Here is a 65,009-nt window from a genome sequence, read left to right as displayed (position 1 = left end):
ACATACACCACACACACACAAATACACATACATATGGTACACACATTCACATTTACACACATACATACACCACACACACAAATACACATACATATGGTACACACACACACTCCACACACTCACATTTACACTCATACATACACACACATACACATGGTACACACACACACTCCACACACTCACATTTACACATACATACACCACACACACACAAATACACATACATATAGTGCGTGCACACACACACACACATACACCCCACATAATTTTTCTGGCTCCTGCCACCACTTCCTCTACTTCGGCAAAAATTCATTGCAACCTCAGAAAATTAGGGCTTGGCAAAGAAACATTTCCTTACGTGAGTCAGGCATTACACTTCCGTTGGTCAACGGGAAGCCCAAGGCAGGGCAGATGAAAACTTCACATATTAGGCCACTTTACTGGGGACTGCTGAACGTTGACCTAGTGAGGAAAAAACAAACGCGATATGTGCTGTAGTGTGCAGATAACCTGATTAGCGAAGTCCTGGAGAATGAACTTCCTTCAGGAGAAATAGGGGTCTGCTACTTTTTTTTAAAATACACCATTTACATATAGACAGTGGAATAATTACTGAGCTACCAGAAAGGATGAACATCCACTGTTTGCATCCACATGGATGGAACTGGAGGAGATTATGCTGAGTGAAGTAAGTCAAGCAGAGAAAGGCAATTACCATATGGTTTCACTCATAGGTGGGACTTATGGCGTGGTGAGGAGGACCACAGGGGAAGGGAAGGGAAGGGAGACTGAAGGCGGAGAAATCAGAGAGGGAGACGATCCATGAGAGACTCTGGACTCCGGGAACCAAACTGAGGGTTTCAGAGGAGAGTGGGTGGGGGGGATAAGGTAACAGGGTGATAGGTATTAAGGAGGGCACGTGCTGTGATGAGCACTGGGTGTCGTATGCAACAAATCAATCATTGAACACCACATCAAAAATGAATGATGTACTATGTGGTGGCAACCTGAACATAATAAAAATTTTAAATATTAATTAATTAATTAAAAGTACACCACTTACTCTGCAGAGTACCACTGCCCTCATTTGCAGCTGCATGGCAAAATACCTCAATAGAAAGTTTTTTGTTTTTCCTCGGCCATGTTAAAATTAGTTGGGAATCGTTTCTAGGCCGAGTTCAGAATGCGAATATGAAACAGATGGATCTCTTGGACTGGAGGACCGACAGACACATGGAGTACTTTGGGTAGTGTAGACGAAGGGACTGGGTCTGACACTGTAAGCAGGGGAGGCTTCCCGGGTGAGACACTGCCTGAGCAATGTAACAGAGGGCCTAAGAACCTAAGCCCAGCTCCACCCCCACCAGCCTTGTGGTCTGGGACTAGTCACTTAACTTCCCTGAACACCAGTTGCCTCACCTGCAACTAGAGTAATAATATTTGGCTCACAGTTTTGTATCCCTGGGCTTTCAGGAAATTGCACTATCCTCTTCTTTTTCCACTCCCCTCTCCTTCCGCTTTTGTTGTCTCTACTCGAATGTGGGGGGTTGCCTGTTTGAGTTTCAGTTCACACTCTCTCCCTTGATCACCTTGCCCACAGCCCCATCTCATCCAGGCTCTGACTCAGTCTCCCTGTACGCCAGTCTCATGCTGTACACCGATCTGCACACGGACCCCACCAAGGGAGTTGACATTGAGCCACTGCACAGCCAAACTGGTTATTTCTTCCCTAAATTCCCTCTTGACTCAGGAATGGGTAGTTCTTCTAAAAAGGGCCCCTCGTCTCACAGACACCAAACCTCTGAGTCATCCTTAACGCTCTTTTCTCCCCCTTATTCCTTATCTAATTACTCAGCAAATTTTGTGGGTTCTTCCTTCAAAACATTTTTGATCAGGACAGACAGGAACACTTTACGTGGTTATAGTAATTATGTCAGGGGTTTTGTAGCGTAACAAGACTGTTTCTTTACATAGATTTATTCATTTGAAAACTAAAACTAAAGACATTTCCATTCTCCAAACTTAACAGCCTGAACAATCGCACAGTTAGGGAAATTGGGTCTTTCCTGACACAGTCGCTCCCATGGCACCATCTTGCGTATGACTTCCCAGCTAACCTTGGACTTCCCTGCTTAACATCATCAACAGTCCCTCTGTGCTTCCGGGGTGCAGAAAAGGAGGAAGCCTCGTGTTTAAAGCTCTTACACCTCTTGGCAGACTCTTCAATCCCTTCTTCCACTGCTCTAGTGAGCTCCCCTACGTTCTTCCTTAAGCCTGTAACTATTCTTGGCATCAACTAACCTTTTCCTGACTGCAAGTACGTCCTCACACCATTCTTATCACCTTTCATATTTTCTCCCTTTGCACTGATGTTCATTCATCATATATAGCTGAATCCCTGGGCCCTTATCCTCCTCCACCCCAATAACCATGGTCTTCTCTCTCTTTTTGACCCCCCGCCCCACATTGGCTATGGCATTCTCACCTCATTGATCACATAAAACCTCCCTAGTAGATTACAGATTCTTGGACACAAGTATTGGCACATTCTTAACATGCCTCTGAATACAGTGTGCTTCCCAGTTCATGAAAAGTCTCTGATTTAGTCGTTGTATGGTTCCTGGGACAGGGTGAGAGCCATGTTCCTTTACTTCTGCCAAAGTCATAGACTTATCTGCTATTTTAAAAAATATTTTTGACCTAATTACATAAACTTATTGTGTTGGAATTGGAAAGCTCTATAGAGGCTCTTTCAGTCCCATATTCTTGCTTAGTCAGTGTAAGAATGAGGCTTTAAGGGGTAGAGTGACTCAATGAGAACACACAGCTCGTTTTTGGAGGATCCAGTATGGAAGACTTGGGTCAGCTGCTGACACCAGAAGCAGCTGGGTTCCCAAAGCAGACCCCAAAGTACTGAATTCAGCGTCCTCTACATAAAAGAAACCTTTGCCAAGTGGGTCTAATGAAAAGAACTTAGTGGTGTAGAGACAGAGAAGTACAGATTTTGAAATCAGACAAACTTGGTGTAGATTCAGGCTTGGGTCACTTATTAGCTGCATGGATTTTGGAAAATTACTTAGCTTTTCAGTTTTTTTCCTCATCTGTAAAATGTGAGCAATTATCTCCACTTGGCGAAATGGTGTTGGTGACATGGTGTCATGTGTATGAAGTGAGTAGAACACCACACATTGAAGCCATTATTTAAAATAATTTTCAGTAAGTCACAGACTTGCATATTTCATTTTTCTTAATGCATAGAATTTTATCACAGATCTTTTTTCTAAATTGAGTAAATGGTAGTGGATTTCTTTCTTTCCCTTTGCTCTCAGAATGTTGAAATTCTGGGGGGGGGTGGGTCATAGTATGACTAAAGAGTCCCACCCAGTTATTCTTGGAAAAGTTCCTTTTTTAAAAAAAAATAATACCAAGAACAAAATATTTGAGAAGGTGAATGTGTAGAGCACTTAGTGTAGCTAAACTGGGTGCTAGAGATCTTTTTTTAAAAACACTATCCAGAGCTCATTGTTTTCCTGAATAAAAAGGTATTACAATCACTTAATAAACAGAGAGCTCTAATGGGTCTTGATGTTAAGTCTTCCAACAGCTCCATAACTGGCCTTGACCTTCAGCTCTTTTCCATAATGCCACCTTGCCTTTCACACCAATTCTCTGAGCTCAAGCAGGAATAAAGATTGCCGGCCTATAATGGTGGAACAGAAAGGAATGGTGGATAAAGTCATGGGAGAATAAACAAAGATCTGGTATCAATTCTGAAACACTGCTGGACCCTGATATACTTTGTGTTTTTCTATCACATATGGAAGTAAAAGCAAAGTGCTTTAAAAATCAAATAAGAGGATCATGCTAGATAATTTTATTTTTTTAAAGATTTTATTTATTTATTTGAGAGAGAGAGAGAGAGAGAGAGAGAACAAGAGGGAGAGGGAGTAGCACACTCCCCGTTGAGCAGGGAGCCTGATGCAGTATCCCAGGACCCTGAGATCCTGACCTGAGATGAAGGCAGATGCTTAACTGACTGAGCCAACCAGGCGCCCCAAGACTATGTCATTTTAAAAGTCCCTCTACTCAACTTCTAAACTCTAGAATGTCTTAATACTGATAGGTTTCCATGAAAACCTATAAGAGTTCCTTTCCTGGAATCCCTATACAATTGGTTCCAGCACTCAGTAATACAAGGTTTATTCATTTTGCTACAGTAAGCATGAGCCAGAGAAACAGAGAAAACTGTTATTTTCCTTCTTATAAAGCTCTTACTAACCGAAAAAGAGTGATCAAAAACATTTAGGAAAGAATATCAAGACTAGATGCCACAAATACCCCACATCTGACCCATGGACCAAGATGCATTTCCAAGTCAAGGATTTCATTGAACCAGGGAAGGTATTCCAGGGGATAGGAAACTGAGGATAGACTCCACTAACCAGACTCAGGTGAATTACTAAAGGGAAATGTTCTTGGGGTTACTCTCCATGAAGATGAGTAGCTGGACTTTCCATCAATTTCCTTTCATGTTTCTGACAGGGACAGAGCCAGACCGGGGGTGGGTGGGAGGGGAGATCTTTACTCTGACCAGCCTCATATAGATTTGTGCTGCCCAATGTATTCACCTGGAATTCTTTAAATAATCCTGCTGCTTCCCTTCCCATCCCCAGAGATTCTATTCTAACTCGTCTGAGGTGTAGCTTGAGCCTCTGGATTTTTTTTTTTTTTTAAAGCTCCCCCCTGTAACTCTAATGTGTGGATAGTCTTGCAAACCACTGGAATATACTTAAGGTCTTCTAACAAACCTTCCTCTTAAAACCACCACCCTATCATTTCGTTTTCTGGCGCTCGGTTTTTGTTTTGACATTTTTCTCTCCTCCCATCACACATGACGGTGCGTCTCTCCCAGCAGTCTGACCAGAATAGTCCCAGAGGGGAATGCATGAGCTGTCCTCCGTGAATAAGGAGTACCCTGGCGAGGAAAGTGATTCCCACCCAAAACATAGCATGAACAATGGTCACTCCTTGCTGTATTGCTTGACCTGTTTTCTTGGGCCATTTCCCACTTGCTGTTTTCAGATTACGGAGTGTGCTAGGAGACAACACTTGTTTTTTTCCTATTTTTTCCTATCCCTTGTTGGCATCTGACAGACCTCCAGTTGAAGGCACCAGGTCCCTGGGTGGGGACTCTTTATGTTTCCAGGGGCTACTTGGGAACCCACCGCACTTTCTGCTCAGTCCGGCAGCACTCAGGACCTCTGAATTACCTCTTAACCTAATGCAGATTTCCGGGGAGCAAAGCCCTTCCCACTTGAGCCACGCCCCTCTCCTCGGTTCCCTCCAGCGTTCTGTTTACTTGGAAAGCAGATATTTACATGTCCAGATGGGAGCTCTTCGCAGGCCCCACCCTAGCAAAGAGAAAAAGAGAGTCCAGGCGACCGGCCGGGGAGCCCCACTCCCGGCCCATTATCCCCGGTCCCCAGTCCAGGGTCTCTAGGGGAGGCGACCGCGAGAGCACCCCTCCCCGGCGCTCGCGCTGCGCGGCACCTGGTGCGAGCACAACTCTCCTCCACCCGTCTCCTCGCCCCACCCTTTGTGATTCACAGCCCCAGCCCCGCCCAGGCGCTAATTTAACTCGCCTGGAGGAACAGCTAGGCGCTGCCGCTACTTACCGCTCCTTGCTGGAGCGAGCTTCCACTTAACTCCGGTCTCGGTCCCCGTGCGCCATGTACCTCCTCGGCGGGCTAATCGCCCCGCCGCTGCTGCTGCTGCCGCTGCTGCTGCTGTGTCCGCCTGCGGCGCAGGGTGAGTGGGGGCTGGGGGGCCCAGCCCCGCTGGGGGAGCCCTAAGGCTGGGTGGGAGGGGCGGGATCCGTCTCCGTGACAACCGAGAAGTCTGGGGACCTGGGGAGGAGAGGAATGTGGGCATGGGTAAATTGTTCCCGTAATCCTCCACCCGTACGGCTCAGAGCGCCTACTAGCACGATCCCTTGGGGACAGGGACGGGATCTCCGCAGCTAACCCGCCGTTTGGGGTCTTGCTGTGCTGGACCCCAGCTGGCGTGACTTCGGGAGTGAGGCGGGGACCGTTGAGGAAGCGCGGGCTGAGTTGGCGGAGCAGTCACACCTGGGGAGGCCAAAGGGCAGGGCTCGAAGAGTGAATTCTCAGTCCCCCAACATCTCTTTAGCAGTGGGAGGCCACAGCTGACCTCTGTCGCCTCTTAAACGGAGTCCACTTGTGGGCTGCTGGGGACGCGGCACGTTAGCCCGTCTTCTCTTCCAGGTGTGACGTTCCCCGGGGGCGTCTGTCTGTATTGTGCGCTTAGTAACAGGATCAATTCTAAACCGCTTTTTTTTTAATACTGAAAGAAAAGGGTCGATTCCTTATTTTAATACTGAATTAATTGACAAGACAAGCAGCCTAGCAAGTTGTCGGTATGTCGGTTTAGCCACTGGATGGAAATGTTACTCGTGCCTCAGAAGCCTTTGGCTGCTTCCCTTACTCCTCTTGCAAAAAGAATGTTGCTCTGAACTGAAAAGTGTTATTTCCTTCAGTTCTGCTTTTTCTTTTCTTTTATTCCCCTCCCTAGGTGACTGCAGCTTTCCCCCAGAGGTACCTAATGCCATACAAACTGTGGGTGACCTCCAGAGTTTTCCTGAAAGAACCACAGTAACATACAAATGTAAAGAAGGCTTTGTAAAGGTTCCTGGCAAGGCAGACTCCGTGGTCTGTCTCAACAATAAATGGTCAGAGGTGGCAGAATTTTGTAACCGTAAGCTCTTCATTTTTGTATATATACATTACGGGAATGGAATGTATCTGCTTAGCTTACTTTTATCCCTCTTCAGCACGAGTGGTAATTGATAGTTTTCAAGCATTATGAAATCCCAGGGTATGTATACCTGGCATTTCCCGCTGCAGCTAATTGACATTCCTCCCCAGAATAGGTCCTGTTTCTTCATTAACAGGTGTGGGCTTTCTGAACTAATAGAGAAAATAACTCCTGAACTCCTGAACTAATAGAGAAAATAAACAATAGGTACAATTTAGGGAGTACATTATATATGAATATGTTTGGCAATCACCCCATGACACATTACATAGTCTTCTGTGTTCTTAAGTTTCATTTTGTAAAGTAGGACTCATCAAGCACAACTCTGTGGTAGCCTTTTAAAAAGCTCCCTGTATTTCCCTCAAAATCTATCACTAGATGCATAGTCCTATGGTAACTTTGACAGAGATGAGTAAAGGTAAGGATGAGACTTGGTTCCTAGCTTTGGACCATCTGGAGTCCTAGAATGTATGGGAATTTTAGAAACTGCCTCAAGTATTTTATGAAGCCAGGTGTGACATCAGCTTGAACCTTTGGGTTTTGTGTGTGCAGGACAGAAGGCACTTCAAGTGGTTGAAGTACTTAAGCCTTTGCACATGTATCATGTTTTAGAGTTTATAATGCTTCTGCATAGCTGACTCCATTGACGTCTCCATGGGTGGACAACCCCATGAGTGGAGTAGGGACCCTTACTCCCATTCTTCGGTCAGGAAGTAGTCTGGGGAGACAGACCCCCAGAAGTTAAGTAACTTCTTGAAATCAGCAGTTCTTACACAGGAGAGCCAGGGTCCAAACTTCAGTCTTTGGGTTATAAATCCAATGTCCCGTCCCCTCTACCATGTCTCTACACATTAACATTTGCCCAGATGTTACCATTTATAAATACTTCTTTGTACACCACTGGCTCACCTGATTCATGGACTTCTGGGTTGTTGTGAGGATGAAATGAGTTTATGTGTATAAAACATGGAGAAGTATCCAATAAATATTAGCTATCATTGTTAGTTATTGTTGTTGTTCAGACATTAGCCCCAGGGGTCTGAAGGAAACACTGTTCTCCTCTCACCCCTGTCCTCCTTTGGGCAGGCAGGGGTCACGGGCAGAACTGTGCCAGGCAACTGTAATGGGTTATATTTCCTGAACTGTGGGCATGGTGATATCTAGGTGCCAAATTAACTACTTAGGAAATAGAAGTATGTATGTTAGTATGCTCGATGCGTTGTGTCACAGTGGTATTAATACAGTTAAATATCAAATGTGTATGAAGAAGTACAGAAAAAGGGATGACGTAAGGTCCAGATAATTCTGGATCATTAAACCTAGATTGTCAAAGAAGGTAGTTTTAGTTACGTTGTTGCTTTTGTTAATACTTTTAGGTAGCTGTGACGTTCCAACCAGGCTACAATTTGCATCTCTCAAAAAGTCTTTCACCAAACAGAATTATTTCCCAGTGGGTTCCATTGTGGAATATGAATGCCGACCTGGCTACCAAAGGGACCATCTTCTCTCAGGAAAACTAACTTGCCTTCCGAATTTTACATGGTCCAAACCCGATGAATTTTGTAAAAGTGAGTATAATTTTTACGGAGTATTCGTAATCGTAGGGTATTTGGGGAAATAATATTTCTTCCTTCATTCATGCTGGAAGTCTTTTTGTCCATATTATTACTTCGAGTAATGATTCTGAAAAGAACCATTTGAGTAATTTTATAATTTTGTCTTAAATTAGGCCAACTAAATACTTGTGAGGTGGGAGTATTCATTTACTCACAGATTTCCCATTTAATTAGTTTAAGGTTACCTAAAATGTAATAAATGTATACTCTAAATCTAGTGTGCTATTTGAATCTTACAAAATGAAGGCAAGATTTTAGAAGTTTAAGGATAAGAAATGTCGGTAGTTCAGATGATGGATTTGCTTAGAAGTGCCTGATAATTTAATGAAAAAAAAATCGATTTGAACTCTCTTCTAGGAAAATCATGTCCTAATCCTGGAGATTTAAGACATGGTCATGTCAGCATTCCAACTGACATATTGTATGCCGCAGTTATCCAATTCTCGTGTAACAAGGGGTAAGTTTTGGCATACTACATCTTTATACTCTATATTTAACAAATGCAAAAACCAATTAGGACTTAAGGTGGAAGTTTTTAGATTCGTGGTCAGTGTTTACAAGCTAGTCAACCAGCTCCTGTGCTCAAAGATCTTTCATCATGAGGCCGTCATGGTTAAGTTTAATAAAATGGAGGCAAGAAAGGACAATTTCTTATAACACCAAATTCTCTCTACTGTTAGATTTTTAGTACATATATGATTCATTATAAAATTTAAATGTGAGTAGTAAAGGAAAAATCTTGTAATAGGTTGGCACTTGCAGAAATTAAATCCTTCAAATGTTCAAATGAAACCAATCCTTACTTTACCTAAATAATGAATTTGCATTTTTTTTTTTCTGTATGCAAACTGCCTGTTACAAAATATTATGTGTTGGGGCGCCTGGGTGGCTCAGTGGGTTGAGCCGCTGCCTTCGGCTCAGGTCATGATCCCAGGTCCTGGGTTCGAGCCCCGCATCGGGCTTTCTGCTCAGCGGGGAGCCTGCTTCCTCCTCTCTCTCTGCCTGCCTCTCTGCCTACTTGTGATTTCTCTCTGTCAAATAAATAAATAAAAATCTTAAAAAAAAAAAATATTATGTGTTAAAAACATTTACTCCTAGTGTAAAAATGTCATGCTGACCTGAGGTCTTCTCTGAGTTCTCTATGTAGGGAAAAGGAACTACTCTTTGGGTCTCCTTAGTGTCTCAGAGACAGCTGGAAACTTTTTATGTTCATTTTCTCATTAAATATCTGCAAATTGAATTATGTTATTTTACTTTGTGTGTATGTGGGTGTTCCTGTTCTTTATAAAATTAAAAATATCAACATCATGTGTCTCCTGTATGAAACAGAGATGCTTGGATCGTTAATAGGATTAATATCAAATCTGGGGAGTACCTTGAGCCCCTAAAATATTCTATTATTCTATGAAGCCTCTGTTGATCTTTAGAATTCAGAAATATAAAATATTCAAGCATCTATACCACTTAAAATGTTTCAGAACACTTTCCTGTTTTCTCACGAGGACCCCACCCAGATAAAAAACTTTTTGTGTCTTACACTTTTTTACCCTTTGGATATCACCTTTTCTAATTTAATTTTTTCTTTTCCTTTAAATGGCCATGTGAATTTTGATCCGCTGTTGTTTTGTCTCCCTCTACTAGTGTAGTAAATATTTTAAGATGACATTTTGGAGAATTTAAGGGAAGCCAAATGTGTGGATGGGACCTAACTTTTTTCCTCCCCTCATTGGTTTAGGTACAGGTTAGTCGGTGCAGCTTCTAGTTACTGTTCCATTGTAGATGACGATGTTGGATGGAGTGATCCATTACCTGAATGCCAAGGTAAGACTGAAAAAAAACCTAAACTCTCTAGTTAGTTGGACGTCAAACTCATCATTTTTCTAGGATTCAGTATTGCCTCTTTTACAATTATGAACTGAGCTAATTGCCTATAAATGTTTTGAAATGGGATTGGTTTTTTCATGATTAGAGAAATAAGTTATACAATAAAGAAGAAATATGATTTCTGCCCTTAGGAATCTTATTTTCTGAGGGAGATAGGGTATAGAAATAGTATCATAAATGCATGTATCCAGGGGTGCCTGGGTGGCTCAGTTGGTTAAGCGACTGCCTTCGGCTTGGGTCATGATTCTGGAGTCCCAGGATCAAGTCCTGCATCAGACTTCCTGTTCAGCAGGAGGTCTGCTTCTCCCTCTGACCCTCTCCCCTCTCATGCTCTCTCTTTCTCTCTCACTCTCTCTCTCTCTCAAATAAATAAATAAATAAAATCCATTAAATAAATAAATAAATATTTTTTTAAAAAAATGCATATATCCAGTCAAATTTATATCCACTAGAGACATATGTCTCCTGAAAATTGAGAAGAGTAAAATATGTGCAACATATTTCTTTTTTTCTCTTAAGAAAAAATGCAACGCTTAAAAATGTAGGCTTTATTATTTCTCCCAACTTTACTAAAATTATCACTAAGTTCAAGTTTTTGTTATTATTAGGAGCAGAAAACTAGACTAGGCTTAATGGAATTGACAGGTGAGTCTTGATTGACACCCTGTGGTGGGGAAGGTATGGGGTCAGTTGATAGGGAGATGTACAAAAGGAAGTCTGGCCAACAAAGAGCTTGTAGGGGTGAGCTGGTCGCACCCAGGGATGCCCTTGGCACACCATCTTGAGCTCTACTCTCCTATATCTGCTACTTCCCTTTTTCCCATTACTAGTACTTCAAAATTTTCAGCATTACTACCCACCACCCACCTTTACCGTTTCTGCCATCTAGTAAGGGATGCTGTAAGTGATACTAAAGTGAGTTTGGACAGCAAACTTACTCGAATATGTATCCGCTCTGGCACTGTGATAAGCCTCTGATGCATGTACCTACACAGCTTGGCCCACAAGCCCCAAGACATGTACCCTGAGACCTTTCCCCCCATCTGTGTCTCTGAACTTTGGACTACAGGTGTACATATCAGGAGTATAGACTGTTCTCAACAATTGGCACCATGTGACATAGATATTAAAATTGGAATGATAGAAGATTAGCATGGCCCTTCAAGGATAACATACAAATTTATAGTGTTCCATATTAAAAGAAAAAGAAAAAAAGAGGGAATTCCAAGGGCCACTTCCTAGAGCATGATTTACAGTGGGGTAGGGGAGCAGCTCTCGGGGAGCATACCTTCAGCCCTGCAGATATCCCACTGGTGGGGAGAAGCATAGTCAGAAGAGGGCCACAGCCTCTTAAAGTGTGGGAGCTGGGGCAGGAGTCCCGCTTGCCTGAGTTCAGAGGTGACACTGAATGCAGTGGCCCCCATTCTTGGACTCCACTGATGTTTCATCCACATTCTACCCAAAGTGATCCATCTGAAACATGGATCCTAAAGCTTGTACATGTCTCCTCACCACTTACAAAGTCCAAACTCCTTAGTAAAGCGTACAAGGGTCACCATGGTATGCCCACTTCATGCTCACGTCTTGCCCTCATACTTTAGGCTCTATCCACGCAAACCTCCCTATTTTTCCCTCTGCTACTGCCCCTGCCTGGAATGCCCTTCAGCCCCTTCTTTGCTTAGCTTTTTGTTTTCCTTTGCTTCTTTTCCTTTTCCTTTTCTTTTCTTTCTTTCCTTTTTTTTTTTTTCTTTTCCTTATTACGGGTTTGCTCTGATAGACCTTCTAGAAGCTTTCTGGCACCTCCCTGCTGGTTAACTGTTCTCGCTTCCCACACCATGGTGCACACTTCTGTGACAAGCCTCGCTATTTTGCATTAGAATGAAAATCTTTGAATCTTTTTTGTCACTGTATTTTATCTCATTTTAAAGATTTTATTTATTTATTTGACAGAACACAAGAAGGGGGAGCAGGAGAGGGAGAAGCAGGCTCTCCGCTAAACAGGGAGCCCAGGGGAGGGCTTGATCCCAGCACCCTGAGCCGAAGGCAGATGCTTAATTGACTGAGCCACCCAGGCGCCCCTGTCACTATATTTTAAGACCTATGATTGAATATTTTATTTAGTTTTGCAGCTGCATTTATAGAACAATGCCCGGTATGTGTTACGTGCTCAGAAAGTCTCTGGACGGCACTGATGGCGACGTGCAGTTATGCACCTTAGCCCCGTGTGAAGCAGATTGGCCTGTTCTGGTTCCTGGCTTTGATCGGGGCCAGGGATCTAAAAGTAACTTACAGGTTTGCTAATATTCTCTGGTTACCTAAGGCCACTCGATGCAACATAGTTGACATACACACGTGATCCCACTGCTTCCCTCGCTCTAGACAAGGTGGAGCCACTGCGTTTTTTTTTTTTATCAGAACTACTGCCAGGGAGGGGCCGCTTTTTATAATATGACCAGAACAACTCTGCTTGTATCTGTTTTCCAAATGCAGCTGCTCAGTACATTTACTTGAACTAAAAGGCAGTGTGTCAACGTATGCTTAAAAAAAATTTTATCCTAAGAGTCAAAGTTTAATATTGACACATCAGAACCATCTATTCCTGCTTCCAAGGTATGCCACTTGATTTCCAGGCTCCTTTCATCTGGCATTCTTTCCCCTGGAATGCAGAGCTATGCCCTCTTCTCCGCTCTCTTAGCAGAAGGGTGTATCTCAGTGTTAAGCTCAAGTTCCATTTCCTCCTAAAATGCCCTGCTTTTACCTGTGAACTCCAGCAGTATTTGCTTTCCCCAGCACAATTGTGATACGTAATGTGTGAGGACTTTATTGTAATTCTTGCTTCACGTATATGTTCTAAATCTTACTTCTATACATCGGTCTCAAAGTTAGCATTCGTGTTTTACACCATTTGTATCCAAAGCTCCAAATACTTTACTCATTACTTAATAGGCATTTCTAAACTCCCTGGTTGATAATGCTGAACTTAGAAAAAATGGTTGATTTTTACTTTTTTTAAATAAGTTATTTAACATGCTTTAATCTTACTTATTAAAGTAAGTAATTGGCAGTTTTATTAATGTCAAATATGTTGGAATTTTTTTAAAGAAATTTTTTGTCCGGAACCACCAAAAATTAGCAACGGAGTCATTCTAGATCCACAGAACACTTATGTGTATCAACAGGCTGTAAAATATGCATGTATAAAAGGCTTCACCCTGATCGGAGAGGACTCTATTTATTGTACTGTTAAAGGTGACCAAGGAGAATGGAGTGGCCCACTGCCTGAATGCAAAGGTAATGAGTTTGCAGTGTTGTATTTTTGTTTTCTTTTTACCTGTGGGTCTCTGTTTGGACTACGGAGATTCTGTGAACTCCCTGAGAAATGAATGGAGAATGTGGTACATACGCCTATTTGTATCTTTGCGGGGGCACAGTTTTTCATCAGATTCTCAGAGGGGTCTATGACTTCCCAAGAAGGAGGAAGCACTGATTAAGGAGAATATGTGGTAATGTATGAATAAAATAAATACCCATGGCACATAACGCTCACACAAACGTGCATGTGACATGTCTCATGTTTTTAGTGAGTTCGCTTACATTTGCTGTTTCTTACCGTATCACCTTCAATAAGTTAATACAAAAGGCATATAAAATGGTTGATTTTATTCGGTTGGGAGGGAATCTTAGACTAAACCAAGGGATCTCGCTAGTGATCCTATTGGCGGGATTTGTTTAAGCAACGTGACATGTAAGTGCCAGTATGACTCGAGTGCCTTTTGTAATTACACTTGGAATTATGCTAGCATGAATTTTTAAATATCAGTGCTTGTTAAAAACAGTTGTTTGTCACAAGTAGTGTATGTCAACAGTAAAGTAATGTTCAAACCGTGCAGATGGGTATAAGAGGTAAAGTAGAAATCTCTCTGTACCTAGTCCTTCTCTCCAAAGTAACCATTGTTCACAAATGTTTCCATTTGGTTCTGGAAAATAAACATACATACACGTATTTTTTCCGTTGTAGCAGTTGTATGGATATATCATTTATTTAACCTATTGAGGGAAATTTAGTTTTTGATTACAGATTGTTGGTTTTTTTTTAATTATTATTACAAAAGATACTGCAACAAATGCTAGGCATCTGGAATTGCACAGGTGTGCAAGTATATTTCATACAATAAATTCCTTGTAGCATAGTTACTAGAGCAAATGTATGTGCATTAAACTTTTTTTTTTAAAGATTTTATTTATTTATTTCACAGACAGAGATCACAAGTAGGCAGAGAGGCAGGCAGAGAGAGAGAGGGAAGCAGGCTCCCTGCCGAGCAGAGAGCCCTATGCGGGGCTCGATCCCAGGATCCTGGGATCATGACCTGAGCCGAAGGCAGAGGCTTTAACCCACTGAGCCACCCAGGTGCCCCTGTGCATTAAACTTTTGACGGATGTCACCAACATTGTTTCCAAAGAAACTGTAGCAGTTTACTCTCCCAGCAATAGTGGATCACTGTGCTGGCTCTCTGCTCCCCTAATGATAATGCTTATTATAATGTGGAGATGTGACAACTGCAAGGGGAAAATTTCATTATATTATTTGACTTAATTTAATTATGGGAGAAGTTTGATATGGGTTCACTTCTTAATCTGGCTATGTGACACACTCATATTTATTTCCCCCTATTTTATTAAATTAACTTATTCAGAGTTTACAAGTGTAGGGTGGTGCCCAGTAGACCATGTAGGCCAATATTTTCTTTACAAAGAACCACAAAATCTGGATAGATTTTCTTTTTTTTTTTTAAAGTCCCATTTTGAAAGGCATGAGATACAAGGGTGGGAACAACCAGGACTGAAGGAACTAGAATTCCTGGGGGAGTGGACAGGGAAGGCAAGCCACTCTGAAGTGCACCTGGGCCTAGGATCCATCGTGACCCACAGGAAGACCACTGCCAGGAAAGAGAGAAACTGGCAAAGCTTTTAGTGGTTGTGGTGGGCTAGAAAAATACACCGAAAATTAAGTGCAGAGCGAGTTTTTCCCAAGGGCCATTTGCTGATTTCTGGGGCTGCAGGGGAGGCTGAGGACTTTGAGCCAAAGCTTCCAAAGTACAAAATGAAATCTCTCAGACCCTTATGGTATTTGGGCAACAAATAGAAGAGGAAGAAGCTTGGATTAAACACACTCTTGTCCCCCTTAACACAGTTGTGCCCATTTTGAAGCTGGGTGGGGAAGGAGACTAGATTGCTGGGCTGGGGATCCCTGAATGACAGACCTGGATCTCCCACAGTTTCTCGGGGCTGAGGAAATAAAGATTCCCGGGCTGTCGAGGAAAAGCCCAGAGGGACAACTCCCAAGGAGCAGAGGCAAGAGTAGAAGTAGACTAAGTCTTACTAAGGCTGAGCTCAGTCCCTCATGGGCTGAGGGTGTGATCACCTACAACCAGTCTGCCTATCAGAAAAGGAGACCTCTCTTGGAAGATCATACCATCTGAACGTTTTATATACAATATCTGTAATACAATAAAAGAGTTATTAGACATGGAGAGAAGCAAGAAACTATAACCAAATCAGGGGAAAATAAATCCAGATAAAGGAGATCCAGATAACTGAGTTAGCAGACGACTTTAAAACAGCAATTAATGTGCTTAAGGTTTTCAAAAAAGAGAGAAATAAAGAATTTCAGCGAAGAACTGGAACCTATAAAAGTAGAGTCAAGGAGACGTTCTGCAACTGAAAAATATAAAATCTGAAATGAAGATCATAATATGTTTAACAGTGATTTGGGCCCAGTATTAGGAACAGGAAGGAAGAGTCATTAATAAAGCCCAGAAGCACAAAGAGGGGGGAAATGTAAAGTATAGACAAAAGTTAGGAGGTATTTGAGACATGTGAAACTGTTCTAACATAGGTTAGCTAAGAGGAGAGGCAGATAGAAAAAGAGAGAAAGAGGAGCAGAAATATTCAACGAGATGACAGAATGCTCCAAAAATGTTGAAATACATCGATACATTCCAAAGGTTCTCAGGACTCTAAGCAGAATAAAAATAAAACCAGTTCCTGGCATTTCATGGCAAAAATTTTAGCAACTCAAAACAATGATAAAAAGCACCAAGAGACAAAAGACACATTATCTTCAAAGGAGCAACACAAAAACTGATCACAAGCATCTCGACAAAAATTATAGAAGCCAAAGACCAATGAGAAGAAAGCCTTCAAGTTAAGGATAAGAAAATGAGTGCTCACCTAGGATTCTTTAGCCAATGGGTATATCCTTTAAAATTACCAAATGAAAATGTTCTCACACAAAAACTGAGAGAACTTATCCCAGCAGACCAGACCTGCACAGAACAACAAAATAAAGGCATTCCTTCAAGGAGAATGAAAATAATCTCAAGTAAAACATGAAAGTGCAAGACAAAATGAACATTAGAACAGGTACATGAATAGGGACTGTACAAAATGATAAATGCATTATCCACTGAGGTTTGGTATGTTGAAAGCAAGTGTGTAATAACAAGGTAAATTGAATTTAAGTTACAAGGTTCTGGCAATACCTAAAAGTTGTAAAATGTTAATTTGCATAATTGGTTTATAGTCTAATATATACTGTAATCTCTAGGGTCACCATGAAAATAATAGTGAAAGAAACTGTGAATCATAACCTAACAAAGGAATGATAAATGAGCACTTTATCCAAGAGGAAACGAGAGGAAGAGAAACAAAATAGATGGGTGGAAGAGCAAACTTATAGTGAGATATTTGCTATAAACCCAACTGTATCAGTAATTACCCAGAGTGTAATTTAAGTCAGATTGTCAGACTGAATTAAAAAAAGGAAACCTGGGGCGCCTGGGTGGCTCAGTGCATAAAGCCTCTGCCTTTAGCTCAGGTCATGATCTCAGGGTCCTGGGATCGAGCCCCTCATCCGGCTTTCTGCTCAGCAGGGAGCCTGCCTCCCCCCCTCTCCCTCTCTGCCTGCCTCTCTGCCTACTTGTGATCTCTCTCTCTCTCTTAGATAAATAAATAAATAATTTTTTTAAAAAAAGAACTTTTAAAAAAAAAAACCTATTTGCTGTTTACAAGAGACAAAACTTTATGAGAAGAACACTGAATGGTCCAAAGAAAGAATGGAAAAATATACTTTGCAAACAATTACCAAAAAAGGAAAAAGCAGGTGCAGTTCCATTAATATCAAAGAATACTTTAAGATACAGTGGTTCATAATGATAAAGGGGGTCCATTCAGCATGAATCTATCACAATTTGTGATCTATGAGCACTGTGGAAAAAAAGCTTCAATCCACAGAAAACAGGCAGAAAGAAAAATGGATAAATCCATGATTATAGTTTGAGAATTCTGCATACCTATTTCAAGAGCTGTTAGAATAAGCAACCAAAAATCAATAAGAATATAGAAGCAACAGTTAAACTTTGAAAAAAAAAATGACGTATTAAGGGCATTGAACCCTATAAGGACAGATGGAGAAAGTTTTTTTTCAAGTGTGCTGGAACATTGCCCATAGGCTGGGCTCTGTATCACAGTGCAGTTCAGAAGACTGAAATAATTTGGAGCATGCTGATGGCAGATGTGAGTCAACAAGACACAAAATAACAAAAAGGTAAGGAGAAAAGCAATTTCCAGGAAACTTACACTATATTAGCACATAGGTCTTCTGGATCAAAAACCAGAACTAGCCTGGTACAACAAAGAGTAAGTTTTATATATGAGTACCTTAGAGGAAAGGGCCATATAAAATCTTACCTTAAAATACCATCTACTATTTTCTGTGTGCCTCAGTCCTGTGGTACTGGCTGGGTATTTTCCGTGAGTTGTCCCATCCCCCCTGGCCTCCGAGGTAGATACAAGGAAGCGGAAATACACATGGTGTCTGAGGGCACAGGGCAGGATGTGTGTGCTGGTGGTGCAGGCACTCGCACACCAGAATGCTAAAGTGTGTTCCTTCAGGGATAGGCACTGTGTGAAATAACTTACCTGAATTATTTCTCTCATTCCTTACAAGAATGTTCTCAAATCTTTGTGTTTTTTTGTTTGTTTTTGTTTGTTTGTTTTTTTTTTCAAATCTGCTTTGTTTTTATTCTTGTTCAGTTGAAGAAATGGCAGCTTAGTGGGATTAAGGAAATGGACAGCGGTCTCCAGTGTGTGGGAAGCTGGCAAGAGGGGGTGTGGAAGCAGCCCAAAGTCCGACAGGCACTGAAGGAAGACTTAAAATTGTACTAAATTGTTAGAGTTGCAATTCTCAGAATAGGATTTTTTTATTTTTATTTTTTTAGCATTCTTTTTTTTAGTAGTTTTTTTTTTTTAAGATTTTACTCATTTATTTGACAGACAGAGATCACAAGTAGGCAGAGAGGCAGGTGGGGGGCGGGGGGGCGGGTAGTAGGCTCCCCGGTGAGCAGAGAGCCCCATGCGGGGCTCTGTCCCAGAACCTTGGGATCATGACCTGAGCCGACGGCAGAGGCCACCCAGGCACCCCTCAGAATAGGATTTAATCAAGGTTTCACTTCAGATAATTGTGACCTGATCTGCAATCCAAAGGGAGACCAATCTAATATGTGTAATGTTGGTAACTAGCATAAGAGAAAAAAAGTTATTTTTTTCAGATTGAATGTATTACTTAAAAAAAGGACTAAAACAGAACAAGTCTCCCAGGGTCACTAACATGTCCTGAAAGCATTGGGAAAATGAACTATGTTGTGACTACCTCTGTCTGTCCAGTGGTTCTTTCTGGTTCTTTGGTCTTGGCATGAGAAAGGAAAACATTTTTTGAGAGAAAATATCTTAATTTGGGGTGTGTTACAGAATGAGATCACTACCAACTCTGACTTTGGTTTCTTTTATTTACACAGAAAACAGTTTAAGAACCTCAGTACTACTTTGTTATAAACCCACTTCAGTTGACTAAAGGTCAATTTATATCAAAGCAAAGGCATTGCAGTGTTTCAGTTCCTTGGGAAAATCAGAATTAGACTTGGTTTCCTAAAAGTCATATTCATATTTAGGTCTTTGCGGGGGAGAAAGAGAGGATTCATAGAGGAAGCAATTTGTTTTGTCTTAACTTGACAGCATTATTTAGCTAATATTTTTAAACATTTTTCTTCCTTATAAGGTTCTCAGATTTCTGCAGTCATACCAGCATCAGAGACACCCACCACAGTAAATGCATCAGCTACAAAGCCCACATCAACTCCTCAGAAACCCACCACTGCAAATGTTACAGGTACCAAAGTTACATCAGCTCCTCAGAAACCCAGCACAGGGAATGTTCCAGGTACCAAAGCTACATCAACTCCTCAGAAACCCACTACAGCGGATGTTTCAGGTACCAAAGTCCCATCAGCTCCTCAGAAACCCACCACCATATATGCTTCAGCTACAAAGTCCCCATCAACTCTTCAGAAATCCAACACAGTAAATGTTCCAGCTACAGAAGTCCCATCAACTCAGAAACCTGACACAATAAGTTCTTCAGCTACAGAAGCCCTACCAACTCCTCAGAAACCCAGCACAGTACATGTTTCAGCTACAAAGACCCCACCAACTTCTCAGAAACCCAACACAATAAATTCTTCAGCTACAGAAGCCCCATCAGCTCCTCAGAAACCCAACACAATAAATGTTTCAGCTACAAAGACCCCCTCAACTCCTCAGAAACCTGACACAATAAATTCTTCAGCTGCAGAAGCCCTACCAATTCCTCAGAAACCCAACACAGTAAATGTTTCAGCTACAAAGGCCCCATCAATTCCTCAGAAACCCAATACAGTACATGTTTCAACTACAAAGGTCCCATTAACTCCTCAGAAACCTGACACAATAAATTCTTCAGCAGCAGAAGCCCTACCAACTCCTCAGAATCCCAACACAGTACATGTTTCAGCTACAAAGACCCCCTCAACTCCTCAGAAACCCACCACAGCAAAAGATTCAGCCACAGCCAAAAAATCCCCCATATCAAATGCTCTATCTACAGAGACCCCGCCAGCAGCCCAGAATCCCATCATGGCAAACGCGTCTGCTACACAGGCCATGCCAGCAACCCATAGATCCTCCACAGCAAAAGCTTCATTTACACAGAGTCTTCCAGCAACACGAAAGTCCACTGCTATACATGCCCCAGTGACTAAGGGTCTCCATACAACAAAAAGATTGACCTCTGCTCGTATTACAGCAAAACAGAATTCAGCTACTCCCAGGACAACCAGCGCACCTCACGGAAGAGGGACCTTCTCTTCAGGTTAGTTGGCACTGCTCAGGTTTTCCTGAGTAGGGATCTAAGGAGCCACGGTGGGAAGAGTTTTTCATACTAATGCTCTTGACTATCTTCAGAGGCAGATGGGGAGTGTTCTAGGGCGAAACATTTTGCAATAATATAGAAAAAGATTGGGGCTCTAAGAAAACAATGCTAAATTAAGCTTGGCAAAGCAATTTTTTTTTATATGAGCTTTAGGGAGTCCTTGAAATCTTCCAGACCCTTCAGAGAACCAAATATGTACCATCCTTATGGCCATTTTCTGGTTCTGGTTTATTGATAGAGACCCATCTCTTAAGCATGCTGAAAGATTTCTCCAGATTCTGTAGAGCTGCGAATTTGGTAAAGCATCTTATAGTGTCTTCTAAGTAACTAAAAGACAGAATTCTTTGAAATAGTCTATATTTACACAAGGGTCTTTAAATGACACTTTTTATCAAAGTGGAGTAAAATACATTGTAGACTTCAAAAATAGGTGTTGAGTGAATGAATGAAACCCTTCTTACTAGTTAGTGCTGCTTCGGGCTACCAAGGATGTCCCCTTGTCTATTAACTTACCTAATGCATAGCCAGAATTTTTATAGACACTCTTATTTTCTATTAGAGATACCTATTTTTTTTTCCAGTTTCTTGGTAAATCTCAACAGGACTGTGAGCCAGGAGATAATTTTTTAAAATTGTTTGAACTTTTTGATTGAAATGCACACACACACACACACACACACACACACACTGCATGAAACACCCATGTATGGCTCAATATCTTTTCTAAAGCAAGTATTTGTGGAACCACTACCAACTTTAAGAAATAAAATATTAGCAGCCCCTCATGTTTGCCCCCTCACTTTCCAGATGCTCTGTCGATGATCCTGAACTTCATCTGACTTAACCCCTCTTACTTAGCCAGTGCACCGCATGGCCTCGTTGCTCCCCTCATTGCAAATATGCAAACCTCATTCCATATCATTCTCCCTCTTCTGCCTTTGACCCATTTCTGCCTGTCTTAGTTTGCCCACCAGTGCCTTCAAATCATTGTTATGATTGCTTTTCCATATTTTGTCCATATTTCGTAACTGCTTTGATGGAATATGTTTTGCCATCATCACCCAGTTTTTTTTAAGAGCTTGAAACATTACAGATACCCTTGTTGATATTTCCTTTGTGTATTTCATGATTCCCTCAAGTTAAAAAGCCAAATACATGCATATACACAAAATCTTTACCCATTCCTGCCCACTTTTGGTCATTCTTTGATGGCATCAAATAATCGTGGGTATTTTTTTTAAATAGTTCAACACATTGTGACCATATTTTCATAATGATTTCATATATTTCACAGTTGTTATCTTAAAGCCTTTTTTGCCCTTACCTGGCTTTTTTAATGAATTTAAACATTACAGATATTGTGTGCTGGGCCACTTCCATTTCTCTCCTAGTTCATTACTTTTAAACTGGTAAGAGGTTACTGACTTCTTCAATTTTCATGACCTCTCTGGGCCTAAAAGTTTTAGGTTGAATACACCTGATTTTTCATAGAAGACGGCAATGAGAAAAACGTCTCACCTTGTATAAATTTGTTAGAGCACCAACTTTGTTGAAATAGTTCCTTCTGGAAAAAAAAAATTCAAGACAATTTAACAAACTTAAACAAACCTGAAAAAAAAAAGATAACTAAACCTGAGTCAATAATTGTGATGAAAATACAACTACTATTTGGGTCAGATTTCTCTCTTTTATGCAATTAATTTATCCTTCAAATATCATAGACCATTTTTTGCTCACATTGAAAAAGAAGTTGTCACCGCCACTTGCAGGGTCTGCACCATAGTTGTATGTACTGTGCCCTTCCTCTCTCTGGACACGCGTCCTTGCGGCAGCAACATATGCCTTTTTAGCTTCATTTCATAGGTGACGAATTAGAAGCTTAGAGATTAATTTGTGTGATTCATATAGTGCACAGTTAATAGGGAGAACGTTGGGAGTTAAACACACCTATTTGCTGACTCCAGATCCTGTGCTTTCTTCTGACACATAATGTCACCTGTTCTCAGTGGTACTTTGAGTACATCTGTTTGCCACTTAGGAGAGCAGCGTATTATTATAAATATATTTATTGGAAAGTAATTTTTGCTGTGCCAATTTCACAGTCCTTGAAAGGTGTAAAAGTTAAGGTGCTATAGTAATTTGAGTAATTGAGAAGTCTGCTGAGAGAGACTTCAGTTTTTTTTTAATTTAATTTAATTGTTTTCAGTGTCCCAAAATTCATTGTTTATGCACCACACCCAGGGCTCCATGCAGTATGTGCCCTCCTATACACACCACCAGGCTCACCCAACCCCCCACTCCCCTCCCTTCCAAAACCCTCAGTTTGTTTCTCAGAGTCCACAGTCTCTCATGCTTCATCTTCCCCTCTGATTTCCCCCAATTCACTTTTCCTTTCCTTCTCCTAATGTCCTCCATGTTATTCCTTATGCTCCACAAGTAAGTGAAACCATATGATAACTGACTCTCTCTGCTTGACTTATTTCACTCAGCATAATCTCCCCCAGTCCCGTCCATGTTGATACAAAAGTTGGGTAGTCATCCTTTCTGATGGAGGCGTAATACTCCATCGTATATATGGACCATATCTTCTTTATCCATTCGTCCGTTGAAGGGCATCTTGGCCCTTTCCACAGTTTGGTGACCGTGGCCATTGCTGCTACGAACATTGGGATACAGATGGCCCTTCTGTTCACTACATCTGTATCTTTGGGGTAAATAGTTTCTTGGTCATAAGATTAGATCTCAGTTATTTACTATGTAAGCTTTCAAACTTATTTCTTGCCATCAAGTCATATAACTGAATATGGTGTTTGTTGCAGTATTTACTAAATCTTTATCGTGTTTCATGTTTATGGGGTTCACTGTGGAATAGATACAGGCATTATATCTATTAGGGTGTATGTTGCTTGATTAAGTTAATGTATAACTGTTTCCTTAAATCTATTTATAATTATTTCTTTTAGTTATGAAAGTCTGAGTTACTTTTGAACTTTCTAGTACATTCTGTGGATATATATGTTAAATTGCTGTGGCTTTATGTATTTTTCTTTATTTTTGTAATTCCTTTTTTTTTTCTTCAGATGCTGCCATCATTGCAGTTGGTAAGTTTGGTTCTTCGGCAGTTAAAAAAAATTGTCATCCCTGTGGGATGTACAATCCTTATTCCTGGAGGAGAATATTGTCTTTTTACTGCCTTAGGAATACTATTAAGATGGAATGTTTAAGGTCAGGGAGAAGACGGGTAAATGCATTTTATCGACGTGTTTGGTGGACCCCGTTAGGTACTCGGTACGTTCCTAAGTCTTCCCAACCGTGTTCTTGTTCCAAGGTAATTTTAGGGCAACTTCACATCATTTGGCCAGTCAGTCAAGTATCCCTGAACGCCTATTGTCTCAATACATTATCATTCTAGGGGCCAAAAACAACAATAAGGAAGCTATTGTCAATACAGTTTTTAAGCCTCAAGTATTTTACAAGTACTCACAAACTACTCATTGGTTGTTTCTAGACTTCTCTTCCAGAAAAACCAGAATGCTACCTTTGATTACATCCTGTTCCTTTTCCCTTCCCTATCAGTGATTTAAAGCAAAGATAGCTTTAAAAATACTCTGTTGCTATAGACTTAAGGACATATCCATGTTGCAATTTCTTCTTTGTTCCAGTCCTTTTTTGTTGTTCATAAATATATTATTTGATGTTATACATTTTACCAAGAAGATTAATAACTCCTAAAGAAGATGGCAAAAGAAATGTTTAAGAAGCAATACAGCTAAGTTGGCATATTAAAAAGGAATGCCCAGTAGAAAATATGCACATTAAAAAGTGAATATTTTAAAATTATGTCCTTATAAGCTGAGGTCTCCTATCTATGCATGCATGAGTGAAACAAGGGACTGAAGCTGAAAAGGTGTTTTTTAATTATTATTATTATTTATAGTTCTTTTATATTTTGAATTAACTTCTCCTTAGTTATCTTGAAAGATTTCAACAGTTGGATTCACTTTGTTTGTTTGATATTTTCAATAGAAATAAATGTATTCTAAATGAAAACTTCATGATTTCATCATTTAATGTTAACAGAGATGAGTTTAGAGGATGGGCTTTTTCCCCTCCGCTCAGTGGCATCTAATGAAGGTTCGAGGTGCTTATTTTCTCTGGAATTCTTGGAGTATGTACTATGTGATTCCCCAGAAACTTTTCCTTAGGGTTAGTTGTTATTGCAACTTCTGCTCAGAAATAAAGAGGAGCTCTTTCCCTCTTAAATCAGACATATGGCAGTTTTTTTCTTTGGGAACCTTCGCTTGTACAGTATAAACCTAAAAATTATCCTTATTTCTTCAATTCTATACATTGGGTCACTTTTCTCATTTTGTTTTTATTTTATCAATTTTTTTAAAAATTTGGTTGTGGTTGATACACAATGTTACATTAGTTTCAGGTGTACAACACAGTGATTGGATAAGCAATGTGCCCACCCCAAGAGTAGCTGCCATCTGTCACTATACAAAGCTATTATGTCATTGACTAAGTTCCTTACACTGTGCCTTTTATTCCTGCCACTTTTCTTATTTTAAAGATAAGCAAACTCTACTGACAAGGAAATTGCTTTTCTGGATTACACTGCAATGTTAGTGAGTGATATAGATGATACTAGAACTTTGGAAGTATTTGAATATTTTCCCATTTAATTCTGCTAAGAAAGAGAGACTGACTAATCTCAGAACTTCCTTATTTGCCATGTAAATGAAGACTTTATTTTGAGGTCTAAAGCTATTCCTCTGCTGGCTCCATATCCATGCTTCTCAAAAATCTTTTTTTCATTATTGCCCTCTCCCCCTCAGGGAAATTTTTAGACTTTTATTTTCCCTAATTACCCCCCACCCCCGTGAAATTTTACTACCACAGATATGCTGTAAATCTATTTATATTCTGTATATCTATACTTTATACATTAAAAAGTAAGTTTTTTTTCACCCTTTTAGGATAATAACACCCCCATTGAGAATACATGCTCTATGTAGGTGTATTTTATTTTTGCTTTTGTTTTCTGTTTTTGTTTTTTTATGCCAACATTGTCAAGAAGACAGGCTTGTGTTCTGGAGTCAGTCAGATCTTTGGTTTGAATCCTGTTGGTTCTTTTTTCTTTCTTAACTTAGTAATTATTCAACACAAGTGATTGAACTTAATCTTTCTGAGTCCCAGTTTTCTCATTTATGATGCCTATTTAAAGTCTTTGAAGCTTAATGAGATAAAGATATGAAAACTCCAGCACAATGCTAACCATTGAATAAATACTAGCTTAAAGCAGTCGTTCAGTGCTGTCACTGGTATTTTCCTAGAATGGGTTTCTGATAGTTTTATCATTCCCTCTGGCCACACCAAAGAGTAAGAATTGTCCTTTATTAAGGTAAGAGTTGCATTTTTGCTGAGTGGCAAGTACTCTACTGAAATTTTTATATTTTTATTTTACTTCTCAAAACATCTTATAGTTTAGTGTGTGGGGGGGTGTGTGGGTATATATATATATGTATATATACCCTCACACATATATATAATATCTATATCTGTGTCCCATTTTTAGTTTTTTTCAATTTTTAAATTTTTTTTAAAGATTTTATTTATTTGTCAGAGAGAGCACACACAAGGTGGGGGAGCAGCCAGCAGAGGGAGAAGCAGGCTCCCCACTGAGCAGAGAGCCTGACTATGGACTCCATCCGAGGACCCTGGGATTATGACCTGAGCAAAAGGCTGAGGCTTAACTGACAGAGCCACCCAGGCGCCCCTCTATATCCCATTTTTTTATCTGAAAGAATGATTTTTGCACAATTTGTACCTTGCCCAAGGTCACACATCTGTTAGGTGCTTCAACAGAGGTAGATGACTCGTTTCTCCAGCACCAGGTACTTGAAAGGATAGAAAGATTCTTGTCCTATGCGGAAATCTGCACAACTTAAATTTGACAATTGATGTAGTCCTGATTCTTTACCCCCCTACCATTGCTGAAATCCTATGTCATGATATTCATAAATCTCTTATGGGGATTAATAGGTCAGTTGAAGGAATATTTAAGAAAAAAATTAGGGACTACTCAGTGACATATCTAAAATGTTCTTTCTGTATCCTTCAAATATCACATGCTGATTAACTTTGGCTTTATACATCCATCCACGTGCATCTGGCATATGGTGCAGACCAGCCCAAGTGGAGGCGTACTTTCAAGAATCTGGAATCATCAGTCGTAATTTGAAATGCATCAGATGCTGTGATACCAGGTCATCACCGTGTCTTACTACCTGTCTCTGTAGGATGAACTTAAATCCCACTGTAAAGTGACTTCAATTATCTACAAGTTATTCAAAGTTAAGAAATCAGACAACATAATCATCTCGTTTTTCATTGATCTGCTTAGGCTGGCAAGCAAAGCATAAAATACAGAGGCAAAGAAAATCCAATGATAATAACAAAACCCTTCAAGGGTCCTATGGATGTTGCCAAGGAAGTGGTGTTGAATTCTGAATTGTAAATCTGAAAATGTAAGGTTTACTGAAGCACATTCTTTTTCCTTCTATAAAAGTCTCTTTCTGGTGTGACTTCACCAGTGCGTAGACCTCAGTTCCTTTATTCTGTTATGTTAAATAGTATTATAAGGAAGAACAACCTATTAACAGTGTTTTTAATTTTGTATATGAACAGCATTTCCACTTTATTAAGTATGTAAGTGAGACCTTTTGAAGTGACTGGACAAACCGACATTTCTTCAAAAATAGATTCCTTAAATTAATACCAGATCTTATATGTGGAATTCTGACTCAGTTTCTTCAGGAATGGAGATGATACTGTATATATTAATGTAATACCCATCTAATATAAATCATATTCAAATAACCTCGGGTATTTTTCTTGAGCATACTATGAATTAAAATTCTGACCAGAACCTGGGATTAGAAATCAGTTTTTGTCTGTTGATAAACTATTCGATGTATCCTTTTTTGATCTCAGTTTTTTTATCTGCAAAAAGAAGATCATTTGACGCAATTTAATAAATATTTTCTAAACACATCCTACTATTTGCCAGGTACTGTGCTAGTTATTGGAGTAATGAGATACAAGGTGACAAACTACTTTACAGTGTCTTAAATACTGTAAATATAATGAGAAATATTGTTAAAATAATCCTTTTATTTAGAGAAACCCATTTTCTAAAATTACATAATTTTCCTACCTAAAAGCTCATTAGTTAACAATTAAGAACATTGATATCATAGTCATAATTTCATTGTGTCATTTATTCTGAGTTTTAAGTCTTAAATTGGCACTAATATACACTTGGGTTCATTTTCCATAGGTACCAAGAGAATTTTGAGATCATAACTATTGCCTCTATACTTTAAAGTCTTTTTTATTTATAATTTGGGAAGTAATACTCCTATTAGTTTACTGAGGAACCATTTATGTAGAATCCAGTTTTTCATATTTCTGTGTTTTGATCTAGTTTCCTGTGAAAACATCAGTCTCTGCACACATTCTTCTAGAATTACATGTATGTGCTTGTCGGTGTTCTAAGAATATGATTTTGGTTCTACCATCTGTATATTCTGGATCACTTTAAAATTTTCTATCTTCATTTATCATTCAACTTGAAAATGGGATGGTTTTACAACCATTGAAAATGGTGGAGTTAATGGAAGTGCCAAAGGGGAAAGAAACCCCAAATTTTTGAGGAGCCATGATTTATTTTATGAATGAATTATTCCAAAACAACTATATGTTGCTAGGGGATCCATTAAAGAAATTGATTGTGTAAAATACTATAAAAACTTACCTGTGGTAGAAATAGGTGTTTTGTTGAATCACGTATCCATACGACAGTGCAATTGTGTGACTTGAGCATTTTGCTGATTTGGAACCAATTTGTGATTTGGTCATACTAGTTTCGATTGCTTTCCTAGTGTCCTCTCTAATTTCCTTTGCGATACAGATCAAAAGAATAGAGCTCAAGGGCATTGCAGGGTGGAGTACGGGGGAAAAAGGGAGACCAAGAATGGTATTAGGGCACACAGGTGGTTTGGAGAAGAAAGATTGTGTGTAAAAATCAAACTATAAAAATTACTGTTGACCAACTTATTTGACTAAATTATTTTTCTGTCATGAAACTCAAAATAGTGCATTTAAACTCAAAAGGAAGTATTAGCTTTCCTAAGTGAAGTTGTATCTACAACAGGCTGAACACTGAAGAGCATATTCTGTAAGTGACATAAATATGTTTTAGCCTCCATGCACAAGTGATATTACCTTTCCTGTGATGGGGAAATGCCTACAGCTCTTACCTTACCTAAATGGCCTTCCCATTAACCACATAGATAGCCCTTACCTCTCTGAGACTCAGTTTACTCATCTACACAATGTGAGTGAACTCCAAGACACCGTCTAGTGCTAAAATTACGTAACACAGTCATCATGTTTGACCGACCAATGATCAAAGCATTTACAATCGAGCATGGTGGGGATGAAACACTTTGGAACCCTCTCCAGTAGGTTAAACACATCCTATTTGAGCATGGTGATACTTTAAATATTGTATTTCCTTTTTCTTTGAATGAAAGCAGGATAAGTAGCATGCAGTTTTTGCTGTCAAACTTGTGACATAAGAAAGCCACATACGAAATGTAACTTGCGTCTCCTGTTTTTCTTTAACTTGGCTCATCACCGGTGTGTTTGTCATTGTGAGACTGCATTATGTATGTACTTGCTCGTGTTTCTATTAACTTGTTACCACATTTTTTCCTCCTCAAGGACTTGCTGGTACTGTAATTGGTACCCTAATTCTAGTCAAAATTTTCTGGCACTGTGGAAAATCAGGGTGAGCAGAAATTCTGATGATTTAAAAAAAAAAAAAAACCTGTTCTTAGCTTCTTTTCCAGTAAAACTTGACACTGTATCAGAAGGTAACCTCTTTGATTAATTGTATTTTTTTTTAAACATGCTCTCTCTTTATTCCTTTTCTCGGTCATTACAGCCTTGGGTGAACAGATGTTGTGTCTTTTTCTCTTTCTTTAATTTTTCAGTAGACTCAAGGACATTAACATTTCAAAGGAAAGTGATTTGAAAGCCCCATTCTCACTTCGCAATCTATTAGTCAACTCACCTTTTTTCCCTACTCAGTATAACTGCTGATGGTATCTGTGTGTTACACAGAAGCAAAAACCTAGGGAAAAATCAGTCTCTATCAGATTCGGGAGGTTGCCTGTGATCAGGCATTTTTCTGAGTTATATTTATGAAAACATGCCAAAACAGCTAAAAACAGCCCCTTGGTTCAGAGGGTGGGTCCAGGACCCTGACTGCTTGATTTGAATCCTCCCAGGGGTTGACATTTACTCACCATGTGACAATGGGCAACTGTGTTTCTTTTCTTATTTGTAAATTGGGGGGACGTATTAACACCTGCCTCACAGGATTATAGTAAGATCAAATGAGTTGCCCCCTGTAAAGAAGGTAGAACATGGCACATGGTAAGCCCTCAGATGGTTGAACAGCAGCACATAGAAAAGAAATCAGTATTACTTAAAACATCTGATCTGCATTGAATGTGCATGTGTTAAGTATAATGTCATAGTGGGCTCTGACCTATGCTGTAGACAGAGGATTATTTAATTTGACCCTCCTCTGTTTTATAGATTTTACTGTTCAGAAAATTTACCATGGAGTTTATATAAACTAGAATTATTTCTAAACTGTCCTAATGCCTATTTTTTCCCCATTAATTAAAAGCAACTCTAATGCTATCACTAAATGGCCTGTTTTAATTTTGGGGGTGATGTGAGCTATCTACTTTTTACCCTCTGTAACTCTTATTTCTCCTTAAATTAACAATATTATTGAAGCCTATTATAAGCTAAAATGTGTAAATGTTCATTAAATCACTAAATGGTTCAGTCTTTTACTAAAATAATGTGAGCACTGGGTCCTGGGCTTTGTGGGCTTTTAAATCAATACTTGTTTACTGCCAATCGAGTGTTCTAGAAGCTTAATAGCAGATGTAGTAAAGTATAACTCCAGATTTTTCAGGGACTTTTTAAGAATGTAATTTAGAGTCCACCAAAAATGAACAGAATTTGAAGTCCTATAAAGTGGGTTAAGTTGGTACAGATGCTTGAGCAAAACTACTGTGGAGAAAAACAAGGATTTCCTTACCTCTTTTAGAAATGGAGGGTTCCCATAAGTTTAATTAAAAGGGATGTGATTGTAAGGAAATGCTGATACTGCTTTTCAGCTGAAATGGAAATTATATAATTCAACTAGTGTTTTCCTTCTCTACTGTTCAGCTCTTACACACTCATGAAAAACAGCAAACCATGCAAAGTTATGTTTCATAATTTAAGTGTGACTGGTGATGCCTCAGAAGTTAAGACCTGGTAAATCATAAAAGGTATATGGTTTTATGAAGTCATACTTCTCTGTCTTGCAAAATGTCCATCAGTACAGCCAGGGCAGGTTTTATCCATGACTGTTCAAGGATAATAGGGGCTCAGACCTCTATTATCTTGTCAGACTGGTTTTTCTTCTTTGAGCGACTAACATTTTAGTCTGTCATTAGCAAGATGTCACCCATTCTCCACTCACCATCTCATCTTGTATTTCGCACTCAGTTTACTGAAATGATTGGATACTAGTGATGCCACAAATCTTTGGGGGGAAAACCGAGAAGTGGATACTTTAGGGCTTACAAATAGGAATGCCTTCTTTATGAGTATTTGCATCATGAGATGATTGACTTGTACTGTTTCTCCTTTTTGCTTGGTGGGTTTTAAGAGTTTCCAGTGTGTAGGAATTAAGATTTGTTTTATGGTATCTTTTGTAAGTCATGCTTATAGATCTTTTATCTCCTTTATGTTATACAAAATTATGACACAACAGTAACTTGATATAAACGAATCTACCAAATGTTCTAGGTGTCTTCCTCGAAGTGTCTTTTGGTGAAACTTTTCTCTAATGCATGTGTCAGAGGTTTTCATTGACTCTTAATCTGGAAGTACTTTACGCGATTCTAACTTGGCTACTTAATTTCAAGAAACTAAAAAACTCATGTGACCTATTTGCTATAGCTATATTTCCTATAACTAAACTGGCTGAGGTTGGATAACTTACTAACTTTGCATGTGTTTTGCATGCCCTATTATGGATTAATTTTCATTGTCTATCACATCAAACCCAAAAGATTAATGTGTATCATCAGTCAATAAAATTATTTTGATGTTAACTCTCTTTTTTAACTTTCAGGACACACATGTATAATACTGACAGTCTTGTTTATGATGCTAGTAACCATTGGCTAGCCAATTTAGCCGAAGAAGAATTAAGAAGAAAATGCACACCAGTATGCAGAATATTTCTAGTTTCTTAGACCTTTCTGGAGGAGTGGACAAAATAAATGTAATAGTGCTCTTCATTTCGCATGTTATCATTGTCCTTAAGGTGCATAGGAAAACCAAAGAAGCAAGGAGAAGCGAATCTGTCCTGGGACACTCCCAAACCTCTTGAAAATAGAAGAACTTGCAAGATTTAGAGTGATTACTTTCCTCAAAGTTTAGGAAACCATAGAGGTTTGTTTGTACTTAGAACGTGAGCATGAAGAAAAGGAAATGCGTCATTTTTTTTCACTAGATATGTAGTGTTATTTTTGTTTACAAAGAAAATTAAAAACTAAAAACAGTAATTGGATATTGGAAAGAAACAAAAAACCTAGCCTCTTCTGAGCAAACCTGCTGAAGAGAGATGAACTGTATTATAAAATAACTCTTGATTGTAAGGCATTTTCTTCTTTTCTCATTCCATTAAAATGAGTCTGAACGGGTTAGGAAATATTTTAAAGGGAAAACATGCTTATGATGTGAGAATGTTGATTTTTTTGGGTTCGTTGGTGGCAAAGGAGGAATACAGAATGAAGGAATAACTCTTTCTTTGTCCCACAAATATAGGTATCCAGTTAGGACTTAGCCTCTCACTTGTAAGTAAGATGGATTGGCTATAATTTTGTTTAAGGACAATTTTTTTTTTTTTCTCTTGGAGAAGAAACCCTATGAAAGGGTGAAAGGTGTCTCCATTAACTTAATATCTCTAAAAGTATCCAGCGATATTATATTAACATAAGAAAAGAGTCTATATTTCTGAAGTGAGATGTTCATAACCAAATTGTAAATCTTATTCTTTTGTAATACTGAGATTAATTTATTTATATTTATTTATGTCAGTGAATGCATTGGTTTTACATGTATAGCAAGACAAGTTCAAGAAGATATGTAAAGAAAAATTGATTTTCCCTAAATAGAAATAAATAATTGATCACATTTTTTGTCTCATGTAGTATTTGAAATTTATTTTCTTGGATATAAATAATTTATTTCTAAATTATAGATTTTTCTCCTGCCTCCCGTAAGTACTTTAGAATGCTGTCCTTTGCTTCTCCTGGTGTGAAACATTTTCATTTACTTTGAAATTATACCATATTGTACTTTGTCAAGCACGTCATAGTCTCATAGTAGAGTTGTGTCCCTTATTACTGATTTACCTAAGGGCAATCATATTAATTTCTAGATTATTATACATTCTTATCATCTTACCAGTGTTGGAATAGACTAGAATACACAGATAACTAAACTTAACAATAATTATTTTCTCATATTGCTTCATTGTTTTGCTGTTGAAGTATTTTAAATTCCATATACATCATAGTATTTTGCTATAAATAATTCAATATGTATTTCTAATAATAAGGACGTATTTCCAACCTAGCTACAATTGTCACAACTAATCAGATTAACAAGAATTTCCTAATAGTTTCTAATGTTCGGAAATTCTTTTAACTCTCCTGAAAGTTCTGTGTATAGCCACATATGCAACAACTAATTAATTAGTTAAATGAGAAAGCCTCCTCTGCCTACGCTGTGACAGTCTGGTGCTTCCTAGGGTGGTAGCAAGGATAATACCAATTCAGTCATTCAGAAAAATATCTGAGAGCCTACTATGAGCAGGTCACCATGTGCTAGGTGTGAGCTTGTCAAAGTCACTACGATACAGTGGCTGCCTTCAATTTGCTTATATTCTATCACAGAGAAACCAAAACTAACACTTACTGAGAGAAAGTGTAGAATTACAAGCGTTGTAGTAATCACCTGTACAGAATACAGAGCGTGCCTGAGCTATCTTTGCTACATGGGTGAGTGGTGGCCAGGGGGGCATTCAAGATAGGATGTGAATTATGGTAGAAGAAATACGAGATTTTCCAAGCAGGAATAGAGCCTGCAAACAATGCAGTGGGTTCAAAGTAGGAAGGTCTCAGGGAGAAGACTTGTATTTATTGTAGAAGTAAAAATCATTAAGTTCCAAATATATATTCTGCCTTGATTAAAGTTAGAATCAATGAACACAGGTTTATAATAGCAGGAATTTTAGACATTGGGAAATATTGAACTTGAACAATACAATACATTGAGTTAGCCTGTGTATCTTATTATTTAGATAAAGGTAAAGCTAAAAAAAAAATTTAACAGTTATTTTGTAGAAAATGGTATAAACAGTAGGCATATTGTGGGTAATGGCATTTTCTTTTAGGATTTATAAGTACTTTGTTTCCTGTTGTCATGAACTTGAATCATTTTATTTTTTTCCCAAGGTAAGCTCCTTTGAGATTAGGCTTTGATTGCAAAGATTGTGTCGCCTTTACTTTTGAGACTGATGCTGGTTTGTTGCAGGAAATTATACTTGCTTACCACAGAAATTTGCCTTTTATTATATTTAACCTACTATCACGATCAGATTTCATGGAACACTTGGACATTAATAGTTTTTGTCTTACCACACCCTAGCTTTTTTTTTTTTTTTTTAATTTGGTTAATGCCAAAGTGGAGTGGAAATGCCTTGTTTTCTATTCAAACAACTTGAATGTTCCCTCCACCCCTTTGCCTAAATTAAAAACAGCCTCTTCCGTAAAGTCAAAGCTTCCTTTGCAAACTACCCCAGTGGTGGCTGTTTCATTTTCATACTCCATGTGCCTCCATGTTGAGAAATGGTGGTATTCTTTTCCTTAATTCCCATTGCGTCTACTTCTGTCCCTCTCAAGTTCCCCAAATATTCTTTAAAAATAGTAACTATTCTTTCACTTTAGCAGGGCAATTTACTAAAATGTTTTTTCTCTATAGTTTTCTCTCTCTCGATTCCAAGCAGGTAGCCAAATTTTGGTCTTCCTTGCTACATGGGAACATCATGACCTGTGGAAGCAGAACCAGTTAAAGACAACTCTCTTTCTTGCCATTCTTCTCTGAAATCCTGTACTCTCCCCATGGATTAATTAAGCTGTGGTGAGGTAGGTAGAAGCAGAATCAGGAAGAGAGGAGATTCCTATGAACAACAAAGAAGACCTCTGTTGTTCAAAGTCTCTGATCCAAGCATCCTGACAGTTTCTAGGGTGGGGGAGGTAAGGACTCAGAGGTGAGTGATGGGATGTATAATGTTATATTTTGAAGTTGGGACTAACAGGATTTATTAAAGGATTAGGTGTGCAGTTAAAAAGGGAAGAGTAATTGAGGATGACACCAAGGGTTTTAGCTTAAGCAACAGAAAGGAAACGGTCTCTCTTTCCTAACCTTACTTCCCTTGGGGAAGACTTTTGTAACAGAAAGATCAATAGTTTGTTTTTACACATGGTAAGTTTGAGATGGCTTTTAGACATCAAAGTGAAGATGTTGTAAACGTGTCAAAAATACAAATCGGAAGCTCTGAAGAGGGGTCTAGGCTTGAGATCTATATTTGAGAGTCATCAGTAAGAGAACATGTTTCAATGAACCCAAGTGAAAAAAACAGGATGAAGACTTACATTCAACATTAGGGTTTACAATATGGAGGTCATTGGTGGCCTTGACCAAAGCTCTTTCAGTGGGGTGGTTGTAATGAAAACGTTAGGTAGAGGGGCTAAAACAGAGACTGGGATGAGAGAGATTGAAGAGAGCTAATGCAGATGAATATGGACAACATTTCTAAAAAGTTTTACCAAAAAGTTCGGGCCGAGAAATGTTTGCTGGAACATACTGTATGCTCAAGGGAGATTTTATTTTAAAATTTGGGGAAAATTATATCATGTATGCTGATGGATATGATGCAGGAGAAAGAAGGAAGTATCTCCAAAGCCTTTGAGGAGGTGAGAGGTAATTGACTCCATCCTAAGAAGTGGTATAGCTAAATTGTTAAGAGCATAGATTTTGGAGACAGACTACCTGAGGCAAATCAGACCCCTGCCATTTAACAACTGCGTGACTTTAGAAAAATTCCTTGTCTATGTACCTTAGTTATCTATCTATAAAGTGCCTTTCCATCTGTAAAGTGGGAATACATAGAATTGCTATGAGAATTAAGTTAATAAGCATAAAGTGTTTAGAGTAGTGCCAACCACAAAGGAAGGGCTCAGTAAGTTTTAGCTCTTCTTAGTACAAAAATGGAGAGGAATCTAGAAATACGTGAAGTGACGCTGGAGTGAGAGTCATTGTATGAAATTACCTTTCACAGCATTTGCAACTCTGCTGGCCGAAACATATCTATGTATGGAACATCAGGAATGGTTTAGGAATCCCATGTGTTCTGCTTTCCCCCGGATTCCTATATTCTCAGGAAGTCACATTATAGCCAACACCCTTTGCCACTAGTATTGCAGATGTGCCCTCGGGAGATTCGTTTTTGTTCATTTTCCTCCAAGGCCACTTCAGAATGACCATGAGTAGACCAGAGTGGACTCTGTTCTCCTTGGAGTATACAGCTGTGCAGCCCACTTACTGCCATGAAATTTGGGGCACCCAAAACTTAACTAGCCAACGGTTTTCTAAGTCCAGGATCTCAATTTCTTTGACTATGCAGTTCCCTCAAAAACTCAGTGGGCTTCTGATCTGTTCACTTCCACTGCATGCTACGGGATAGTTGCCACTGCCAAGTAATTTACTAAACTGAATTCTCAATCCTGATCTCTTTCTTCGCCTCCTACTCACCATCTCATTCTTTCCCTTATTTCTGCAGGTTCTCACTCACTGGGGCTTATTTCCTTGTGTGCCCGGTTGCCTTTGCAAAATTACTTGTTGGGATTCCCTAAGGCATAGGGTAAAGCTACTCTTTCCAGAGATACTTTAGTTTACCATATACCAATTTTATTTTGCAGGATCATCTGGGTGCTACCTTAAACCACATATAGAACATGAGCTTTCCTGACCCACCCAGGTCTTGAGAACTTGGGCTGGGAATCCTCACCATGACTGGACGATTGCCACTAATTCTTAGGGTTAAGTTTTTATGTTTCTATTCATTTTTTTATTTCTTCTGTTTCATTCAACACTATGGCAATCTTCCCTACAATCTTCTGGGATTAGGGTCAGAAAAGGCCGGGTTTACTTTCGGTTCACTCTGAGCCTGAGGGTAGAGTCCTTTACAAGTCCCTGGACCCATGAAATTAAAAGGATAAACATAAGTTTTCTGATATCAGTAAATGACCCTATGGCAGATTTAATTTTGTTATTGATACTTTCCTTTTCTTTCCTGGGTTCAGTTTTGCAATCAGAGTTAACTCTGGCAATCTGCATGCTGTTTTGTTGGCTTATCAATGGGTTTAAGACAATTTCTAATGTTTTAAATCCAGTTCCCTTGGTTACTTCTTAGTGATCAGTCCAAGTCTTAGGCCACCACTATTGAAAAATAGAATTACTAAGCACAATGTGTGAAAAGCGAAATGTCGAAAGAAAAAAAAGGACATGTTAGAATGATGTAATATTTGTAAATTTAAAATATTAAGTCAAAGAAAAATATACATAGTTGACCTTTCCTTGAGCAGCATGGGTTGGAAGTACATAAATCAACTTATATGTGATTTTTTTTTTACCATACAGTATTGCAAATGTATTACTCCTCCTTATGCTTTTCTTAACATTTTCTTTTCTCTAGCTTTCTTTATTATAAAAATACAGTAAATAATGCATATACCATCCAAAATATTTACTAATTGACTATGTTATTGGTAGGGCTTCTGGTCACCACTAGGCTCTTTGTAGTTATGTTTTGGGGGAGTCAGAAGTTATATGTGGATTTTCTGCTGTGTAGGAAGTCATCCTTTTACCCCTGTATTGTTCAAAGTCAACTGTAATTTCAAGTGTTATAAATTGTGAATGGTCAAAAAACATTTCAAACTGTACCAGAAAAATTTCTCATTGATAGTGGCCATCAAGCTTTTGAAAAGATCATTAAAGATTCATGATCAGGAATTATATAGAGCATTTCAAGAACAAAATTCTATATAAAAAGTTATATAAAAGCTACATAAGTGAGAAAGCTGAAGTTTCTCATTTAAAAATTTGAGAATATTTTATTTGGAAATTTCATATACGTTCAATATACAAGACCTGATTCTTGTATTTTATTATTCTTATCATAACTATGTGATATTTTTAATGTAAGAATTTTTTCATCACTTCCTAAATAGGTGTTCTCAGGGGTGCCTGGGTGGCTCAGTGGGTTAAAGCCTGTGCCCTCGGCTTGGGTCATGATCCCAGGGTCCTGGGATAGAGCCCCGCATCAGGCTCTCTGCTCAGCAGGGGGCCTGCTTCCTCCTCTCTCTCTCTGCCTGCCTCTCTGCCTACTTGTGATCTCTGTCTATCAGATCAATAAACAAAATCTTTAAAATAAATAAATAAATAAATAAATAAATAAATAAATAAATAAATAAATAGGTGTTCCCAGATACCTTCAGTTTATCATTGGATGACATAGAAATATCACAGTTTTCTATTTGTGCCCAGATATGAAAAGAGTTAAAAGTATTGGGAGAGGGAGAAATCAAGACCCAAACGAACATGCTAATTAAGAAATATAGAATTAACTGATTTTATTGAGAAAAGCAAATATAATACAAGTAGGAATACATGCAGGTGGCCAACAAATGGCCACAGAGCTGTAGAGGATTTTCTGCTCTATTTACCTAAAATTAAAACTAAAGTTGTATACACTGTCCTAGTTTTACTAGACAGGATTTATTTTGCATCAGTGGTTACATGGAGTGAATTCTGACACTCCAGCCTTTCCTAATTCCTTTTTTTTTTTTAAGATTTGTATTTATTTATTTGAGAGGGGGAGGGTCAAAAGGAAAGGGAGAGAGAGAATCCAGAAAACAGGATCCCCACTGAGCATGGAGCCCAACGCGGGGCTTGATCTCATAACCCGGAAATCACCACCTGAACCTAAACCAAGAGTCTGGACATAACTAACTGAGCCACCCGGGTGCCCGGAGTCTTTTTTAATTCTTTGTCAGGCTTGTTCTGAGATTCTTATCTTCATAATTCTTTACCAAAATCTTCTATGTTTGCCCCTAATATTATACCTAGTTCATCTGACTAGTCATTCTCTTCAAAATTCTTGAGTGAGGTTAGACTAAGCTCAGTCTCCACACAGAAACATTGTGTGCAGGGCCTCCAAGCAATTTTTTTTTTTTTTTTTTTTTTTTTTTAAGAATCCCCTGCCTAAAATGTAATTTGGCTTAAAAACTGATTACAAAATTCCTGGTTCCATGTGAGGTATAGTCATTTTTTGATGAAAATTTAGAATGATAGTAGAGGAAAAGTACTTTTTAATGTGTTTATTGTCTAATCTATGCACATGAAATTATTCATAGTGTCCAGGGACCATCTCTCTTGGTTTGGATCCTAGATCCCCTACATTGTTTTATTCCTAAATGTGCCCAGTGTGCTACTCCTGGGTAGCTTTATAGTTCCTCTTGGCAGGAAAAGATGGCAACATTGTTCCTACTCACAATACCATAGTTGTTTAGAACCTATTTATCTTGATATAGGTCTTCTTCTTCCTCGGGTTCCCTAATACGCATCTTTAATCCTGTCATTATTCATTATGCTGATCACTCCTTTGTGCCACCTGTGAACACTCGCTTCCAATGACATTCAAAGGTTGCTATCGTGCTTCACTGATGATGCACAACACAGATGTGTTTTTCATTTTCCAGGCAGTGAAAATGTAAATAATACTTCATTTTCCAATTGCATTGTATTTACCCTTTGGAGTTTATGGTATGTGGTATGTCTTAACCTTATGGTATGACTCTTTAGGTTATCATCACTGCATTCTTGGAATGGGACCTCTTTCAATGTAGACTGCATCTCTGCCTTCCATACTTTGCCTCAGCTGCAAGGACAGGCTAGGGGGCTGTGGAGGGAGTAAAAAAGCAACCCATTAATGCAAAGATTACCCATCTCTTCCCAGCATGGCCTAACACTGAGCAAGGACAGCATGGCATCTCCAAGTGAGTTGGAGGCAAGAGAGGGCGTTGAAAGGAAGGGTCATTGGTTTTGTGGAGCAACAGTCTCCCCCTCTCTGAGGGGGAGATAAAAGTGGTCACCCCTATAAATAAAATCTTAAAAAAAAAAAGTGGTCACCCCTGAAGATCTGCCTTCACATGGGCCAGCAGAGGGAGGGAATGACTGTCCTGGGTGCCACTGAGGGGGCACAGAAGATAAAGGATATCTGCTACTACTCTCACCATCCCCAGGTACCATATTCCAAAGGTGCTAGAGGTGTCACCACATTTGGAACAAATAGGTGAGGGCTGTCACAGGGGTCACACACGTATTTACAAGTCCCAGGGCTGTGTGGTTGGTCATCTAGAGCCTTAAACTGGAGGGATGTAAATAATCTTAGCAGATGTAATCCAAGGATAACACAAGCTCAGCTTCTTCAATGCAGTGCTATAAAAAGAAGGACATGAAGTATATAGTTACATACAAACTACACCAAAAACAACTGGTTTTTACGAATTCAGGAGGAGTTGCTGAATGTAGTAGAGTCTCAATGGTCATTTCATGGTGGGAGTGTTGAGTTATCACTTGTTGATGCCCTAACTCCCCAGTGGGATGGTGTTTGGAGACCAGGCCTGTGGGAGGTACTTAGGGCTAAGAGGTCACAGGAGAGGGCCCTCATGATGGGATTGGTGCCCTTATAAGAAGAGACACCAGAAAGTTAGCCCTCTCTGTCTCCCCCACTGACCACACCGTATGAAGACACAGTGAGAGGGTGGCCAACCATGAGCCAGGAAGAGAGGCCTCACCAAAACCAGCCGTGCTAGCACTCGGATTTTAGCCTTCCAGCTTCCAGAATGGTGAGAAAATTAGTTTCTGTTGTGTATGGTATCTGGATACGGTAGCTCCAACTAATACAGTAGCTAAATACAGTATTCACAACTTATTTTGTGTTTATAGAACACTAAATAATTTTGCTTTCATATATTTTAAAGGGACATTTTTTATATTTTAAACTGAAAAGTATGTTGATATCTCTAGCAGTATGATTTTGTGCAAGTTTTTTAACATTTCTGTTTCCTCATCTATAAACCTTCTGGTAGGACCTCATAGAATTTTTATAGGAATGAAACCTGCCAGTATTTGTAGGGTGCTGGGAGTAGTGCCTGGCCCAAAATGCTGTGTGTTTATTAAATTAAATATAAGTAAAAATAAAGTGCATTTCTAATGTTATTTTATTGCATATTATATTTCTAAAAGTTGTCTTTTTACTATAAAAACGAATTTAGGTCTAATGCCTTCCATATTTGTTTTTCTCCTTTGGCCTCTTCATGTCTATTAATTATTGGAATGTTGTTGATTAATTTATTGTTTTCAGCAGAAACAATGAGGCCATTGTTTCTTCCTTTTCCTCACCCAAAACCCCTGAAAGGATAGAAAATATTTATACCAGGGCAGAAAAATATTTTAATTTTTAATTTAGATTTTTCAACACAGCTAAAGTGTCTGTATGCTATTTCTCCTCTCATCAAACTATACTATTATCTTTAGCCAGTGGTGTTCGAACATTTGAATAAGCCAGTATATTTATTTGGAAGGCAACATTTTCAGATAGAAAAAAAAATTTTAAGACTCTGTCCCCTGAATATTCATTTCTTTATCATATATAAATAACGGTTTTCTTTGCAAACACAGTGATTGCAAGATAGGTAGTTCCAATGTCTTCAAACTAGAGAGGTTTCTGTTGTTGTTTTATTGTTTTTGCTTTTATATCAGAAAGAGCACATTTAAAACATTAGGTATGTTAACTTGATTTCTTATATTTTTTGAAGTCTTAGAGACTCTTCTCTGATTTATATATGCATTTAGTGGTTTTTTTGTACTAATACACCATTGCATTTGGAAAACATTATTGTCTTTCTACTAAAGAACTAGGCACATAAACGGTTCTTGATCAACATTCCCTCCTTGGGAACTGGGTTTTATTCAGAATATATCAGGGTTGTCTTCATTCCCCTTTCACTTCTCAGGAAATATGTGGACCCCGAAAACAAAGTGCTTCTAGAAGGCTGGAGACCCTATTTAGGATTCACGAATTTCCCCTGGATTCCTCTCTCCCTGTCTTTTAATTCATGGACTTTCTTTCATTTAGGGAAGAAAAAACAGATCAGCTTCAGTAGTACAATTTCATCAAATGCTTGGGCGACAAAGTGGAGGTTTGAACATCCTTTTTTGTCCAAAGAAAAAAGAAATACCAAACACTGAGCCAGGGGTGGAAGAGGCATTCAACTCTGCGGTGCCTATCCCTGCCCTGAGTGAGCTTGCTTCTAGAAGAGACCATCTGTCACCAAGTGTGTTTAGCCACCAGGAGGTGGCAGTGCCCTGTGTGTCCACAGAGCTCCCTTGCTGGGCTGCCCCGCCCCCCCCGCAGTACAGAAATTAAACCTCGCTCTGCTGGACCCTCAGCTCCCCTAAGAAAAAAACACCTGTTTCCTGCCTTTAACCAAACCAAGGTTCTAACCAGTTTCATAGGTAAAGTATCAAACGAGAAATGGGAAATTAAGCAGTTTTATCATTTTTCTTTAAGTTCAAAGGCTTGCAGATGTCTTCATGTCATTAAAAAAAAAAATCTGGGGGCGCCTGGGTGGCTCAGTGGGTTAAGCCGCTGCCTTCAGTTCAGGTCATGATCCCAGGTCCTGGGTTCGAGCCCCACATCGGGCTTTCTGCTCAGCAGGGAGCCTGCTTCCTCCTCTCTCTCTGCCTGCTTCTCTGCCTACTTGTGATTTCTCTCTGTCAAATAAATAAAATCTTTAAAAAAAAAAAATCTGAATTCTATGGATCCAACCTCAGTGACAACCAGCTGCTGGGACAGATGGCAGCAGACAGATGGTCTTCCCTCTGAGCCCCAGATGGAGGTTAGTCTTAGCTCTGTTACCCCACACTCCACCTCAGTTTAATCATTCAGTCCCCAGAGGGTTGTTAATTTAAAAGAGATAAGGACTCTTATTTCTCTGTTTGAATAAGGAATCCAACAAGACTGCAGATTTTACTTTATCTTTTGAATGATGGGAAAAAAGAAAATGTCAAAGCTCTTCCTTAAAAGTAAGGCTCACAAGTATTTATTTAGGGATGTAGGGGCAGAGGGAGAGTGGGAGAGAGAATTTTAAGCAGACTCCATGCCCAGCACGGAGCCCGATACAGGGCTTCGAACCCATGGCCCTGAGATGGTGACCTGAGCTAACATCAAGAGTCAGACACTTACCTGACTGAGCCACCCAGGCATCCCGGCTCACAAATATTTATATCTTTGACAAAACAGATATGAATTTAAATATTACAACCAAGGCTATTATTATTAAAGGAACCAACAGAAGCCCATACTTTTAGGGAATATGTTACAAATCATAGGATGACTTTTACATAATACAGTTCTGAGACTCTTTGGGGGGAGATTGGGAGAAATACATTCCAACCAGGCGAGTACACAGTTAAGCAGCCAACCCAGGCTTTCCCCTGCTGAAAGTCCCATTCAGAGACAAAGGTCTTTCTAAGTTTAGGTAATTTATAATAAGACAGTATGCCATACTGCTCCGAGAAAACAATTACTTGCTGTAAGACAAAAAAAAAAAAAAAAAAGTCAAGACAATGGAACTATTCATCATGGAAAATTTATTTTTTAAAAAAGCCCTGCGTTGTATTTAGGTTTCAGGAAAACTAGGAATCATTTACTTTACCATTTCTGTGGCCTCAGAAAGAAAAACAAGTGAAATTGCTTAACTTCGATGTCAGGAGTGCAGGAGTTATGCTGATTTTAAGATTTATTGTAATTTCATAATAGCTATTTTATATCTTTAATTATTTGAAAGAATACTTGTCAAATTATAAAATTAAATTAATCGTGAAAGGTACTAATATATATTTCAGAATAGATAAACCAATAGACTGAAATGTTTTAATTGAAAAACAGTAACATGACACCAAAACATAATTTAGGATGAACTTGATATTTTAATTCAATAGAAAAAGAATAGAGTATTTTATAAAAATGAGGCTGGCATAAATGCATATTGTTCTGGAAGACAAAAAGATTGCTGCACCACATCATTTACATAAGTAAAATCCAGGTAGATTAAGCATCTAAAATATAAATATGTATCATTTTATTATCTTTATGTGGAAGTATATATATGTGGTAAGAATTGAGAATAACAATTGAATAAACTTCAACAATACCAGGAAACCAAAAGTTCTAAAGGAAAATATTTGATTACCTTCAAAATTATATATGGCATAAATCATTATAAATGTAAGTTAGAGAGACCAATAGATAATAATTTGCAACCAATATAATAGATAACAAACTAATATCCAATATAAAATGAATTCTACAATTACAAAGATAAACATTAAGAAATTGGATAAGCCAACAAATACACAATTACAGAGGAAAAATTACATACACCCTATAAAAATATAGAAAGAAGTTCAATCTCACAGGTATTCAAAGATGTGCAAATAAAAAATTATAGATTAATTTTCATTCATCAGATTGGCTAAATTTTAAGCATTCAGTGTTAAAAACATTTTGTTAAAGCAGACTTCCACAACAGTGATCGTAGTGTCTGTTTCAACAACTGGACAGTAATCTGGCAGTAATGATCACATTTAAAAACAGATAATGTTTAACCTAGAAATCTCACTTTTATGATCTATATCCTATAAAAATGTATATGTATTAATTTATAAAAACATATATACACATATAAGCACTTAATGTACAGAAAAACACTTCCATTGTAGACAATAACTAGAGAAATACTAAAGGAAGATGTTGCTAGTTTGAAGGTAGTCTTGAATCTACCGTGTGAAAAGAGCTACAGAATTTTAGGCAGAATTGAAGCAAATGCATCCATCTAGGCTTATTTTGGAAAAAAAAAATCTTTAAATTCCATGACAGAAAGAGGTACTGTATAATAGTTTTTATTAGAGGGGCGCCTGGGTGGCTCAGTGTGTTAAGCCTCTGCCTTCAGCTCAGGTCCTGATCTCAGGGTCCTGGGATCAAGCACCGCATCAGGCTCTCTCTCTGCCTGCTTCTCTGCCTACTTGGGATCTCTCTTTCTCTGTGTCAAATAAATAAAATCTTTTAAAAAATAGTTTTTATTAGATCTTTTACTATTCTTAAATAGAAAACTAGATTCTAGACACTGTTCTAATAACTTTACGTATGCAGTTTGACTTTATTCTGTTCTTACAACTGACCATCTTCTGTAGTTTAGTCCCAGAGACTTAAGGTATTAATATGGCATCTGGAAATTATCTGGAACATTTACACATGTCAAGCTTTCATATTAGTAAAATAGTAAAAATTTAAACAAGTATATAAGAATGTCAAAAAACTTATCACATTGTATTACTGACGTATATGTTCTTTCCATATATATACAATATACAATTATTATACAATTATTGGAGGCTGAGGTGCTTTTTTCCCTTCTTTTAAATAGGCAAGTGAACTTTGATCACTTATGGTTATGTCTCCATCTAGTGGTCGAAATATATTTCAAGTATTTGTATAATAAGGCCATGGTCACACTAGGAAACATCTGAAGTGCTGAATAAATAGGAATTACAGTGGCTGCTATTGGGTAAACGTCATCTGGGTCTCCACAGTTTATCTTGTTATGTAGGGAGGAAATTTTTTCTGCTGACTGAAAACTTTATTTAAATTTTACTTCACTCAAATTAGTAGCGTCAAGTTTTAAAAACATTAACAAGACCCTTATGTGTAAGGTCTAAATTTCTAATATAAAAACATATATTAAAGATGCAAGCGGTGTAGCCACTTGGGAAAACAGTATAGAGGTTCCTCAAAAAATTGGAAATATGACCCGGCAATTGCACTACTAAGGATTTACCCCAAAGATACAAATGCAGTGATCGGAACGGGCACCTGTACCCCAGTGTTCATAGCAGCAATGTCCACACAACAGCCAAACTATGGAAAGAGCCCAGATGTCCATTGACAGATGAATGGATAAAGAAGATGTGGTATATACATACAATGGAATACTATGCAGCCATCAAAAAATGAAATCTCGCCATTTGCAAAGACTGATGGAACTAGAGGTATTATGCTAAGCAAAATAAGTTAATCAGAGAAAGACAATTACCATATGACCTAACTCATATGTGGAATTTAAGAAACAAAACAGAGGATGATAGGGGAAGAGAGGGAAAAATAAAACAAGATGAGATCAGAGATGAAGATAAACCATAAGAGACTCTTTTTTTTTTAATATTTTATTTATTTATTTGAGAGAGAGACAGCGAGAGAGAGCATGAGTGAGGAGAAGGTCAGAGGGAGAAGCAGACTCCCTGTGATGCTGGGAGCCTGATGCAGGACTCGATCCCAGGACTCCAGGATCAAGACCTGAGCTGGAGGCAGTTGCTTAACCAACTGAGCCACCCAGGTGCCCCCCATAAGAGACTCTTAACTATAGGAAACAAACTGAGGGTTGCTGGAAGGGAGGTGGGTTGGGGGATGAGGTAAATGAGTGATGGACATTGAGGGCATGTGATGCAATGAGCACTGGTTATTATATAAGACTAATGAATTACCGAACTCTGCCTCTGGAAATAAGAATACACTATATGTTAATTAGTTGAAAAAAATCCACTTATTTGAATGTGAAAAAAAATGAAGAGGCTAGTTGTTCTTATTTATGTGATGGAGTCATTTAGCTATCTGGCCATTTTCTCAGATCAGCTCAAGCTAAATTTTAGAGCTGATGTTATTCACATTTACATATAGCCCTCAGACTTTTTTTTTTTTTTTAAGATTTACTTATTTATTTGAGAGAAAGAATGTGTGTGCACAAGAAAGGGGAGGGACAGAGAGAGAGAGAATCTCCAGCAGACTCCCTGTTGAGCAAAGAGCCCAACTTGTGGCTGGATCTTATGGTCCTGAGATCATGACTTGAGCTGAAATCAAGAGTTGGACACTTAACTGACTGAACTACCCAGGTGCCCCTGCCCTCAGACTTTCTTAAAAATAAAATGGTTTCAGGTATAAAATGTAAACAAAACCAGAGAGGGAGACAAACCATAAGAGACTCTTAATTGTAAGAAACAAACTAAGAGTTGCTGGAGGGGAGGGAGTGAAGGGATGGAGTAATGGTGATGGGCATTAAGGAGGGCATGTGATGTAATGAGCACTGGGTATTTTGTAAGACTGATGAATCACAAGCCTGTGCCTCTAAAATCAATAATACATTATATGTTAATTAATTAAATTTAAATTATAAAGGTTAAAAAAAAAGGTAGGTACTTTTGTAATGACTCTCCATTAACTAAGTGAATTTTTCTGAGCCTTCATTTCTTTTTCTGTAACAATATCGACATTTGAGAAACCTCCAATACTTCCTGTATTTATTCATATGGTCTCAATCAGCACTTCCCACAACTTTGCCAGGAGGTAGGAAAAGTATTTATGTCTCTGTCTTCTGATGAAGGAAATATGGTGTAAAGGGATCTTAAAACTAATCCAATCTCAATAAACAAGAAAATGTCAGACATGGAAATGTACCATAGACTTCCTGATTCCAAGTTTAGTGTCTTTTATAAGCCCTCCCCTCACTTGCAATTATGATAATTAAATGAATGAATATTTGTACAAATGCTTAAATCCAATATGAATATAAGTCACTGTAAAATTACATAATAAAGAGAACAATGAGGTTTTTGAATGTGAGAAGGTTAGTGGGAGATAAGATAGAAAAATGCTTCATAAAAGTATGTACATCAGGCTGAATTGAGCTGACCATCAAAGTGAAAAACATCCAGAAATTTGAGAAGCTTTATGTACATACAATTTATACAAATACATATTTTCTACCTTCCCACACTTTTTCTACTCCATCTTCCTAAAATACCATTGGGTCAGTTATTGCTATGTTAAGATTTCTGTCATAAATTTGGAGAATGACAAGGAGAAGATGCTATATAGCCCAACAAACAAGAAAGAAAGAAACAGGCTAAGCATGTATATTTGTTGACTGTCTTTATGAGGTGCTGTGTGTATGGAGTGTACATGTGGGTGGGGGCTGGAGGCCAGCTGTGAAGATGACCAATTCTGGTTCTTTTCTTTAAAAAGTTCTTATTTCTCCTGCTCCTATGCATCCATTTTCCATTTTGCTCTATTTCCATCAAAAGAATAGTGACTTGGATAAAACAGACAAGGGAAAGGGAGGAGAGATCAAGCTGAGTACATCCTTCTGTTGTCCTGTCAAGGTTCCCTACCAACAGAACAAGTCACCCAAGCCCACCTGGAGGTCCACTGTGCTTCCTAGTACCTTAGGAACCTGCTATATGAACTTGTAGAAAGTGCATTATGAACATACTCTACATGGAAGAGCAACTGAGTCATAACCTAGATTTCTCTTAACTTCTACTTACTTGCCCTACCACCTCATGTGCTCCTTTCACCAATAATGAGAAGGAAAACCCAAAGATCACATCTCAAACTTAATCTTCCTTCTCAGGCAGTATTGAACACAGAAGGGACTGGAATTACTTGTGGTTCTAATAAGCCAACCAGATATACTCAAAACTAATCACAGATTGTTACTTTGGAATAAATATAAGGTCTAAAGTTGAGTTTGAAAACTTCAACTTTCTTCCTTCCCATCACAGGTAATAAAGTACAGGCTAGCCCGTATCTATTTTCCTGCCCCTGGAAAGTTTCCTTTAGAGCTGGACAAGTCACTTCCCCACCTAACATTGGTATTTCCTTAATAGTCTTTCATAGGTAAGCCAGCTCTGAGCGTGTCCTCCAGCCCAGAAGAGCTTTTGAGTTGTAACAGAAAAAACCATGAGGCTGGGTGTCAGGACATCATATTGCAGTTCCAGCTGTCACTGAATGGTATGATCACCAGTCTTGCAGGACCTCAAGGCCCTCACCTGCAAATTAAATGAGTTAAACTGAAGACTAGCAAAGGTTTCCTCTAGCATGGTCTAGTAGAGCTTGATTAGCTCTACAGTCTAACCAAGAGCTGTAAATTAATTCCTAGCCTTTGCTTCAAAAGTCCCTGGTACAGAAGTGAGTCACCTCTCTGGGCAATCCCTTCATATGAGTAAAAAAAAAACAAACAAAATTGGTATAAGCTCTTCCAAGAAAGGATCCCTCCTTCCCTTTGGGTTTAACATTCTGTCCACGGAGCTAATGTTTTGTCTTACAAAAATCTGCCAAAAGGAGAGACTCAACTTGAGGGATGTCTTTACCTGCCTCTGGAGAATCCCCATTATCATTGTTTGTTTTCCTCTTTCTTAGTAGCTTTAATCTAAATTTTCAAATGTCATGGAAGTCACAGATATTTGGGTGCTTTCAGCTTTTTCCAATATATAGCTTGAGCTTTTTTCTTTTCTTTTTTTCTTTTTCTTTTTTCTTCTAGAAGTCTTCTCCATGGGATGGAACACTCTCCTCAGTTTGGCAATAAGGCCCATGAAGCCTGTTCTGCTCAGTGCTCAGGCCACTTTGCTCTTAAATCTGCCCTCACCCCTTGTTACTTTCCCTCCAGGGTTCATGGATCCTTCTGGTGAGAGTTTTCCCCAAGATCCAGATGCAGGAAGAGGGCACCCAAATAAATTATTTCCCAGTTGTGCTCCTCAAGCGTCTCACATTGGCATCATGCTCCCCACTTCTCCCTGTGCACCTCTCCTTAGAAAAGTCTTCTTTTATAATTGAGTCCTTCTTTTATAATATTGAGTCCTAAGTTTCCCAAATGATTCATTTCTTTGCAAAAGCAACAAGACGTGCCTCCTGCATCGGGAAATCTGGGGCAATCCAGCTACGTAAATTTCCAACCAAGGATCTCTTAGGGATTTTCTTACAATGAGGAGGAATGGGGTGCATCCAACTACTCCTGAAGTCTCCAGCTGGGAGGTCAACCAGAGGACCCTCTAGTCCCCACATTATACAGCCCTCTAGGAGATAGGACTTCTTGTAGAGCTACCAGCCCCAAGTGTGAGGGGATTTCAGAGGTTCCTCTTTACAGAAGGAGGAACATCTCACTTTACTCTGGCTCCAGATCTGGAGGATGTCCCTGACTCCCAAGAGAGAGAGCACCACCGCCTACTCCTTCCTGGCCCCTCCATTCAGAAGGTTTTGTTTCTTACACTGTTTGCTAGGCATTTATGATGTCATTCTCTCTGCACCTTCATGTATCTAAATTACTTCATGGTAACCCATACAATTTAAAAGGATTGGATCTATTTTGTCACTTCCCATTTTAGCTAATTGAAGCATTGCTTCTTTGAGGAGGTATTTTTTTAATTGAGTTTTTTCTAATGCTATATTTTCTTAGCAGATTAGTAGAGAAAAGCAAAAACATCTACTAGTTGAGGGATCGTCTACCTATTTAAATAGTTAACAGTTACCTTCAGTCCAATGAAAAGGGTGAAAGTTTGTCTTATGTTTCATTTTAAAGAAATTGAACTTAATAAACACAAGTTCTTAATAAAGTTTCAGAAATTTCCCTTCTGTTCTTTCCAACAGATACCTGTAACTCCACACTGTGTGGAGGTTTAGGCTAGTGTTGCTTTGGGAGTCTGGGAGTGTAGAAACTAGTACTCCACGCCACGTAAGTACCTTATAATCACACAAGGAGATAAGAAATTCAGCACGGATCTCTAAAATTCTCTTTGGAACAAAGCAGGAGATAAATAATACATGCATTAAAAAGGTCAAGAGTGTGATTCCAGAAACCATATGACTTGAGTGGCAGTAAGATGAAGTTCTTAATACCACACATCCTTCCAGGCAATATGATGGACAGGACTGACTTTTGAAGCTTCCCATCCCATGAAAAAAGGCTTAGAAAAACTGGATACGATAAACCCGAATTAATTTTTAAACCAGACAGCTGAGCTTGAAATTGAGAATGGGAAATCCCCAGGTAGAAGAACAAATAGAATATTCAAAATCAATGCAGTGAGCAAGAGCTAAACCCAGTGATCTAGAGAGGAGTCAGAATGAAGTGAATCTTTATGGGGACCATGGTTTTAACACATACAAAGTTCTAGACTGAAGTCCAAAGTTCCAGACAACATTGCTACCTAGAAAGGGGCCTTTTCGTAAATCTGAGACCCAGTCCATAAAATAGAAACTAGAAGACCCTGCTCACTAAGCCAGTGAGGCAGCAAAGAAGCAAGAGGGGAGAGAGAGAGAGAGAGAGAGAGAGAGAGAGAAAAGGAAGCCTGCCTCTGAACCTTGCTGGGTATGCTGTATGAATTTGCATTATCCTGTCTATGTGGAAAACCCCAAATGATAAAGTCTTATAAAAACTAAAACCTTTGGGGCCTTGGCAGACAGAGTCGAATGTGCTCCTGCCCCACAGAGAAAACCTCCACAAATCAGTACACTTGATTCCTGTGGAACTAGCTTCCACGGAAGAAGAATTCCTAATAAAAATGTGTATTCCACAAGAGGAGACAAAGAACTAAGGAAAAGAGAGAGTGCAGTGAATTAGATAAACCACATCCAAAGAAATACAGGTAATAGAAAAAGATGAACATGCTTACATTAAAGATGTTTACATTGTTCAAAGGAAAGGAAAGCATGGAAACCATAACATAAGAACGAGACATAATGAAAAGGATCTGAACTTTTTTTAAAAAAAAAAAAAGAAAACAAAGTCTAAAAATTAAAAATACAGTAATTCACACATCTAGATCTGGCCAGCTAGTATAACTAGCCCCTGACGTGATCTGATACCATAAATGACAAGTAAACTGCAAGTTTCAGGTATTAAATAACACCAGAGAGAAAAAGAAAAAAATTACTCTGGCTCCTAGGTGGACACCTATTTGGGGTCACAACAGGAAGAGGGAAATCCCAGGCAGAACACAGTGGGCTCAAAGACTTTAAGAGATAGAGATCCTTGTTCAGGGAGTCGGAAGTCGTGGGGAGTTTCTGGACAGAGCACTGGAGTGGAGACGGCTACACACAGAAGAAGTTCCAGGAATTCCCAAAGGGTCACCTGCCTGAGACATTGTACAAGCAGCAGTGCTGGACTGTGATCTTTGTGAGAAGGGCAACAGACAAGGTGAGATTTACCGCAGGAACAGCGCTCTACCTGGAGACTGTCGCCAAGCTCCAATGCAGGGAGCCAGCGGCCTCCCTGAGTCGACAGGCAGAGATTGGAGTTTGGCGGGGGGTGCACAAGCTGGCTAGAATGGTCAAGCTGAGCATCAGAGAGAAGACAAGCTGCTCGGAAATCAACAGAGGGATACTCTCACGCACCTCGCTGGTCCTCGCTACACTTGTATGAGAAATCACCTGTAGCTGGAGAAGTGAGCACCAGAAGGACAAAGGCAGAAAATTCCTGAGGCTCAGCGAGGCTAGGATCAATCCCTCGCAAGGATAGAGAGACTGCAAGACCAAGGGCATCAGGTGGAAACCTAAAAGACTATTGCCTTACCACAAAGCCTAACTTAACTCTAAAGACTGTTTGGAACCCAGTTAATAAAACTTAAGAACACAAAAACCCAAATTAAAATGTTTTTTTAAGGATTTTTTTTTATTGTGGTAAAATGGGTGTAGCATGAGATTTAGCATGTTAATCACATTTAAGCATACAATCCAGCGGCATGAAGTATGTTTGCCATATTGGGCAACCATCACCACTGCCCATCTCCAGAACTTCTTCATCATCCCAAACTGAAATGCTGTGCTCATTAAACAAGAGCTTCCTATCCTCTCCCTGCTCCGGTCCTTGGTAATCTCTGATCCACTTTCCGCCTCTATAACGTTGTCTATTTTAGGGACCCCATATAAGTGCGTCACACAGCATTTGTCCTTTGGTGTCTGGCATATCACACTCAGCATCATGTCTTCTAAGTTCATCCATGTTGCGGCATGAACCAGAATTCTATTCCTTTTTAAGGCCAAAGGATATACAATTGTATGTATATGTCACTTTTTAAAACTCCATTTTCTGTTGATGGACATTTGGGTCATTTCCTCATTCGGGCTATCAGGACCGATGCTTCAGTGAACTTGGGCATACAATTATCTGCTGGAGTCCCTGCTTTAAATTCTTTGGGGGTATACACCAAGAAGTGGAATTGCTGGATCATACGCTAATTCTGTGTTTAACTTTTTGAGGAACTGCCCCTCTGTTTTACCTCAGTGGCTGTACGCTTTGACATTCCCATCAGCAATGCATAAAGGTTCTGTTTTCACTTCTTTCTTTTTTTCAACCTCTTAAGACAATTTAATTTTAATTTAATTATTTAATTCAATTCTTCCTTCCCAGCTGGTAGAAAATTCCTCCTCACTCCTTCGTGTATCCTCCCCACACCCACTCCAGGATGGTATCAAACTCCAAGGGACAGGGTATTGGGAGGCTGAGACTTTTTGGTCTTCACAGGTTATTGCTGAAATGGTCCCCTGTGCTCTGAAATGCATAGACCCCTTTATCAAACCCTAGAAATCACTTTCTGGGGTGCATGTTTCACCCCTGTCCTCCTTTTGCTTCTTCCAACCCCCCAAATCTCAAACCCCCAACTTTTCTTAAAATTTTTGCAAACCTTTACACACTCAAACAAAGCACCGGAAATCCTGCAGAGAACTTCTGGCTTCCTGCTGACCACATACTTTCCCAGAAGCCAATTAGCCCAGTTAGTCAGTAACCTGATCAATTGAATGGGGAAGGAAATGGGGAAATTTGGGAGGGTGGGTGTCACTAATACTTCAAAATATGATTCAGGTAAACAACCAAGACAATTGAAAACAAAAACAAAAATAAAAACTTCACCATGCATATGGAGAAAATCTGAGAAATGTGATCAGTATAAAGAAGAAAGAAATTATTTATAATCACACCCTCTAAAGGTATCACTTTGAAATATATCCTTCTAATCTTTTTTCAGAACACAGAAATCTGCTTTGCAACTTTAAGTTCATACAATGTATGTTTTGCCATTCAACATTTTAGGGTCACTCTTTTTTAAAATAACTAAAGAAAATATTTTAAGTTTCTATTTCATGCGATTCCCAGAAATCTAGCGCTCTCTGCACTAGTTCTGAGATTTCTGAATGACAGAAAACCTGTTTACTTTCTTCTGATTCTTTTTCACCCATGGTTTCAAGTTTTCTCTAGCCTGCTCTGCACTGTCTGATGTGATAGCCATTAACCACATGTGCCTATTTGAATTCAAATTAGTTAACAGTTCAGTTCCCCAGTTACACTAGCCACATTGTTAATGTTCAATAAGCACGGGTGGCTAGAGGCAGCTATCATACCAGACAGGGCAAACATAGAGTATTCCGTCATTCCAGAAAGTTCTGGATGGTTCTGTTGTGGATCCCTAGACTCACCTGACTCCTCTACTACACCTGTTACATTTTTTTGTCACCTAACTTCCACTCTAGTATTCTCAAAAACACCAAAACTGCATTATTGCTGCATGATTTAAGGGGGGGAGGGAAAGTATTTTATAAAGGTTTAGCAATAGCAAAGGGATATTATTGCAAAAAAACAAAACAGCAAATGACTTAAAAACAAATAGCAGGTGTTACTGTTGCTCAAGTACACTAATATACAGATCTAAGGTTTAAATACAACCAACTAGTTAACAAATTGACCCCAGTTCTGCAACTGATGGGTAAAGCAACCAGCATGTTTTCATCCAAAAGTTAACTGATTTCCAGGATTTATCATGTTCTTATTACATGTAATATACTGCAAGTTTGTAAAGGAGTACATAAAAATTCTCATCAGGACAAAATGAAATTTTTGTTACTAAAAAATATGCATATAAATACATACTATGTAAAGTTAAAAATTAAGTTCAAGTATTCTTACGAAATTAGATATTCATTTTCATTACAAAAGCAACTTTTGCTTAGTCCCTGGAACTACTCTATTGTTGACTTTCTTTTTGCTTCTCTCTTTCTTGATCAAGTGCCCGGAAATTCTATCTTTTTAAGTTGCCAGTGCAAAAACTGAAAACTCTTGTTACATTATTATGCAGAGTAATTTGGCTCCTGATCTTCCTAAACCTCTCCCATTCTAGACTGGACTGCAGCCTTCCTTTTCTGAGTTAGAAAACCCCCTTCTCCCACCTTTCCTAAAGAGAAGAGTTTTTCCCTAAGAATGTTGTCGTTCCTCTAAAATGCTGACTCAGCCACTGTGGTATTTGGTTTTACAATTTTTTCTTTCTGCTTCATACTGCTTTTTTTTTTTTACTTCCCAATATTTCATAAATATTTTTATAATTATTTTTCATAGATGTCTGTAATAATCCCTGAATATATCTTACTTTACTTAACTATCCCTTATCATTGGATAGTTTGGTATTTTATTTTTTCATTTTAATCTTACTGTAAATGAAGAGATTGGTAACTTTTGAATTGTTTCTTTAGAATAGATTTGTAGAAGCAGGATTATTGGATAGAGAATGATTTAGGAAGTATTCACCACCCTCCTACTATAGAGGACTCTACATCTCCGTACTCTCCCATTGCTGTTGGGTTTGGCCCCATGACTTGCTTTGCTCAGCACAAGCTTATCACATTTGCCGTGAGCAGAAACCTTGGACATACCTCTGCATTTGGGCTTGCCTCCTTGCATTTTGATAACCTGCCATGAAAAGAGCAGGCCCTATCTGGCCACTGAACTTTAGACTGGGCCTTAGAATAAAAACATGGGGAGCAGGCTTATATCCAGACTAGAGCATAGAGCCAAGCCCAGCTGACTCTCTAAAGCAGAGTCACCCACCTGAGCCCATCCTAGATCAGCCAATTCAGTTCTAGATCAGAACCTCATGCTTCTGAAGGTTCTGCAGTCAACCTGCAGAAGCATGAGCATGAGAAAAAATATGGTTTGTATGGCAGTGAATTTTAGGACAGGCAGTCAGCTACATAGCATTATTGTAGTGCTGGCTAATACACTTTCTTTTTTTAAAATTAATTATTTTTATTAACATGTAATGTATTATTTGTCCCAGAGATACAGGTCTGTGAATTGTCAGGCTTACACACTTCACAGCACTCACCATTTCACATACCCTCCCCAATACCCATAACCCAACCAACCTCTCCATACACCCCTTCCCCACAGCAGCCCTCAGTTTGTTTTGTGAGATTAAGTGTCTCTTATGCTTTGTCTCCCTCCCCATCCCATCTTGTTTCATTTTTTCCTTCCCTGCCTGACAACCCCCCGACTCTGCATTTCAAATTCCTCATAGCAGGGAGATTATATGAGAATTCTCTTTCTCTGATTGACTTATTTCGCTTAGCATAATACCCTCTAGTTCCATCTACGTCGTTGCAAATGGCAAGATTTCATTTCTTTTGATGGCTGCATATTATTCCATTGTGTATATATACCACATCTTTATCTATTCATCTGTTGATGACATCTAGGTTCTTTCCATAGTTCGGCTATTGTGGACATTGCTGCTATAAACATTTGGGTGCGTGTGCCCCTTCAGATCACTACATTTGTATCTTTAGGGTAAATACCCAGTAGTGTGACTGCTGGGTCATAGGGTAGCTCTATTTTCAACTTTCTGAGCAAGCTCCATGCTGTTTTCCAGAGTGGCAGCACCAGCCTGCATTCCCACCTACAGTGTAGGAGGGTTCCACATCCTCAACAGCATCTGTTATTTCCTGACTTGTTAATTTTAGCCATTCTGACTGGTATGAGGTGGTATCTCGTTGTGGTTTTCATTTGCATTTCCCTGATGCCGAGTGACGTGGAGCACTTTTTCATGTGTCTGTTGGCCATCTGGATGTCTTCTTTGCAGAAATGTCTGTTCATGTTCTCTGTCCATTCCTTGATTGGATTATTTGTTCTTTGGGTGTTGAGTTTGATAAGTTCTTTATAGATTTTGGATACTAGCCCTTTATCTGATATGTCGTTTGCAAATATCTTCTCCCATTCTGTCCATTGTCTTTTGGTTTTGTTGACTGTTTTCTTTGCTGTGCAAAAGCTTTTGATCTTGTTGATGTCCCAATAGTTCATTTTTGCCCTTGCTTCTGTTGTCTTTGGTGATGTTTCTAGGAAGAAGTTGCCGTGCCTGAGGTTGAAGAGGTTGCTGCCTGTGTTCTCCTCAAGGATTTTGATGGATTCCTTTCTCACATTGAGGTCTTTCATCCATTTTGAGTCTATTTTCGTGTGTGGTGTAAAGAAATGGTCCAATTTCATTTTTCTGCATGTGGCTGTCCAATTTTGCCAACACCATTTGTTGAAGAGACTGTCTTTTTTCCATAGGACATTCTTTCCTGCTTTATCAAAGATTAATTGACCACAAAGTCAAGTGTCCATTTCTGGGCTCTCTATTCTGTTCCATTGATCTATGTGTCTGTTTTTGTGCCAGTACCATACTGTCTTGATGATGACAGCTTTGTAATAGAACTTGAAGTCTGGAATTGTGATACCACCAACTTTGGCTTTCTTTTTCAATATTCCTCTGACTATTCAAGGTCTTTTCTGGTTCCATATACATTTTAGGATTATTTGTTCCATTTCTTTGAAAAAAGTTGTTGGTATTTTGATAGGGATTGCATTAAACGTATAGATTGCTTTAGGTAGCATAGACAATATTTTCACAATATTTGTTCTTCCAATCCATGAGCATGGAACATTTTTCCATTTCTTTGTGTCTTCCTCAATTTCTTTCATGAGTACTTTTAGTTTTCTGAGTATAGGTTCTCTGCCTCTTTGATTACATTTATTTTTCGGTATCTTATGGTTTTGGGTGCAATTGTAAATGGGATCGACTCCTTAATTTCTCTTTCTTCTGTCCTGTTATTGGTGAAAAGAAATGTAACTGATTTCTGTGCATTGATTTTATATCTGACACTTTACTGAATTCCTGTACAAGTTCTAGCAGATTTGGAGTGGAGTCTTTTGGGTTTTCCACATATAGTATCATATCCTGTGCCAAGAGTAATAGTTTGACTACTTTTTTGCCGATTTGGATGCCTTTAATTTCTTTTTGTTGTCTGATTGCTGAGGCTAGTACGATGTTGAATAGCAGTAGTGATAATGGACATCCCTGCCATGTTCCTGACCTTAGCAGAAAAGCTCTCAGTTTTTCTCCATTGAGAATGATATTCACTGTGGGTTTTTCATAGATGGCTTTGATGATATTAATGTATGTACCTCCCACTTTGAAGAGTTTTGATCAGGAAAGGATGCTGTACATTGTCAAATGCTTTTTCAGCATCTATTGAGAGTATCATATGGTTCTTCTTCTTTCTTTTATTAATGTATTGTATCACACTGATTGATTTGTGGATGTTGAACCAACCTTGCAGCCCAGAAATAAATCCCACTTGGTCGTAGTGAATAATCCTTTTAATGTACTGTTGGATCCTATTGGCTAGTATTTTGGTGAGAATTTTCGCATCTGTGTTCATCAAGGATATTGGTCTGTAATTCTCTTTTTTGATGGGATCTTTGTCTGGTTTTGGTATCAAGGTAATGCTGGCCTCATTAAATGAGTTTGGAGGTTTTCCTTCCATTTCTATTTTTTGGAACAGTTTCAGGAGAATGGGAATTAATTCTTCTTTAAAAGATTTTTAGAATTCCCCTGGGAATAGTCTGGCCCTGGGCTCTTGTTTGTTGGGAGCTTTTTGATGACTGTTTCAATCTCCTTACTGGTTATGGGTCTGTTCAGGTTTTCTATATCTTTCTGGTTCATTTGTGGTAGTTTAAATATCATCGGAATGCATCCATTTCTTCCAGATTGTCAAATTGGCTGGTGTATAGTTGCTCATAATATGTTCTTATAATTGTTTGTATTTCTTTGGTGTTGGTTGTGATCACTCCACTTTCATTCATGATTTTATTTGTTTGGGTCCTTTCTCTTTTCTTTTTGATAAGTCTGGCCAGGGGTTTACCAGTCTTATTAATTCTTTCAAAGAACAAGCTCCTAGTTTCGTTGATCTGTTCTTCCATTCTTTTGGTTTCTATTTCATTGATTTCTGCTCTGATCTTTATTATTTCTCTTCTCCTGCTGGGTTTATGCTTTCTTTGCTGTTCTTTCTCCAGTTCCTTTAGGTGTAGGGTTAGGTCGTGTACTTGAGACCTTTCTTGTTTCTTGAGAAAGGCTTGTATCACTATATACTTTCCTCTCAGGACTGCCTTTGCTGTGTCCCACAGATTTTGAACCATTGTGTTTTCATTATCATTTGTTTCTATGAATTTTTTTTAATTCTTCTTTAATTTCCTGGTTGACCCATTCATTCTTTAGAAGGATTATCTTTAGTCTCCATGTATTTGGGTTCTTTCCAACTTTCCTCTTGAGATTGAATTCTAGCTTCAGAGCTAGAAAATATGCAGGGAATGATCGCAATCTTTTGATATCAGTTGAGACCTGATTTATGATCCAGGATGTGATCTACTCTGGAGAATGTTCCATGTGCACTAGAGAAGAATGTGTATTCTGTTGCTTTGTGATGGAATGTTCTGAATATATCTGTGATGTCCATCTGGTCCAGTGTGTCATTTAAGGCCTTTATTTCCTTGTTGATCTTTTGCTTGGATGATCTGTCCATTTCAGTGAGGGGAGTGTTAAAGTCCCCTACTATTATTGTATTATTGTTGATGTGCTTCTTTGATTTTGTTATTAATTTGTTTATGTAGTTGGCTGCTCCCATGTTAGGAGCATAGACATTTAAAATTGTTAGATCAGGGGCGCCTGGGTGGCTCAGTGGGTTAAGCTGCTGCCTTCGGCTCAGGTCATGATCTCAGGGTCCTGGGATCGAGTCCCACATCGGGCTCTCTGCTCAGCAAGGAGCCTGCTTCCCTCTCTCTCTCTCTCTCTTCCTGCCTCTCCATCTACTTGTGATCTCTCTCTCTGTCAAATAAATAAATAAAATATTTAAAAAAAAATAAAATTGTTAGATCTTCTTGTTGGATAAACCCTTTGAATCTGATATAGTGTCCTTCCTCATCTTTTATTATAGTCTTTGGCTTAAAAATCTAATTTTTCTGATATAAGGATTGCCACCCCAGCTTTCTTTTGATGTCCATTAGCATGGTAAATTGTTTTCCACCTTCTCACTTTAAATCTGGAGGTGTATTTGGGTCTAAAAGAGTTTCTTGTAAATAGCATATTGATGGATTTTGGATTTTTATCCATTCTGATACCCTGTGTCTCTTGATTGGGGCATTTAGCCCGTTTACATTCAGGGTAACTATTGAGAGATACGAATTTAGTGCCATTGCATTGCCTGTAAGGTGACTGTTACTGTATATTGTCTCTGTTCCTTTCTGGTCTACTACTTTTAGGCTCTCTCTTTGCTTAGAAGACCCCTTTCAATATTTCCTGTAGATCTGATTTGGTGTTTACAGATTCTTTTAGTTTTTGTTTGTCCTGGAAGCTTTTTAATCTCTCCTTCTATTATCAATGATAGCCTAGTTGGATATAGTATTCTTCGCTGCATGTTTTTCTCATTTAGTGCTCTGAATATATCATGCCAGCTCTTTCTGGCCTGCCAGATCTCTGTGGATAAGTCTGCTGCCCATCTAATATTTCTACCATTGTATGTTACAGACTTCTTGTCTGGGCTGCTTTCAGGATTTTCTCTTTGTCTCTAAGACTTGTAAATTTTACTATTAGATGGCGGGGTGTGGACCTATTCTTATTGATTTTGAGGGGGGTTCTCTGTGCCTCCTGGATTTTGAGGCTTGCTCCCTTTGCCATATTAGGGAAATTCTCTACAATAATTCTCTCCAATATACCTTCTGCCCCCCTCTCTCTTTCTTCTTCTTCTGGAATCCCAATTATTCTAATGTTGTTTTGTCTTATGGTATCACTTATCTCTCAAATTCTCCCCTCGTGGTCCCGTTCTTGTTTGTCTCTCTTTTGCTCAGCTTCTTTATTCTCTGTCATTTGGTCTTCTATATCACTAATTCTCTCTTCTGCCTCATTTATCCTAGTAATAAGAGCCTCCATTTTTTATTGCACCTCATTAATAGCTTTTTTAATTTCAGCTTGGTTAGATTTTAGCTCTTTTATTTCTCCAGAAAGGGCTTTTATTTCTCCAGACAGGGTTTCTCTAATATCTTCCATGCCTTTCTCAAGCCCAGCTAGCACCTTGAGAATCGTCATTCTGAACTCTAATTCTGACATATTACCAATGTCCGTATTGATTAGGTCCCTAGACTTCAGTACTGCCTCTTGTTCTTTTTGTTTTGTGGTGAGTTTTTCTTCCTTGCCATTTTATCCAGATAAGAATATATGAAGGAGTGAATAAAATACTAAAAGGGTGCAAAGACCCCAGGAAAATGTGCTTTAACCAAGTCAGAAGAGACCTCAAATCATGGGGGGAAGGAAGAGGATAGAAAGAAGTTCAGAAAAAAAAATTTTTTAAAGAAAAAAAATAAAGAAAAAAATATAAAAAAGAAAAATATATCTTAGACTGGTGAATAGAACAGAGTCACCCACTTAATTTTGGGAGTATTTTGGTCTCTTAGAAGAAACTATCTCCCAAAATTTTAGAGTATGAAACACACACACACACATATATAATTTTGTGTGTATATATATATATATACAAAATAAGGATAAACATGATGAAGGGATGGAATATGAAAAAAAAATTTCTAAAAAAGGAGTTGATAAGATAAGTTGTTTGGGAGAATAAAGAAAAAGAAAGTGGAGAGAATTTGCTCAGGCTGGAGTCTAGAACAAAGCCCTGTGCTAGATTTAGGGTATACTTTGATCTATTAGAAGAAGTTGTATCCCAAATTTTTTTTAGAAGAAAAAACCCTATGTGTATACAAAAAATAAAGTTAGATATAATGAAGGATAAAATATGACTATAATAATGAATGTTTGAAAAGATTTTTTTAATGGAAGTATTGTTAAGTTAAACTGGTTAAAAATGTTAAAAGAGGAAAGAGTAAAAGTTTTAAAAAATTTTAGCATAAGAAAAAAATAAAAAAAATTAGTCAACTTTGCAAGACTAAAGAATCATGGGGAGAAAACCATGAATTCTATTCTTTGCTTTCTTCCTTTCTGGAATTCCACTGTTCTCCTTGGTAAGTGAACTTGGTCTTGGCTGGATTTCTTGTTGATCTTCTGGGGGTGGGGCCTGTCATAGTGATTCTCAAGTGTCTTTGCCCCAGACAGAATTGCACCGCCCTTACCAGGGGGCCGGGCTAAGTAATCCACTCAGGTTCACTTTTGGGAGCTTTTGTTCCCTGAATGCTTTCTTTTGTTCCCTGAATGCTTTCCCTGAATGCTTTTCATTCCTGTAAACAGGAATGAAAATGGTAGCCTCCCAATCTCTGGCCCAGAACAGCTGAGAGCTCGGGGCCCCACTCCTCAGTGCGCCCTCGCCCTCGGAGGAAAGCACTCAATCGCTCCCATCTCCCTGGCCTCCAGCCACACTCTGAGCTCACCCACCCTGTGACCAAGCATCTCTGTCTCTGGCACACAGCCCTGCCTGGAGTCTCCAAACCCAGCAGATCTCTGTGCTCTTCCAAGGGGGTCTCCCCAGATCTTGGGGGCAACTGCTCAAAGAGTAGTGGCCTGACTGTGCCACAGATCACAGTTTAAGGTAACTCCAATTTGAGAGCTCACTCCTCGGCTCCGTCTCTGTAGCCAGCTTCCCCGCTCTAATACCTGTGAGCACTGTGACACCCAGACACCTCCGGTCTGTCTGTGACCCTGCAGGACCTGAGACCACCCTGTCCCTGCATGGGCTTCACCTCAGCTTAGCCCTTGGGGTGATGTCCCTCAGTGGAGCAGACTTTTAAAAGTTCTGATTTTGTGCTCCGTTGCTCTGCTGCTTGCCAAGAGCCGGCCCCTCCCCCCGTGGTCTATTTTCCCGTTGCTTTGGATTCACTTCTCCACAGGTCCTACCTTTCAGAAAGTGGTCAATTTTTTGTTTCTAGAATTGCTGCTCTTCTTCTCTTTGATCTCCTGTTGGATTTGTAGATGTTTGGAATGGTTTGATAAACTATCTAGCTGATCTCCTGCTACCTGATGTCACCTCAGTCTACTACTCCTCTGCCATCTTGACTCCTCCCCAGCAGTACATTTTCTAATTAAAATTTGCATTCAGTAACAAGGTTTCCAAAATGTCCTTGAGTCAAGGATTCTAGCTGGAATTTATGGTTCTCTTTCCAGAAATCTCAGAAGGCAAAATATTTACCATGACTAATTATAATATAAAATTATATTTTAATTATATGACCGAGACCATAACCTAAACTAACCTTATCTAAATTAAACTAAACTGAAACACTGTAAATCAAGGCATTGATTTTATGCTCCAAAATTTAGTGGAATTTAGCTTGTCAACCCCAGGCAAAAGTCACTGTGATGATTTTCAAATGCATGTTCTTAAATGACTTTGCCACTAGAGCAAGATAGTAACTGTACAAGAAAACACCTGAATAGCTTTGCTGCAAACTCCAGCCACTTAGCGTGTACTGGACAGAGCCAAACAACTTCAAGCTTAGGAGAGTTGTGACCAAGCAACATGTGCCTCATGCATCCGAGGAGGAAGTAAATGTATTTCTTATTTTTGCATCAGCCTATAGAGCTAATTTTATTGGAAATGAAGAGACTCTAAGGACTGTATGGTCTATTGACTGATTCCAAGTATACTGGAGAACTTGGAGAAAGAAAATGATAAGCTCAAGGCTTTAAATTCTCAATGCAAGGTTAGTATAGGGAACAAGAAAAAATTGTTTAATGCCATGAAAAAAAAACTATCTCCTATAGCCAAGAAGGCCCAAGTTCTGAAAGACCAAATCAAGTCAAATTCAAAGTATAGCCAAGTTACACTGCAATGAGAAACATTTATTTTGAAGAAGCCTTAATGAACTCCCCAAAGAAATTATGAATGCTGATCCTTACCAAGACCCACCTCAACCAGCTGTCATTTCCGCTAGACTAATGACATTTTTAAATTCTGTCAGTTTCCAGGGTTGAGTACATATGTGACCCAAGAGGAGAAATGATATGCATGAAAAGAATTTCAAGCTTTTTTCCAATTTATATCCACAGAGATCTGGGAAAAATGAATGGGAGTGGATCCTAACAATGTTAGATTAGGGTGGAAGAAATACAGTGTAATATTTTGCCTGATTTAACATGAGTGCACTAACAAGAGATTCTGAATTTGATGTAGTCACATAGTCAACTAGGAGTGGCTCTAACAGTTCACACCATTGGTTGGCTTAACCCTAAACTCAAAGGTGACCCATGTTGAATAAAATTAAGATGCCCACACTTCCTTGGTCTACTGCAGAAGAAGGTATTTAAACACTAAAGAAATTTCAGCTTCCAGGAAAGATGGGGAAACAGGACTGGATTTGCCCTCCCATGTATAACGATTTTTTAAAATAAGGATGTAGAAGACATTGGATATCAGAGAACAGAGGACAGTGACCCTGTGATATGGAGTACAGTAAACTCCATGAGTTGAGGAGACCATATTGAGTCAGGAGAGACTATAGGACCAAGGAAGCTAGAGTTCACAGGACAGAGACACAAAGAAGAGAGAATTGCACAAAAAAAGGACTCTGGATATCTATAGAGGATCCCTTGAGTATTCAGCTAATTACCAATCAATATGTATATGTGAAAACAATACCAGTGGCCAGGGAAAGAGCCACCCAAAAAGATTAGCTGTAATAGTATCTACTATTATCTAGTAATAATAGTATCTACTACCCAAAAAAGTAGGTACAATTCCCTTTCTCAAAGACTTGATGGGAAAACATCAATATTCATGAGGCAGTATGTAGAATAACAGAAGATTCTGATTCCATAGTGAGAATGATTAGCCTTTGATTGAGCACTGCTCTCATCTAAAATAACAACAACAACAATTTTAAGATGCAAAAGGATCAGCTTTCAAGTAGGTTAATTCCACCCAAGAATAAAACTCAAGAATATTTGTAGAAGTACAAAAATATCTAGTAACCAATGTATAGCATAAATTCATAATGTCTGGCATTCAATAAAAAATTATCAACTAGGGGACGCCTGGGTGGCTCAGTGGGTTAAGCCGC

General features: G+C 38.8%; 1 protein-coding gene across 2 annotated transcripts; it reads left to right on the top strand.

The window, feature by feature from the left end:
- The first annotated feature begins 5,660 nt into the window (after window positions 1-5,660).
- On the top strand, window positions 5,661-32,978 carry LOC111151102 (CD55 molecule (Cromer blood group)). Of its 2 annotated transcripts, XM_022508878.1 has the most exons (11): window positions 5,730-5,808; window positions 6,592-6,774; window positions 8,211-8,402; window positions 8,808-8,907; window positions 10,186-10,271; window positions 13,437-13,625; window positions 19,450-19,662; window positions 20,512-20,577; window positions 23,718-23,738; window positions 29,431-29,497; window positions 31,916-32,085. In XM_022508878.1, exons 1-11 carry the CDS (start codon window positions 5,730-5,732, stop codon window positions 32,037-32,039), a joined length of 1,320 nt encoding a protein of 439 aa, XP_022364586.1. In that variant the 3' UTR covers window positions 32,040-32,085. The 2 variants fall into 2 exon arrangements, with proteins under 2 accessions (XP_022364587.1, XP_022364586.1); XM_022508879.1 differs by lacking the exon at window positions 29,431-29,497 and having other exon boundaries at window positions 5,661-5,808; window positions 31,916-32,978.
- Window positions 32,979-65,009: the final 32,031 nt, after the last annotated feature.

This window comes from Enhydra lutris, unplaced genomic scaffold (assembly GCF_002288905.1).
Source record: "Enhydra lutris kenyoni isolate GAN:26980312 unplaced genomic scaffold, ASM228890v2 scaffoldscaffold25, whole genome shotgun sequence".
NCBI lineage: Eukaryota > Metazoa > Chordata > Mammalia > Carnivora > Mustelidae > Enhydra > Enhydra lutris.
This window is presented reverse-complemented; position numbering and strand designations above follow the sequence as displayed.

Bases quoted from the DNA above. Each gene is read 5' to 3' on its own strand.
- LOC111151102 (XM_022508878.1), top strand. From the start codon at position 5,730: ATGTACCTCCTCGGCGGGCTAATCGCCCCGCCGCTGCTGCTGCTGCCG. The intron at 10,272-13,436 runs GTAAGACTGAAA...ATTTTTTTAAAG, and splicing joins TCCATTACCTGAATGCCAAG to AAATTTTTTGTCCGGAACCA. The intron at 20,578-23,717 runs GTTAGTTGGCAC...TTTTTTCTTCAG, and splicing joins AAGAGGGACCTTCTCTTCAG to ATGCTGCCATCATTGCAGTT.